Genomic DNA, 72,089 nt, shown 5'->3' with positions numbered 1-72,089 from the left:
TATACATATAATTGTTCGCGAATTTTCAAAAACAACCGAAAGGTATTTGAATATATGAAAGTAGTTCAAAAATTTTGAGATTCAATTTTACAGACTTTGCTTATCGTGTCAGAAATGTTAATCATTCAAAGATTAAGTTTAAATTTGGTTAGAAATTTCCGGGTCATCACAGTAGGTTTCGTTTATGAAAGTAGTTTAAAACAAAGGCTGATTTCGATCAGTCACCAAGGTCTCTACCCTTACTTAATTAAAGTGAGACCAGTGGCCATGGATCCGTATATGAGTCCTTTAAGTGTGGTAAAATTTACAGAAGCAAACTCATCTTCGTTTGACCCTGGCGACGGTCTAAGTGCGAGTAGGTCAGAAATTCCTGCACAACGTTAAAGGACATAGTGACAATCAGAGGGCCATAAATCCTAAACCGTAACTCGGATTGAAATGTCCCGTTCTTATTGATTAAAAACGTTCCATATTAATTGATTTCGTTGCGAGGTTTTGACCTCTATATGAGACGTTTTTCAAAGACTGCATTCATTTTTAAAACAAACCATAACCTTTATTTCATAAATAAAGGTTTAAAAAGCTTTACGTAGATTATCAAATAATGATAATCTAAAATATCCTGTTTACACACGACCATTACATAATGGTTTACAATACAAATATGTTACATCGAAATCAGTTTCTTGAATGCAGTTTTTACACAATATCATACAAACATGGACTTCAAATCTTGTCCTTATTTTAGTATGCAACAGCGGAAGCTCTTAGTATTCACCTGAGAATAAACATGCTTTAAACGTCAACAAAAATGTTGGTGAGTTATAGGTTTAACCTATATATATCAAATCGTAACAACAGACCACAAGATTTCATATTTCAATACACATCCCATACATAGAGATAAAAATTATTCATATGGTGAACACCTGGTAATCGACATTAACAAGATGCATATATATAAGAATATCCCCATCATTCCGGGACACCCTTCGGATATGATATAAATTTCGAAGTACTAAAGCATCCGGTACTTTGGATGGGGTTTGTTAGGCCCAATAGATCTATCTTTAGGATTCGCGTCAATTAGGGTGTATGTTCCCTAATTCTTAGATTACCAGACTTAATAAAAAGGGGCATATTCGATTTCGATAATTCAACCATAGAATGTAGTTTCACGTACTTGTGTCTATTTTGTAAATCATTTATAAAACCTGCATGTATTCTCATCCCAAAAATATTAGATTTTAAAAGTGGGACTATAACTCACTTTCACAGATTTTTACTTCGTCGGGAAGTAAGACTTGACCACTGGTCGATTCACGAACCTATAACAAATATGTACATATATATCAAAGTATGTTCAAAATATATTTACAACACTTTTAATACATTTTGATGTTTTAAGTTTATTAAGTCAGCTGTCCTCGTTAGTAACCTACAACTAGTTGTCCACAGTTAGATGTACAGAAATAAATCGATAAATATTATCTTGAATCAATCCACGACCCAGTGTATACGTATCTCAGTATTGATCACAACTCAAACTATATATATTTTGGAATCAACCTCAACCCTGTATAGCTAACTCCAACATTCACATATAGAGTGTCTATGGTTGTTCCGAAATATATATAGATGTGTCGACATGATAGGTCGAAACATTGTATACGTGTCTATGGTATCTCAAGATTACATAATATACCATACAAGTTGATTAAGTTATGGTTGGAATAGATTTGTTACCAATTTTCACGTAGCTAAAATGAGAAAAATTATTCAATCTTGTTTTACCCATAACTTCTTCATTTTAAATCCGTTTTGAGTGAATCAAATTGCTATGGTTTTATATTGAACTCTATTTTATGAATCTAAACAGAAAAATAATAGGTTTATAGTCGTAAAAATAAGTTACAAGTCGTTTTTGTAAAGGTAGTCATTTCAGTCGAAAGAACGACGTCTAGATGACCATTTTAGAAAACATACTTCCACTTTGCCATAATTTTTGGATATAGTTTCATGTTCATAATAAAAATCATTTTCCTAGAATAACAACTTTTAAATCAAAGTTTATCGTAGTTTTTAATTAACTAACCCAAAACAGCCCGCGGTGTTACTACGACGGCGTAAATCCGGTTTTACGGTGTTTTTCGTGTTTTCAGGTTTTAAATCATTAAGTTAGCATATCATATAGATATAGAACATGTGTTTAGTTGATTTTAAAAGTCAAGTTAGAAGGATTAACTTTTATTTGCGAACAAGTTTAGAATTAACTAAACTATGTTCTAGTGATTACAAGTTTAAACCTTCGAATAAGATAGCTTTATATGTATGAATCGAATGATGTTATGAACATCATTACTACCTTAAGTTCCTTAGATAAACCTACTGGAAAAGAGAAAAATGGATCTAGCTTCAACGGATCCTTAGATGGCTTGAAGTTCTTGAAGCAGAATCATGACACGAAAACAAGTTCAAGTAAGATCATCACTTGAAATAAGATTGTTATAGTTATAAAAATTGAACCAAAGTTTGAATATGATTATTACCTTGTATTAGAATGATAACCTACTGTAAGAAACAAAGATTTCTTGAGGTTGGATGATCACCTTACAAGATTGGAAGTGAGCTAGCAAACTTGAAAGTATTCTTGATTTTATGTAACTAGAACTTGTAGAATTTATAAAGAACACTTAGAACTTGAAGATAGAACTTGAGAGAGATCAATTAGATGAAGAAAATTGAAGAATGAAAGTGTTTGTAGGTGTTTTTGGTCGTTGGTGTATGGATTAGATATAAAGGATATGTAATTTTGTTTTCATGTAAATAAGTCATGAATGATTACTCATATTTTTGTAATTTTATGAGATATTTCATGCTAGTTGCCAAATGATGGTTCCCACATGTGTTAGGTGACTCACATGGGCTGCTAAAAGCTAATCATTGGAGTGTATATACCAATAGTACATACATCTAAAATATGTGTATTGTACGAGTACGAATACGGGTGCATACGAGTAGAATTGTTGATGAAACTGAACGAGGATGTAATTGTAAGCATTTTTGTTAAGTAGAAGTATTTTGATAAGTGTATGGAAGTCTTTCAAAAGTTTATAAATACATATTAAAACACTACATGTATATACATTTTAACTGAGTCGTTAAGTCATCGTTAGTCGTTACATGTAAGTGTTGTTTTGAAACCTTTAGGTTAACGATCTTGTTAAATGTTGTTAACCCAATGTTTATAATATCAAATGAGATTTTAAATTATTATATTATCATGATATTATCATGTATGAATATCTCTTAGTATGATATATATACATTAAATGTCTTTACAACGATAATCGTTACATATAAGTCTCGTTTAAAAATCATTAAGTTAGTAGTCTTGTTTTTACATATGTAGTTCATTGTTAATATACTTAATGATATGTTTACTTATCATAATATCATGTTAACTATATATATATATATATATATATATATATATATATATATATATATATATATATATATATATATATATATATATATATATATATATATATCCATATATATGTCATCATATAGTTTTTACAAGTTTTAACGTTCGTGAATCACCGGTCAACTTGGGTGGTCAATTGTCTATATGAAACCTATTTCAATTAATCAAGTCTTAACAAGTTTGATTGCTTAACATGTTGGAAACATTTAATCATGTAAATATCAATCTCAATTAATATATATAACCATGGAAAAGTTCGGGTCACTACACGGATTAAGACGAGTCCTATATGAAAAGTTATCTACTCGAACAGAGCTATTTGAAAATCAAGGTTACAGCAGCCAAGGTTAACTGGTCTGTTACAGACACAGCAGAACAGTAGGCTGTAAACAGAAACCGAAAAATAAATGGGTTCCGGTGGGTTTTGGTGCTTGATGTTCATCATGGTTCTCATCCTTGATGCATATGGCTTCAAGTGTACAACTCATTGATGTGTTTACATCATCTTTACCATGGTTTGACCATCATAACCCAAGTGCAAGTCTAAGACATGAAGCACAACTCACTTAAGTGTTGCAAGTGTTTTGATGAACCAAAGTTTCATCAAAGTCTTAGATTTAGCACATACATGAAATGTAAAAGTAATACTAACTAAGTTTTGACAATTATGACACAAGTGTGAGTCTAAGACATGTAGATCAACTCACTTAAGAGTTGTATGAAGTTGATAAACCAAAGTTACATCAAGGTCTTAGATCTAACACTTACATGAACTTTAAAAGTAAAAACAAGTTACAAACTTGAAGTAAACTTATGAAATCACGATCTTGAGTTGTAGAACATAGTTCTTAGTTTGATCTTGAAGATCCAAGACTCAAAAGTCTAGATCTACCATAAGTGTACCAAGTTATAATTAAAAAGTTTCATTTATATGTTCTTGAACTTTTAAAGTTAACTTTAAGTTCAAGATTAATGAGATCAAGGTTAACTAGTAACACTTGACCAATAACTAACAACATGAAATTAAAGTGCATGATATAAAGAGATAAACTAAGTAAATAAGTAAAAGGTTCATGGTTGTTCATACTTTTAAAGATTCAACCAAAGTTTGATCTTTAAGTAAAGTAAACTTTAACTTTACTTCAAGAACTACAAGTATGATTTTAATCAACACATGAACTTGCAATCTTTTAAGAAAGTGTATGTAGAACATATCTAGTAAGTTTATGTTCTTGTTGTTCTTGTAAAACAAGATAAAAGAAGAATCAAACTAGAAAGTTTATTCTTGTAACATGTAAGTAAGTAACAACAATTAACAAAGACAAGTAGTTAAACAATAATCAAGAACATGTAACAAATAACAAATGATGATGATGGATGATTTATGGTTTCGGTTTTAAGCAAGGGAAAGAAGAGAGAAAAGTTGTTCATATTACTTACAAGATGAGAGAAAATGAGAGAAGATGTTATGCAAGTAAAGTGTGTGAAAATGAATGATGAACACAAGTGAATGAAGTAAGTAAAAAAAAAATAATTTGAACTCCCTCTCCCCCTAGGAAGCCCACGGTTTCTGCAGCAAAAAAAAAAAAAGGAAGAGAGTTGCCTACTAGTTCCTTGTGTGCAAAGTCTTAAAAGTTGGGCAAAAGAGGTGGTTACATGGGGATTACTTGCAAACTAGATTCCAAGCCTTTAACTAACTAGTTCACCTCACTAAATGATACTTACAAGTGAATGACATGGGCTAACTAAGTCCATTAATAATGTAGGGTGGGCTTATAAGCCCAAAGTCATAGGTCCATAACACTAATAAAGCCCAAGTTCACTTAATTAACAAATAAATCCAATTAAAGCCCAAGTAATTAACTAAAAACCTTAGTTAATTAAAATGATTAATAAAACTAATCATGAATGTAAATAATACTCTAAAAATATTATTCGTGTAAGTTTCGGGTGTCACAAAGACGTTTCGGGCAATTAAAGTCAAGTACGTTTAGTCATGGCAACATGTAAATGTAATAACATACATTCGTTTAATCACAAGTATTAATAATAGCAATTATTAATAAATAAACGTTAGAAAATCCAGGGTTGTTACAATTATCATAGTATAAGTCTTGATAATTGAACGAATTTATAGTTTATCAAACTCAAAATATTATTTATTTCAGGAGCTATATTATATTTGAATTATCATTTCAATCGAAAATATTTTATTATTTCACATAGTTTTCCAATACTTGTAAAATCAGATTATAGTGTTTATAAAGCTTTAAAACATGATAAGACAGTCAACTTTGACAATTGATCAACAAGACGAGACGTGCCTTATATAGAAATTCATTTACTCGATTAATAATATTTGAAAATCCAATTTATCAATCTCATAGACAAGTTGTTTAAATATTAATTTACAGTTTCAAACACAATTTCAATTAATGTTAACCATAATTCAGTTGACCATATCTTCTAATCCGTTCATCGAAATCACGCGATTTCTAAATGAAAAGTTAATAATTTTTCACCAGCTTTCCAAAAACATGCATATCATATACTTTATGTCAGTAGCATATGTATCAAATTCGTGATTCATCATAAACTATCTAACGAACAATTTATAGCATACAAGCATGCATAAACATATATACTCGAGCACTAGATATGGATACACTATTAATATATAAAAGATAAGATATGAATGCTTACGTATCAATATTGTGATTCAATATTATAAGAAAGTACGTAGACGCGAAGGAGATGATAAACACTAGATTGACCTCACGAGCATACCCCCGAACATTACCCATAACCTCTATAGCTATAACCCATAATTTCCTTAATTTTATCCCGCTCAAAACCAGTTTTGAAATCTCTCGCTCATAACCTTGTCGTAGTATTTTATGTATATACTAATAATAATAATACTAATAATAATAATAATACGATTAATAATAATATTAATCTTAATAATAATAATAATAAAATAAATAAAATAAATATATTACGGAGTACTAATATAGATAGAGAGATTGAAATGTGAATTAAACCGAACCAAAAATCGATATTTAAAGAGACGTCTCGCCCACCTAACCCCCATGCGATCGCATGGGGATTAAGTGCACAAAGCATGCGTTCGCATGGAATCACAAAATATCCGAGGTTGAATTATTTTTGCTACCGACACTTCTTATATATATTATTTAATATATAACATATTTAATCTTTAGAATTAATTAAATATTATATTATATTCTCGTGCATAGTTAATTTGTAATTTTTACACCGATGTGTTGTACGTTGACCCTCAACTAAAGTACCGGTTTCGATTTTTCGAACGCATTTTCGTACGCTTAGAAAACTGGTACTTTACGTTTCGTGTAATGTACCTTTATCAATAACAAGACTTAATCATCGATGATTTATATAATAAACAATGTAACTTATACTTTTTGAGTGTTGTGGTCATTTGCTTCTATAAATCAACTTCTCGTTGTGAAAGGACCCGTTCATATACATTATAAACGATTCACAATAGTTGATTACATCGCGAGGTATTTGACCTCTATATGATACATTTTACAAACATTGCATTCGTTTTTAAAAGACAAAGTTTCTTTATAACGAAAGTTGACGGCATACACACCATTTCATAATACATCCAACTATAATTGGCTTAATAATAATCTTGATGAACTCAATGACTCGAATGCAACGTCTTTCAAAATATGCCATGAATGACTCCAAGTAATATCCTTAAAATGAGCTAATGCACAGCGGAAGATTTCTTTAATACCTGAGAATAAACATGCTTTAAAGTGTCAACCAAAAGGTTGGTGAGTTCATAGGTTTATCATAACAATCATTTCAATATATTAATAGACCACAAGATTTCCGTTTATAAATATATGTACACTCGCAAGTGTATAAAAGTATTCTATAAGTTGTAGGCACCCGATAACAAGCCTTAACATTCATGTTTTACCCTCTGAAGTACACCAGATCAGGTGTGTTTAAAATAACCTCGAAGTACTAAAGCATCCCATAGTCAGGATGGGGTTTGTCAGGCCCAATAGATCTATCTTTAGGATTCGCGCCTACCGTACATAGACAAGTAGTTTAATGTTACCAAGCTAAGGGTATATTTCTGGTTTAAACCCACGTAGAATTAGTTTTAGTACTTGTGCCTATTTCGTAAAACATTTATAAAAAACAGCGCATGTATTCTCAGTCCCAAAAATATATATAAAAGGGAGCAAATGAAACTCACAATACTGTATTTTGTAGTAAAAATACATATAACGTCATTTAACAAGTGCAAGGTTGGCCTCGGATTCACGAACGTATCAATATTGAGATTCAATATTGCAGGAAAGTACGTAGACGCAACGGAGATGATAAACACTAGATTGACCTCACGAGCATAACCATGAACCATACCCATCACCTCCATAGCTATAACCCATAATTTCCTTAGTTTCGACTCATTCAAAAAAACTATTTTGAAATCACTCGGACAGCACTCCGTCGTAATATTTTATGTATACTAATAATATCTTGAAATAATACAGAGCAAATATATATATATATATATATATATATATATATATATATATATATATATATATAAATCGATTGAGAGAGTTTAGAGAAATATATTTTCAAGTTTCTATGAAATAATGAAACCTATTGAATTCTATTTATAATAGATTTTTGAATTATTAAAGTATAAATTATTAAAGTGAATTATTAAAGTACGAATTATTAAAGTGAATTATTAAAGTATGAATTATTAAAGTGAATTATTAAAGTATGAATTATTAAAGTATGAATTATTAAAGTAAATTATTAAAGTATGAATTATTAAAGTGAATTATTAAAGTATGAATTATTAAAGTGAATTATTAAAGTTAAAGTAAAGTAAAAGTAAAGTAAAGGTAAAGTTAAAGTATAGTAAAAGTATAAAAACTATGTATGTATAACACGCGTATAAATATATATAATACTAATTTAAATCGTCATATATATTTAATGAAATAAAATATAAATATCGTTATATTTATTATACTGGTTAAGTAATGAGTTGTCAAAAGTGATTCTAGATATTTATAAAAGTTATATACGTTTTAATAATAAAGTTCTTTTTAAACTGAAAACATCTTTGTACGTTTGAAAATAGATTAATAGAATATTATGGAAACCAATTCTCCACTAACTTTTGTCTAACTTTCGTAAATGATATTTTTTTATTTTTATTTATAAATAGCTTTACAAATTATTCTGAATATCGTTAAGAGGAATAGATTTTCTCAAATCATAGTGGACCTCTCAACAGAGACTTGTAATCATAATTCAATGTTTCTGATAATTCAATCATTTAATATATTTTTTAATTTCGTCGAAAATCATATTGAAACAAATACGTTCGTGTAAAGTATTTTACGTTTAATACTTTAATAATATTCTCAAGATATAATATATATACATATACATATACATATCTATTTATATATAACGGTTCGTGAATCGTCAGAATTTGGTCGAGGTTATAATGAATGTATGAACACATTATAAAATTCTTGAGATTTAACTTAACAAACTTTGCTTATCGTGTCAGAATAATATAAAGATTAAAGTTTAAATTTGGTCGGAAATTTTCGGGTCGTCACAGTACCTACCCGTTAAAAAAATTTCGTCCCCGAAATTTGATAGAGGTCGTCATGACTAACAATGAGAATGTTATTATAACGATTATAGAGTTTTATCATGTTCAAGAAGAATGGATAAAATAATCCGATTACTCGAAGCGTGTGAGTGAAGTTATCGTAAATGAATGAAATAAGATAATAGTGATTCGTCGTATCTTTTGACGTCATCACGATTGATCTCCGAAAAGAAAATCTTTGTAATCTATATTGGATTTGATTATTCGGCGATTAAGGAAATTATGATCCTCTTCGAATTAATGCGATAATCCATTTTGATTTCTCTGTCAGATATTTCACTATAAATCCACCTCATTTGTTTTCTTACAACTCACACCTTCTCAACTCATATTTTAAAGTATTTGTCAATATGCTTCATCCAGTGCTGATTCTTGATATACTCCTCACTTTCATATCTGTCACTCTTCTTTTTCATCTGCCTCCAGAAGAATCTATTTACTTCTACTATACTCTTGGTTTTATAGTGTTTTTAGTTCTCCCGTGTCTTTATATTGCTATATGCATTGATATATACGGTTTGTGATTTCTGGGTTGTTGTTGGGTTTTATATCTTCCCTTATATTTCAAAGTCCTTGTTTCTTCTATAATCATTGTCATCCACCGTTAATGCTCTCTTCTATTTGCTATGATTTATACTCCCATTTCTAGTTCAGAGCTTTGTCCTTTCGTTTCTTCTTCTTGCGATTAAGCACCGCTTGTAATGGTCCAGAATTCGCAGATATAAATTTCAGAATGAACATTGTTAATGTTCTAGGAAGGAAATTGTAATGACACGATCTTGACTTGTCAAATTACCAGAATACCTCAGAAAAGGCCGAATCATCAAGAAATATATTCTTGATATTTAGAGATTAAAGAGAATACAAGAGTCGTGTAACATAGCACATGATGACGTTATGATCTGTGAATCATCATGTTCCATTTAGAAACTCAGCATGAATTACTGTAATATAATCACGTTGATCAAGTGTCATTATATTATACTAACTCATGCTTCAGCTCCCAACACTTCTTCAAGAATATTCATATTTTAAACTCGAATGTTTCAGAATTTAGAAACTAAAATAGTTTCTTTTATGATATAATACAGATAGCGCGAAGAGGTAAATGATTTCAGATAAGAATAATTATAAAAATATCTTCAGAAGTATGGATGATATTTATAATGAAAGATACGATGATATCTTAGAATGTCTAATATCAGAGGATGATGAAGGATATTGTCCGCATGGGTTTAGAGTCAGGAGCAAGGTATTCGTTAATGACTTCAGCAAGTACTGAATCATTTAGATTCTTTGAAGGCAGGTTCAGCCTTTGTGATTTGTCCACAGCCTCCTTCATACTTTGCTCAATCCGTTTTCCAGTTCCAAATCTTCTCTTTTTCTGAGCTTTGCCAATATACTATCCTTTATCATCCAACTTTTTACTGTTAAGGTCGTTTACAGTTTTTGCTGCTTCATCAGCATTTTTCAAAATTTCGAGAACTGGTTCGCAGTTTAGGGTGTTTTTCAGAAATTTCTCATTCAAAGAATGTAAGTCTTAGAGGTAGACGTTGTGTGTATATGTAATTGTTGATGTAGACATGCTGCGAGGTTTCAAAATACTGATTGCTGATTCTCAATAATTGGTATGGCAATTCTTGTTATAAGGTACGAATGAGTATATGATAGGGTTTCGATAATAGTAATGATTTTTTTTTTTTTTTGGAAAGTCAAAGATCAGTGAAGTTGTTGGTAAGTTTATTGCTAATGTGGTGAATATAAACGATTCCCCGGTAACGTTGGCGAAAGGGCAACGTATCTATCGAGGTTATAATAAGACTGTTTTGATTGAGAAGTCGAAGTTGACTTGCTGGAGCTGTGACAAAACTGTCTATTTTGAAACGGAATTGAAAAGTTATTTTAGCTAGTAAATGCCAAAGGGTCTAACACTGATACGTGTCGAACTATGACTTGGGTTTTGAGAGTTTTTCAGGTGTATAACTGTGGGTAACATGTGGTTGGATCATCATCTCGATTGTTCCTTAGTTGAAGTGTCTTCAGGAATTTTGAAGGGTTTGAGCACATATTGTAATCGTTAATACATATGATGTTCTAACACAGTTTTGAAGTCAAAGTATAGCTTTGAAAGATATAGGAATCTAAGAGTGATGATACTGGTTATATTTCGAATTGAATTATGCGATTTCAAAATCAGAATATGTAATTAAATTTGAATGAGTATGATTGTTTTGATTTATATGAAAGAATGAATATTGTTGTGAAAGTAGGGAGTATAGTTGATGATTGCTGAATCAGTTTCGAAAAATAATTGTGAATTTATATATCTCTCGGGTATTACCTACCCGTTAAAAAAACTTTCACAATTAATATTTTGTACAAAAGAAGTTTATTACAGTCTTTATGAAAATATATGTGTATATTTTCTTTAGATGTAATATAGATTTAATGAGTTAATATTAAATTAAACTCATTTGTTTTATGGTTGGAACTAGAATTGAGTAATCTCTAAAACTTTATAAATTGCATAAGTATTTCTTCAATAATATTGAAATTATGAATCATTACTTTGTTATTTGTTAGTTTTCGTGAAATTCTTGTGAACTTCGCAAGGTACGAATGATGTTATTTGAAAAGTTTCGAGTACATCGATGATGAAAGTGTAAAATCAAACATATATTCGAATAATACACTTGATTTATTATGAATTGGATTTTTATTGAATTGAGACAGAGATTGTAATTAACGATGGTTAAGTTGCGGACGAAGGACGTACATCATTGCATATTTGTAATATGAATTAACTGAGTAGTTAAGATTCACACATATTAGCTTAGTACGGGAAGATTTATTATGGTTTAAAAATTTATACATATAAAATATACATATAAATCTTTCGATTGGAAATGAGTTAATACTTCATAACTCGTTGATACAATATATTTGTTTTTGATTCGTAATGATGTCCACAACGATTCTTGAACTGACAGAGTTTGTGATGTTACAGTTGCTGTTGATTCTGACAATACTGACGGCACTGACTGTGTTAATGATGCTACGGTCCTGTTGATGCTGTTGGTAAAATAATTCTAGCTTGTAAATCGTACACCATTTTCGATCAAAGTTTCTACTCTACCATCTCCGTTCACTCATTCGATTTACGGTCAGAATTAAATAATCTCTAAGATTTTGGAGATTACATAACTGCCGCAGAGATATCTCTTCAATGAAGTTTATGAATTAATACTTCATCGTTTGTTGTTGTTGATATTCCTGGATATTTACAGGGCGTATGACGTTGATGTTTGAGATACAGATTGTGATGTTGCGGTGTGGGATGTGGATGTTGTTGTTGTTGGTGGTGATGGTACTGTTGGTGTTGCTGATGGTGGTACTGTTTATGCTGCTGGTGCTGCTGCTGGTGTTTGTAACCTTTGCACCATATTCTCCAAAGCCACTACCCGAGCGCGAAGCTCGTTGACTTCTTCTATTACACCGGGGTGATTGTCAGTTCGGACGAGCGGATAAATAAAATCTAGAATTTGGTGTAGTATGTAATCGTGACGAGATACTCTAGAAATAAGAGAGAAAATGGTGTTTCGGATAGGTTCGCCGGTAAGTGCTTCAGGTTCTTCGCCAAGAGGGCAATGTGGTGGATGGAAGGGATCACCTTCTTCTTGTCTCCAATGATTAAGGAGGCTACGAACCCATCCCCAATTCATCCAGAATAGATGATGACTAATTGGTTGATCCATTCCGGTCACACTGCTTTCGGAACTTGAGTGGGATTCCATTTCGGAATCCGAGGGACTTGAACTAATGACGAATTCCATTTCGTACGATTGAATAAAGAATTTTTTGATATGAAATGATTTTCCGGCTATCGGGTGGTATTCTAATTATATAGAGCAAAAGGTTTCGTAGATTATGGAGGAATTTACGGAATATGTCAGGCAAAGTTTACAGTAACAGATACGCTAAGATATGAATTAGCAGATACGCTAAGATATGAATTTTGTCTATACACTATTCATGCAATCAATGCAATAAGATGTGTCTAGACTAAGAATGATAAGCAGGTAATTTCCAACAAGAATGATGAGCAAAACTTTTGAAATGCAGACACGGTCGAAGTCCAGACTCACTAATGCATCCTAACGACTATCAGTTAGACACACTAATGCAGACCTGGTTCGCTAAGACCACCGCTCTGATACCATCTGAAAGGACCCGTTCATATACATTATAAACGATTCACAATAGTTGATTACATCGCGAGGTATTTGACCTCTATATGATACATTTTACAAACATTGCATTCGTTTTTAAAAGACAAAGTTTCTTTATAACGAAAGTTGACGGCATGCACACCATTTCATAATACATCCAACTATAATTGGCTTAATAATAATCTTGATGAACTCAATGACTCGAATGCAACGTCTTTTAAAATATGCCATGAATGACTCCAAGTAATATCCTTAAAATGAGCTAATGCACAGCGGAAGATTTCTTTAATACCTGAGAATAAACATGCTTTAAAGTGTCAACCAAAAGGTTGGTGAGTTCATAGGTTTATCATAACAATCATTTCAATATATTAATAGACCACAAGATTTCCGTTTATAAATATATGTACACTCGCAAGTGTATAAAAGTATTCTATAAGTTGTAGGCACCCGATAACAAGCCTTAACATTCATGTTTTACCCTCTGAAGTACACCAGATCAGGTGTGTTTAAAATAACCTCGAAGTACTAAAGCATCCCATAGTCAGGATGGGGTTTGTCAGGCCCAATAGATCTATCTTTAGGATTCGCGCCTACCGTACATAGACAAGTAGTTTAATGTTACCAAGCTAAGGGTATATTTCTGGTTTAAACCCACGTAGAATTAGTTTTAGTACTTGTGCCTATTTCGTAAAACATTTATAAAAAACAGCGCATGTATTCTCAGTCCCAAAAATATATATAAAAGGGAGCAAATGAAACTCACAATACTGTATTTTGTAGTAAAAATACATATAACGTCATTTAACAAGTGCAAGGTTGGCCTCGGATTCACGAACGTATCAATATTGAGATTCAATATTGCAGGAAAGTACGTAGACGCAACGGAGATGATAAACACTAGATTGACCTCACGAGCATAACCATGAACCATACCCATCACCTCCATAGCTATAACCCATAATTTCCTTAGTTTCGACTCATTCAAAAAAACTATTTTGAAATCACTCGGACAGCACTCCGTCGTAATATTTTATGTATACTAATAATATCTTGAAATAATACAGAGCAAATATATATATATATATATATATATAAATCGATTGAGAGAGTTTAGAGAAATATATTTTCAAGTTTCTATGAAATAATGAAACCTATTGAATTCTATTTATAATAGATTTTTGAATTATTAAAGTATAAATTATTAAAGTGAATTATTAAAGTACGAATTATTAAAGTGAATTATTAAAGTATGAATTATTAAAGTGAATTATTAAAGTATGAATTATTAAAGTATGAATTATTAAAGTAAATTATTAAAGTATGAATTATTAAAGTGAATTATTAAAGTATGAATTATTAAAGTGAATTATTAAAGTTAAAGTAAAGTAAAAGTAAAGTAAAGGTAAAGTTAAAGTATAGTAAAAGTATAAAAACTATGTATGTATAACACGCGTATAAATATATATAATACTAATTTAAATCGTCATATATATTTAATGAAATAAAATATAAATATCGTTATATTTATTATACTGGTTAAGTAATGAGTTGTCAAAAGTGATTCTAGATATTTATAAAAGTTATATACGTTTTAATAATAAAGTTCTTTTTAAACTGAAAACATCTTTGTACGTTTGAAAATAGATTAATAGAATATTATGGAAACCAATTCTCCACTAACTTTTGTCTAACTTTCGTAAATGATATTTTTTTATTTTTATTTATAAATAGCTTTACAAATTATTCTGAATATCGTTAAGAGGAATAGATTTTCTCAAATCATAGTGGACCTCTCAACAGAGACTTGTAATCATAATTCAATGTTTCTGATAATTCAATCATTTAATATATTTTTTAATTTCGTCGAAAATCATATTGAAACAAATACGTTCGTGTAAAGTATTTTACGTTTAATACTTTAATAATATTCTCAAGATATAATATATATACATATACATATACATATCTATTTATATATAACGGTTCGTGAATCGTCAGAATTTGGTCGAGGTTATAATGAATGTATGAACACATTATAAAATTCTTGAGATTTAACTTAACAAACTTTGCTTATCGTGTCAGAATAATATAAAGATTAAAGTTTAAATTTGGTCGGAAATTTTCGGGTCGTCACACGTTGTTTAATAAAGTATATATAATAGTATTATTTTGAATCAAAACGTTTTATGACTAATTAAATATTTATTTTATCACTTTGTAAAATATAAATATACTTTCATTTTGAAATATAAAATTAGAAATATTTATTTAATAATATAATATTTAGTCTTTCAAAATCTTTTTATATTTCAAAGTTATTTTAAAATCATTTACATGATAGAGAATATTATATCCTTTAACGTTTACAAATTTAAAACTTAAATAGATATAGTTCATTTATGTACTAGTGCTTATTTTAATTTCTCAAACATTCAATTAACTTATCAATAGTCACGAGGGAATTATCGTAACATGTACAGGAATCTCCACTAATTTTTATCTAACACTCGTTAATTGACACTTTTTTTCTTACTTGTAAATCACTTTATCAATTATTCCGAATACCGTTAAAAAGGAAAGGTTTCCTAAATCAAAGTGGACCTCTCAACAAAGACACGTAATTCATATCATAATGAATCTGATAATTCAATCATTTGATATTATCTCTTAATTCCGTCGATAAATATATCAAAACAAATACGTTCATGTAAAGTATTATATATCTAATACTTTGTTAATGTTTTCAATTAATATATATTATATATACATATTTATGTACCCATAAAGGTTCGTGAATCGTCGAGCGCAGTCGAAGGGTAAATGAATACATGAACATAGTTCAAAGTTTTTGAGAATTCAACATTACTGACTTTGCTTATCGTGTCGGAATAATATAAAAATAAAGTTTAAATTTGGTCGGAAATTTCCGAGTTGTCACACTAATGTAGTAGCTCCTCCTTCTTGTTGGAAGGTGTGGATCTTGAAAATGAGAAGTAGAATCCATGGATCTATGGATTATTTCAAAGCTTGAAAATGAGCAGTAGAAACCATGGATGATTTCCAAAGTGTGGATCTTTATTATATGAATTGGGGGATTGTTTTGATCTTCATTTGATGGATTATCATGAGATGATGATAATGAACAGAAGGTGGGTAATCACGGGTTCCGGGTGTTGTGTGTTTGTAATCCATGTTACATACTATTTTTGACCTGATTTTTTTTTTTTTTTAAGAATTAAGATCCAATCCACGAACGACACATGTTAAAAACTCAATCTAAATCCTAAATCTAAACCCTAAATCTAAACCCTAAACCCTAAATTTCTAAACCCTAATACCTAAACCCTAATATCTAAACCCCAATAGCTAAAACCTCAAAATACGCTCGAAAAACACGATAATTGTTATATATTACTTCTTCGAGCGTTTTCTCGCCAAAATAAAAACATTTATCACAAAGTGTCTCTACTAAATGTTCATATTTTCATCTCATCTATAATGCTTGTAAACAAAGTTTTTTCAAAAAACGAAAAAAAAAAGTTTTTGCTTCCACCCGCTTCCCTACGATTGGTTACTTCCCTCTTGATCCTACCACTATATATATATATATATATATATATATATATATATATATATATATATATATATATATATATATATATATATATATAATTGTTTTTAGAAGTTAAAACAAGAATGAAGGGGGTGCGGTTCGCAGCTGAAAATTGCCTGCGATGGCGTCGTTGGCTATTCATTTCACACATAATTTACCTACTACAGACTACATCCGTTAATGTATAATTTACAAAAACAGAATACGTCGGATGCATTTACATATAGTTTCTGCCCAGTAGCAACCTAACGAACAAAACTACATGTTAGATAACAATTAAAGTAACCTATATAACAAAAAGGGCCTGGTAGGTGATATGTTATTACACTCTCGCTGTCATTCCTCATATTTTTGGCTAACGTATAACCATGACGTGAAATGAAAGAGTTGTAAGTAATATTATTCATTGTGTTGTTAACACTTTGTAAAATTTATCCTTCAGCTGGAAAACGGATTCGTTTGGCTGTGGATCGAGAAGTGGTAGGTTTGATTGATGTTGGTTAGTCCGGCTCGTTAGTTACTGTTGTTCACAACTGCAATATCAGATAAACATTAAACAAACATATGGAAGTTTATCAATAACAAAATGGATGACAGAAGCACATACATACCTTTTGGACCCAGAAGACAATTCAAACACGCTTCAATCAAACACTAAAACCTACATATGCAACTGCAAAATAATAATAATAATTAATAACAGAAATATGAAAGGGAACCCATGCTGCAGCCAAATTAGCAACAAAGGTGGGCAAAGAAAACTAAGATATGGTAGCTATTGTAACGTTATAAATTCATCATTCCTATGTATATCCACACCCTAAGAAACTACACACTGACATCAAATAGTTTCTAAGTGTGAAAACCTTATTATAGCCTTCGAATATATTAATTAAATGACGTTACTTGATCCATATGTACAATTGCAAATATTTCATTTCGATTTTATTCTAATAAAAATATCAGGTACCATTATGTATAGAAGCATATTCAGAATCTCAAATGATCTGTATAATGATATAAATCCTACTTCATGTACGTACTTAATCCAAAACCTAACCACAAACAAATATGTGGATCAACATAAATAAATAAACATACACATGTGGATAAATTTATGTATCTATAAAAAAATATTATAATATATATGAATAAGTTCTAATAGTTTACCTATAACAACCCTCACTTTTCGACTTCTAAATTTACTGAATTAACCATAAGGTTATCTGCCTGACTATATGTATTAAGGGTTGTTATATACAATTAAATATTGACCGAATAGTAATTTTTAGTCAACAACGTACGCTTAAATAAATAATATATTATTAATTTATATAATTTGACATAATTTAACTAAGTATATAAACTTTGTATCACTTTTATTATTTAGTTAATGTATTATATATTTAACTATATAATAAATCCAATTATATATAAATGTAATAATATTTACAAACTTACTAAAACTATAGTTTAATAATTAAAATCATAATTATTATTAAAAATACAAAATACCGAATTATTTATTATTTTTGTTCAAAATTCGTATTTATTAATTAAATAAAAATAAAAAAAAATATTGACAAATATTCTTGGAAAAGTACTAAATCAATTTGTTTATTTAAAATATATATATATATATATATATATATATATATATATATATATATATATATATATATATATATATATATATATAAAATCCTTAAAATAAATGAATTTAAAAAAAATAATTAAATAAATAAATTACTTTTTAATTAAAAATTATAATGGAAAACTACTTTTATTATTTTATTTTGTGCATTATCCCATGACCTAACATTTAATACTTTTGAATTTTAAAATCCCATTAAAAATTAAAATATTTCTTTTTCTTTTAATTATTTTATTCTTTTTACCTAATTTTTTTCAAGTATAAATACCCTTCATTTCTCATTCAAACTCACACCAAAATTTCTCTCATTCTCTCTTTAAAGAATTACTACTAGTAAGTATTTTTTTATTACTTTTTACTTTTTACTTTTTACTATTTACTTCGGTTTATTATTTTTTTACCGAAACATGTAAATAATGTTATAAATTATATGCAATTAAAATTAAAATAAATAACATGTTATAATTAGTAATATATGTTACTAAAAATTATAAAAGTATTTTTATGAATTAATATATAGGAATTATATTAAAATCGAATTAATGAATATATATGTATATACGCACCTAACGTGAATGTTATAATTAAAGATAGCGTACAAAGACTACAAACATCACCGTTACTTGTGGCCTAGGGTGATCCTTGTTACCATTATGGGACGCTTGTGGATCTCGAATGCCAAGACTTAGATTCTGGTCAAGAGATCCTGGGCCGCTCGGTAATAATAGATCATTCGAGTGACTTGCATGTTAGCGACGAAGTTTGGGCGAGATTGTACAACATCTTTGTTAAGAATTATAACCCGAACATTCTTAAACTAGAAGCTTACTATAAGTGGAAGCTTTCCATAAATAGTAGGTTTCCAAAAATAGAAACTTTTGAGAAATAGAAACTTTTTTCGAAAACCGTCACTGTCAAAATAGTTGCTATATTAATAAACACACTTTATGTCAAGTTATACATTAACTAATCAAACGTTATACCTCTAGGTTGATATCCAGATCACTTACTTGCTTTACTTTCCTTCTTGCGTGGAATACTTCAACTGCTATTTAAGGTGATTTTCATAGCCCCACTTTTACTGTTTACTTAACTGTTTATAACTTTTGGGGTGAGACACATGCTTGCTTTATAACTGTTTTACGTTTAGACACAAGTACTAAAATGTTATTGTGCTGTCGTGCTTTGTCATGCGAATCCCCACCGTAATATCGTTAATTGCTGAGGTATAAGATGCAAACTTAGTTATTGTGAGTAGCGCTACTGAGAGTGACGTCTCTAACTATTTGACTGATGGTCTTTGGTTACATAATAATGATTCAACTGACACTGACTGTTCAAGGTGTCGCGGGGTAAACTTTTGTCTAGTAGCGATATTACAAACTACAGCAACTCTTTTTAGATTGATATAATTGGTATCAATCAGCTTTAAACTAAATCTTATGGTCTAATGCATATTATATAAACCTATGAATTTCACTCAACCTTTTTGATTGATATTTTAAGCATGTTTTGTCTCAGGTGACGAATAAGGTGATTGCTATGAATGCTACATGATGAATTGAATGCTGCTGCATGGAGTCTTCATTTCATTACATTTACTTTGCATGTAAAAACTAATACTATTTCGGTTTGGATTTGATGTAAAAACTTTTAATGCTTCCGTTGTTTTATTAATAAATGTTTTATTCAAAACGTCTCATATAGAGTCGTTCTCGTTTATACAACTGTGATTTGATATAATTAGTCACAAATATCCCAGGCCCTATTTGGGGGTGTGACAGAGTGGTATCAGAGCACAGGCTGTTATAGAGAACAGGATTGCATTTTCTGTGTGCCTTATGTGTTAGCTAGGGTGCCTTAGCAATCTTTAGGACTATAGCCTTTCCTGCCTTAGTTTTAATTGCCTATTCCTTATTATCTTGCTATCTGTTATCCATACTTTTACTTCTTGCCTTACGGTGTTTCGAAGAAACATGTTTCACGGTGAATCAAGCAACGCAATTCCAAACGTCACCTTGACATCTCCTCAATTCCAATAACTGCTGGCTGCGGCACAAAGCAATGGCAACAACAGCACACCGCGAAATCTTTTGACTATTTATTCATATCAGAATTTCATGAACTACCAGCTCCCTACATATAAGGGTATTGAAAGACCTGAGTTTGGGAACATGGAAATAGTAGATGCTAATCTCATAAACTACACCAACCGATTCCAAGAATTTGCTTTCATGAATCCTCACATGACTACTCCCGAGTATCTAGGGATCCAACACTACATCAATGGGTTACCTGATGGCCTTCGAAGGGGCGTCGCCATATTAAACCCAAGGACCATACAAGAAGCCATTTGTATGGCAAACCAGCTAATTAACAAACCTGGGAGGAAAGGAGATGCTAAAAGAAAGTGGGAAGAGATAGAGCAAAAAGACTCTAAAGGTGAACCCGGCAAACGCTATAAAGGAACCATTCCTTGTTGCCAAAGGTGTGAGAAACATCACTTTGGGAGATGTAGCGCTGTGTGCTCCCAATGTATGAAGGTGGGTCACATAGCCAAAAATTGTAGAGTTACGATTCCCTCAACTCAAACTTCTGCAACCAAATCTAATGCAACCATTCCTACTTGCAATATATGTGGAGGAGTGGGTCACCACAAGTATTAATACCTGAACAGAAAAAAAAAGGATCAACACAAACCCTCCATTTCAAAGAAGAATTGATAATCCTCAGGATTTTCGTTTCGTCCATTATGTCTATTTCATTTATGTAAAGGCATTGTCTACCGTACTTCTCATTTCCTTCTATGTGTAATAAGGATGATTTATCCATTCGTTCTTAATAACAAGTTAAGTGGTTGTTTTTATATGTCTTGACTTATCTTGCCATATGTATGTGATTATGTGATTATTATTGATGATAATTACAGATTATAATTATTGCACCATAACTCTTCAACTAATACTATAATTATGTATTGAAGAACAATGACTGGAGAACAATAACCAAGTAACAACATCAACTCTCCTAACGTTACTCTCATAAATGAGCAATTTCAACAACTCCTTGTTGCCGCTCAAGGCAGCAACAATAATCAAAACAACAACAACAACGGAAACCGAAACTCTCCGAATTCATGCTCACATAAAGAATTTATGAATTGTAAGCCACCAAGCAATAAAGGAACCGAAGGACCAATTGAACTAAACCGCTGGTTCGAAAAGATGGAATCTGTGTTTCGTTTGTGTAACTGCGGTGAAGCTGACAAGGTCAAGTATACTACTGGAAATCTATCTGGTGGAGCTTTAACTTGGTGGACTGCATATGCTGGTACAGTTGGATGGACTACCGCCCTAGCCATACCATGGGAAACATTAAAACCATGCTGGCTGGTAAGTATTGTCCCAGGAATCAAGTCCAGAAATTTGAAGTCGAATTCTGGGAGTTAAGAATGAAAAATCTTGAAGTTGAAGAATACAGCAACCGATTTCTGGAGCTAGCTGCTCTATGCCCTAGTATGGTTACTCCTGAAAGCAAGAAGATTAAAAAGTATATCATCGGTCTTCCTCCTCAGATTCAGGGGAATGTTATAGCTGCTGGTAAAGAAACTATTGAGGCTACGATGTTGATTACTCAAAATCTGGTTATGGCTGCGAGAAGAAATGCCAAGGAAAAACAGACCGAAGTGAAGGCTACTGATAACAAAAGAAAGTTCGAGCCTACCCAAGGTACAGGTCAAAATTCAAACAAGAAGGTTGGTGATACTACAAAAAGTGGTTATATTGGAACAAAGCCGCTATGTAATCGCTGTGATAGGCATCATTATGGGTTTTGCACTGCTGTGTACGGAAAATGTAAGAAGATTGGTCACTTTAATAAGAATTGCAAGGTTGGTCTGCCTACTACAAATACAAATCAAACTGTGCCTACTTGTTTCGGTTGTGGGGAAAAGGGGCATTACAAAACCAACTGCCCTAAGAACAATACTACAACAACTGGTAATGCTAAGGGAAGAGCATTCGTCATGACTGCTGAAGAAGCTAGGGATGACGATGACATCATTACTGGTACATTTCTTATCAACAACAGCTATGCTTCTGTTTTATTCGATACTGGTGCTGATAGAAGTTATGTGTCTACTGAATTATGTGCCTTATTTGACGAGAAACCTTAAAACTTAGACACTAAGTGTCTTGTAGAAATGGCCAACGGGAAATTTATAAAAGTTGACCGGATCTACAAGGAATGTAATCTGACTCTAGCCAATAAAACCTTTAAGGTTGACTTATTTCCTGTTGAACTAGGAAGCTTTGATGTAGTCTTAGGGATGGATTGGTTATCCCCGATGAAAGTGGGTATCCAGTGTTTTGATAAGACAATTAATATTCCTCTCGAAACTGGTGAAATTCTTGTTATCCAAGGAGATAAGAGTGGTTCCAAACTTAATCTTATCTCATGCATCAAAACCCAAAAGTACCTTATGAAAGGATGTCAAGCCATTTTAGCTCACATAAAGGAAGTCAAGCCAGATGAACGGCGTATTGAAGACGTTCCTATTGTTAAAGACTTTCCTGAAGTATTTCCTGATGAACTCCCTGGTCTTCCACCACAAAGACAAGTTGAGTTTCAAATCGATTTGATCCCCGGTGCTGCACCTATTGCAAAGGGACCATACCGGCTAGCTCCGTCAGAAATGAAAGAGCTATCTATGCAACTACAAGAGCTTCTGGAGAAAGGATTCATTAGTCCTAGCTCATCACCGTGGGGAGCACCTATATTGTTCGTCAAAAAGAAAGATGGTTCTATGAGGATGTGTATCGACTACCGAGAACTAAACAAGTTGACCGTCAAGAATCGTTATCCTCTCCCTAGAATCGATGACTTGTTTGATCAGTTACAAGGATCAATCATCTATTCCAAGATCGACCTGAGATCTGGATATCATCAACTTAAAGTTAAGGAATCCGATGTTTTCAAGACTACCTTCCGGACTCGTTACGGACATTATGAATTTTTGGTAATGCCCTTTGGGTTAACTAATGCTCCTGCTGTGTTCATGGATCTCATGAACCGTGTATGCAAGCCTTATCTCGATAAGTTTGTGATTGTTATCATCGACGATATTCTCATCTACTCTAAGAGTGAGAAAGAACACGAACAACACCTCCGACAAATTTTGGAATTACTAAAGAAGGAACAGTTGTATGCTAAGTTCTCCAAGTGTGAATTTTGGTTAAAGACTGTTCAGTTTTTGGGACATGTAGTTGACAATGATGGAATACATGTCAACCCCGCGAAGATCTCGGCTATTCAGAACTGAGAAACACCTAAGAACGCGAAACACATTCATCAATTCCTAGGACTTGCCGGTTACTATCGGAGATTTATCAAAGATTTCTCCATTCTTGCCAAACCACTCACCAAGTTGACTCATAAGGATAAGAAGTTTGAGTGGTCTATTGAACAAGAATCTGCGTTTCAGACCCTGAAAGAAAAGTTGACTACCGCTGCGATCTTATCACTACCCGACAGAACTGAAGACTTCGTAGTCTATTGTGATGCTTCAAACCAAGGTTTTGGATGTGTGTTAATGCAACGCCGGAAAGTCATTGCATATGCATCCAGACAATTAAAGAAGCATGAGAAGAACTATACTACCCACGACTTGGAACTAGGAGCTGTAGTATTCGCATTAAAGATATGGCGACACTATCTTTATGGAATCAAATTCACCATATTCACCAATCATAAGAGTCTCCAGCACATCTTTGATCAAAAGCAACTGAACATTAGACAAAGACGTTGGGTCGAATTACTAAATGACTACAACTATGAACTCAAGTACCATCCTGGTAAGGCAAATGTTGTTGCTGATGCACTCAGTTTAAAGGATCGAGTCAAGCCTATCCGAGTGCGAGCTTTGAATATGATCATTCAAACAAACCTGACAGCTAAAATTCGGGAAGCACAACTAGAAGCTATAAAGCAAGAAAATATCAAACATGAAGGACCTTCAGGATTTGAAAACCAATTACAAATCAAGGAGAACGGAACACAGTACTACAACAATCGTATCTGGGTTCCTCAATTCGGAAATATGCGAAAGCTAGTCTTGGATGAAGCACATAAGACTAGATATTCTATTCACCCAGGCTCCAGTAAGATGTATCACGATGTGAAAGAATTTTATTGGTGGCCTAATCTGAAATCTGATATTGCTGAATATGTGAGCAAGTATCTTACTTGTTTAAAAGTTAAGGCTGAGCATCAAAAGCCGTCTGGTTTACTGCAACAACCGGATATTTCGCAGTGGAAGTGGGAATGTATCGCTATGGACTTTATTACTAAATTGCCCAAGACTTCTAGTGGAAATGATACTATATGGGTCATAGTAGATCGTCTTACTAAATCTGCTCATTTCTTACCGATCAAGGAGACCGAAAATATGGAGAGATTGTCACAACTGTATATCAAAGAAATTGTCTCTCGTCGTGGTGTTCCTATATCAATCATATCCGATCGCGACAGTAGATTCACTTCCAGATTCTGGAAATCCTTACAAACTGCTCTTGGAACTCAACTCGACATAAGTACTGCCTATCATCCACAAACCGATGGTCAAAATGAACGAACCATTCAAACGTTGGAAGATATGCTTCGCGCTTGTGTTATTGACTTCGGCAAAGGCTGGGATAGACATTTGCCTTTGGTTGAATTCTCTTATAATAATAGTTACCACTCAAGTATTAAGGCTGCACCTTTTGAGGCCTTATACGGACGAAAATGTAGATCCCCACTGTGCTGGGATGAATTAGAGGACAGACAGTTAACCGGTCCCGAAATCATACACGAGACAACCGTAAAGATAGTTCAGATTAAGAAACGAATAGAAACTGCCAGCAGCCGACAGAAGAGCTATGCTAATAAAGGTCGGAAAGATTTGGAATTCCAAGTTGGTGACAAAGTCATGTTGAAAGTATCCCCTTGGAAAGGCGTCGTTCGTTTTGGTAAACGAAGCAAACTAAGTCCGCGTTTTGTTGGACCCTTCAAGATTACTGAAAGAATCGGACCCGTGGCTTATCGATTAGAATTACCTGCTGAACTTAGCAGCGTACACGACGTATTTCATGTATCGAATCTTAAAAAGTGTCTCGCTGATGACACTCTCGTTATTCCTTTGGATGACATTCGAAATTGATGATAAAATGCACTTCATAGAGGAACCCTAGAAGTCATGGACCGATCTGCTAAACGCTTGAAACAAAGCACCATACCTATTGTTAAGATCCGTTGGAATTCACGACGTGGCCCCAAGTATACCTGGGAACGTGAAGACCAAATGAAATAGAAATATCCCCATCTCTTCTCAACCGCTGATGCATCCGAAAAGTCTACCTAAAACTTTGGGACGAAGTTTTTATTAACAGGGAGGTACTATAACAACCTTCACTTTTCGACTTCTAAATTTACTGAATTAACCCTAGGGTTATCTGCCTGACTATATGTATTAAGGGTTGCTATATACAATTAAATATTGACCGAATAGTAATTTTTAGTCAACAACGTACGCTTAAATAAATAATATATTATTAATTTATATAATTTGACATAATTTAACTAAGTATATAAACTTTGTATCACTTTTATTATTTAGTTAATGTATTATATATTTAACTATATAATAAATCCAATTATATATAAATGTAATAATATTTACAAACTTACTAAAACTATAGTTTAATAATTAAAATCATAATTATTATTAAAAATATAAAATACCGAATTATTTATTATTTTATGCAAAATTCGTATTTATTAATTAAATAAAAATAAAAAAAATATTGACAAATATTCTTAGAAAAGTACTAAATCAATTTGTTTATTTAAATATATATATATATATATATATATATATATATATATATATATATATATATATATATATAAATCCTTAAAATAAACGAATTTAAAAAAAATAATTAAATAAATAAATACTTTGTAATTAAAAATTATAATGAAAAACTACTTTTATTATTTTATTTTGTGCATTATCCCATGACCTAACATTTAATACTTTTGAATTTTAAAATTCCATTAAAAATTAAAATATTTCTTTTTCTTTTAATTATTTTATTCTTTTTACCTAATTTTTTTCAAGTATAAATACCCTTCATTTCTCATTCAAACTCACACCAAAATTTCTCTCATTCTCTCTTTGAAGAATTACTACTAGTAAGTATTTTTCCTTACTTTTTACTTTTTACTATTTACTTCGGTTTATTATTTTTTTTTACCGAAACATGTAAATAATATTATAAATTATATGCAATTAAAATTAAAATAAATAACATGTTATAATTAGTAATATATGTTACTAAAAATTATAAAAGTATTTTTATGAATTAATATACAGGAATTATAATTAAAATCGAATTAATGAATATATATGTATATACGCACCTAACGTGAAGGTTATAATTAAAGATAGCGTACAAAGACTACAAACATCACTGCTACTTGTGGCCTAGGGTGATCCTTGTTACCATTATGGGACGCTTGTGGATCTCGAATGCCAAGACTTAGATTCTGGTCAAGAGATCCTGGGCCGTTCGGTAACAATAGATCATTCGAGTGACTTGCATGTTAGCGACGAAGTTTGGGCGAGATTGTACAACATCTTTGTTAAGAATTATAACCCGAACATTCTTAAACTAGAAGTTTACTATAAGTGGAAGCTTTCCATAAATAGTAGGTTTCCAAAAATAGAAACTTTTGAGAAATAGGAACTTTTCTCGAAAACCGTCACTGTCAATATAGTTGCTATATTAATAAACACACTTTATGTCAAGTTAGACATTAACTAATCAAACGTTATACCTCTAGGTTGATATCCAGATCACTTACTTGCTTTACTTTCCTTCTTGCGTGGAATACTTCAACTACTATTTAAGGTGATTTTCATAGCCCCACTTTTACTGTTTACTTAATTGTTTATAACTTTTGGGGTGAGACACATACTTGCTTTATAACTGTTTTACGTTTAGACACAAGTACTAAAATGTTATTGTGCTGTCGTGCTTTGTCATGCAAATTCCCACCGTAATATCGTTAATTGCTGAGGTATAAGATGCAAACTTAGTTATTGTGAGTAGCGCTACTGAGAGTGACGTCTCTAACTATTTGACTGATGGTCTTTGGTTACATAATAATGATTCAACTGACACTGACTGTTCAAGGTGTCGCGGGGTAAATTTTTGTCTAGTAGCGATATTACAAACTGCAGCAACTCTTTTTAGATTGATATAGTTGGTATCAACCAGCTTTAAACTAAATCTTGTGGCCTAATGCATATTATATAAACCTATGAATTTCACTCAACCTTTTTAGTTGATATTTTAAGCATGTTTTGTCTCAGGTGACGAATAAGGTGATTGCTATGAATGCTACATGATGAATTGAATGCTGCTGCATGGAGTCTTCATTTCATTACATTTACTTTACATGTTAAAACTAATACTATTTCGGTTTGGATTTGATGTAAAAACTTTTAATGCTTCCGTTGTTTTATTAATAAATGTTTTATTCAAAACGTCTCATATAGAGTCGTTCTCGTTTATACAACAGTGATTTGATATAATTAGTCATAAATATCCCAGGCCCTATTTGGGGGTGTGACATTACCTTCCTGAACTTCTTTACCGGCGGTACGTTCACCAAACACCTTAAAGAATTTTCAACCATACGGACGCAATAATACAACAGCTACGATGTGGTGGAATGACTGCAAATGCTAATAAGCGATATATATGAATACAAATTCTACATAACAACTGAATAGAAACACAAATTTCAAAAATGAATAGAGAACAACCAAAATCTACATATACAATACATACAAAATATAAGAAATATAAAGATATTAGTAGAATCCAATAATAAAGTTATGAAATATATAACCTGTATCGTTTAAGGAATTACTTACACCACACCAGAGATCGAAGTTGTAGTTCTTGACCCACTAGCACCCATCACAGTTGGGATCGAGTAGGCAGCTTCACTATGTAAAAAAGTGAATAAGTTTGTGTCGATTTATAAAAGGGCAAATTTTTTGTGCTGATTTATAAAAATTAATACTTTCATTATTCATAATTTATAAGTTTTAGATAAAGAACTAATTCCTTTTAATACCCACAAAGTTGCCACTTGGGTTAGGTGATAATATCTAATTATAACATCACATTATTAAATATTATTAATTATTAATATATAATTATAATAATAATATAATGTATAATTATAATAATAATATCTAATTATAATATCACATTATTAATATAGAAAATAGTTCAGTTTTTGAAATTTACTCCTCATTAGTAAACAACATTGTCTACAATAATAAACGACAGAAATTTTCACAAGCTTTAGTATATATAATAATAATAATAATGATAATAATAATAATAATAATAATAATAATAATAATAATAATAATAACACTTAATTCGTTGCGGATTCAATTTAATCGGTGACTTATGAGCTGGTATCTAGTTCCATGATTCAAGATGCGTGATCAAATGGAATTGTGCAATTACCTCAGCAAGCTTTTTATCAAAATTAGTTCATCAATGGAGCTCATTCACCGATAAACAGGAACAGTGTTTTATCCCTCAAAGGTTCAAATTGCTGTTTACTTGTATTTAATTATAGATCTGGAATTATTTTGTTGTGTTTTGGATCGATTGAAGGCTCACAAAGTTGGATCAAACATCAAGGAACCTTGATCTATCAACACTTTGCTCTGTGATTTGCTCAAATGATCCGGAGACCTCTGTAAGCTTGTAAGAAGATAAATAAAAAGGGTTCACATATTTCCTTGAATTATGTTGTTGTTTTTTGAGATATCTAGGGATAGGAAGGTTTGGTTGATGTTAATGAACTAAGATCTGAGCTCAATTTGAAGTGTGAACATCAAAATACTGAAAGCACATATTTGAGATGTATGTAGCACTATGAAATGACGAACAGTAGCAGATATTGTGTGTAGCTATGTCGCATGCCGCTGTGAAGTTTCATTGTCCCTTTGTGGGTCTTAATGGCTGTCAAAATGGGAGTGGAAATGGGCTAGTTAGAAGTTCTCTTATCAAGCATCTTAGTGATCGTCATTGTGGTATCGATGCGCGGGATATCACTCGACACTCTCTTACTTCTAATTTGGGTGTTTATACTGAGGCTGATGTTACTTTTAGGCGTATGGGAATTTGGTTATGTGGTGTTTGCTACAAAACACACACGGTACGTGCTAAGTGCCGTCATGGTAGGGGCCCGGATGTGCCGCCCCCCGATGAGGGAAATGGTGTTGTTCGTTTTGTGCTTCATAATTTTTCCAAGCCACTAGCTCCCTCTTCTCCTGCTCGACTTTGTATTGAGGATGGTTCAGTGCGTGATCATTATGATGGTTTTGACGTGGCTCTCCTTGATCGGTTGTTCTCTAAGGGGTTTCGCACGGTTAAGTCTATCCCTCCCAAGTGTCGTTTGGGGTTTTCTCGGGTTTTGAAAGGTGCTCTTGATAAGGTGATCTCTAAGCCTGATGACATTTCTAGTTGGGTCTCTTTGTTGGTGTTACCCCTTTGTACCCTTAAAACCTTTCGGCCACGGAGTAGTCGCGAGTCTAGGTCTTCGATAAAGCGTCGGCATCAGGAAGAGAATATTTCCCGTGCTATTTGCTCTTGGGGGACAACGGGTGGAAGTTTACAGCTTGTGAGGGAGTATTTGGCTGAGGATTCTCCTATGTTGTTAGTGGTTGATGATGAGGTCCTTGATTTGGAAGAGCGTAATATTAAGCAGTGTCGTAGGAAGATTTGTGATGGCCATTACACTGCTGCAGCTCGTGTTCTTTCTTCATCAGGCGTTGCTCCTTATAATGACGCCACACTGGCGGACTTGCTGTCTAAGCACCCTTCTTCTATAGCTCCATCCTTGCCTGATATGACGGTTGATCACCTTCACCTCGTTACGACTTCTGCTGTTATTTTGGGCCAGATTAAAAGTTTTCCTCGGGGCACTTCATGTGGTAGGGATGGTTTACGTGCACAACACCTTATGGATTGCTTGAGTGGTGCTGCTGTGGCAGTCTCGGATGAGTTGGTTGGCTCTATTACCGGGGTCGTTAATCTCTTTCTAGCTGGAAGGTGCCCTATGGAATTAGGAGAGTATATAGCTAGTGCTCCCCTCACACCGCTTGTCAAGCCCGGCGGTGGTCTTCGTCCTATAGCTGTGGGTACTGTTTGGCGACGTCTTGTGTGACGATCGCTCCAAATCCATATGGACGAACACGTCATTTATTGATTTCATTGCGAGGTATTTGACCTCTATGTGATACGTTTTGTAACATTGCATTCGTTTGAAAAGGTATTTCATAAATGAATATATAAATTCCAGTTTTTTTTTTACATCTGATGATTCCTACGTATAGACAATCACCATTTAAATGGTTTACAATAATACATCTGTTAACAATACAGTCAAAATAAGATACATGGTAATGGTTTGATGAATGCAAGTTTCTTGTATATAGCATGTATGACTCCAAGCACATAACTTGTATCACGTATGAGCAAACAGCGGAAGACTTCTAGAATCCTGAGAATAAACATGCTTCAAGTGTCAACACAAAGGTTGGTGAGTTCATAGTTTTAATATTACACATAATCCGTATATCAATGTGGATTACAAAAGTTCAGTTGTTTTATTCAAAACGTTTATCAATAGGTTTTACATAAAAGGTGAATCACAAGATTTCAGTTGTTTCATCCGAAACGTTTATCAATCAGTTCTACAAAATTAAGCACCCTGGTAACTAAACTTTAACGTTTATATAATTTGTACCCTTTGTATAATCATCTTAATAATACACGCAAACCAACGTGTACGCTTCTCAAATAGCATACGTCCGTTAAAAGGCTAGCGCTCTAGCTCGGACGGGGATGTCAAGCCCTATGGATCCATATACAACTATTCGCGCCCACCAGTTCTTATAACCGGCAGTTACTAGTTACCAAAGCTAAGGGATTTTCGGTTCAAACTCGGTGTAGAATTTAGTATGTACTTGTATCCATTGTGTTTAAAATAAAGTGCATGTATTCTCAGCCCAAAAATATATATTGCAAAAGCAATTAAAAAGGGAGCAAATGAAACTCACGCATATAAATATTGTATATCGGTTAATAAAGCATTTGCATGTATTCTCAGCCCAAAAATGTAGGGAGTAAAAGGGTTCTTATGAAACTCACAGTTTAATATTGATATACAATATTGCAGGAAAGCACGTAGACGCATCGGAGATGATAAACACGAGGTTTGATTCACAAAAATACCCCCGAACATTACCCATAATTTCCTTGGCAATAACCCATATTTTCCTTAGCTCTAGCTCGCTCGGAAACTCGTTTTGAAAATTACTTGGACAGCACTCCGTCGTAATATTTTTTGTACATTATTATTTTTGTATCGCAAAAATAATAACACTAATAATAATAAAAAAATAATAAGATTAATAATAATCTTATTAATAATAATAATAATAATAATAATAATAATAATAATAATAATAAATAATAAATAATATTACTGAGTATATATATATTTGTGTATGTGTGTGATTTAAATCGAGCGAAAACACTGAAATTTATAGATGTGGCCTGAAATCTGGAGTCATGCGACTCGCATGGAAATGGCCTTCTGGCCATGCGACTCGCATGGGGACCAGGGACAGCTCACATTGTTTTGGCTCCTAGCTTGTCGACATAATATAAAATAAATATAAATATATAAATAATTAATATAATTATTTATATATTATATTTTATTCTTGTGCATAGTAGACTAGATATTTTTGGTCCGTTGCGTCGGGCGTTTCTTCTTGACTCGGGTCCCGGTTCCGGATTTTCAGACGTCCTTGCGTACTATTTTATATCGTATACTTTGCGTTCCGCAACTTGTACTCTTGTCATTTTTTAGACGTTCTTCATCAATAATTTGAACCTTTTTAATTGTATCTTGTACATTTTAGCATTTTGGACCTTTCCGTCTTCAATTCTTCGTTTTCGCCTTTTGTCTTCGCACTTATTAAATATAAACGAATATTACTTGAATATGGAACAATTACAACTAAAATCCTGTCTTTCTTGGGGGATAATGCTATGAAATATATGTTCCTTTTTAGCCTTATCAATAGCCTTAAATTATCCCTTAATTATATCACTTAAAGTGTATCTTAAACTTTCGAGTGTTTTGGTCATTTACTTCTATAAATCATCGTCTCGCTATTTGTTAAAATACATTTTTATAATAGCGTTTTACTGTAGCAAAGTTACTGTAGCAAAGTCAAATTTTACTGTAGCAATTCACTGTAGCAAAGTCAATTTCACTGTAGCAAATAGTGATTTTCGAAAACACTGTAGCATTTTGAGTAATGTGGCAATTTGAAAACACTGTAACAAATTAGTGTTTAACTGGTTCATCTTAAACGCTTTAGTTAACTTATCTAAATATCAATTGAATCAATAAACGAATGTTACTATCGTTTATTATATATATGTATATATCTTTTTAATATACATAAATCAGTTTTTAAATACACATTGGAAGTTATTTATAAATAAATTTTAATAATAAATATTTCAACTTATCATATACATTCAAATAGATATTTAAACCAATAAGTTTAATGTACGGTATCAAACAATTAATACATTGTTACCTTTTCATGTTATAGTATATATGTATCTATTTACATATAATTGTTCTCGAATCGTCGAAAATAACCGAAGGGTATTTAAATATATAAAAGTAGTTCAAAAATTTTGAGATTCAGTTTTACAGACTTTGCTTATCGTGTCGAAAATGTTAATCATACAAAGATTAAGTTTAAATTTGGTCAGAAATTTCCGGGTCATCACATCTTGTTTCGAAGGTTGGCGCTGCTATGGTTGGCCAGTCTTTGGGAAGTTACTTCGATGGTCTTCAATTTGGTGTTGGTGTTTCTTCAGGTGGTGAGGCAATTCTTCATGCTGTGAATCGGTTGATTGAGGATCGTGGCTCTGATGTTGGCCTCTCTATGTTATTAGTTGATTTTCAAAATGCCTTCAATCTAGTTGATCGTACGGTCATGTTACGTGAAGTTCGCCGCCTTTGTCCGAGCATTTCTCGGTGGGTTGAATTTTGCTACTCTAATCCAGCCAGATTGTATTATGGGAACCACACCTTATGGTCTTCTCAGGGGGTGCAACAGGGTGATCCCCTTGGTCCGCTGCTTTTTGCTTTGGTCTTACAACCCTTGGTTTCTAAAATCAGAGATAATTTTGAGGTTTGTCTTCAGGCGTGGTATTTGGATGATGGCACTATTATTGGGGACACTTTGGTGGTGGGGAAGGTTTTGCATTTGATTATGGAGGATGGGCCTCGTTTTGGGCTACATCTCAACGTTGAAAAAACAGAAATTTTCTGGCCTACGGAGGACCCTCGCAGCAGGCAAGTAGGTGTCTTTCCTCCTAATATTGCTCGGCCTTTAAATGGTGTTAAGTTGCTAGGGGCCCCCGCAACTTCCGATCTTAGTTTTAGTAGTGAACTGGTGATGCAAAGGGTGACCAAGTCCATTGCGCTTATGGATAAGGTTGCTAAGCTTGATGATCCTCAGTGTGAGTTGTTGTTGCTTAGGGCATGTACGGGAGTTTCTAAACTCTACTTTACATTGCGTACTTGTCCTCCTAGTATATTTAAGGCGGCTCAACGCGCTTTCGATGAAGCCCTTCGATCTTCTTTGGAGCGTATTGTTACTGCTTCAGGGCCTGAGTTTGGTGATTGGCAGTGGCGGCTTGCCACCTTGCCATTTGCATTTGGAGGGCTTGGTGTTTATTCTGCGGGAGATGTTCGTCATTATGCTTTTCTGGCTTCTCGATTACAGTCTGCTGGGTTGCAGACCAAGCTCTTACGTCATACGGGTATTGTTGGTCTTGGTCGTGATTTTGAAGATGCATTGGGTCTGTTTAATAATACGGTTGGGTTTGATATTTTAGGTAATCCGAGTGAGGTCGCTGCCCCAATACTCATGAAGAAATTGGCAGATGTTTATTTCACAAAGGTTACCGCTTCTGCAGAATCCACTTTTTCGTTATCTCCCCGACAATCGGCCTTATGGAAATCACAGCAGGGTGATCACACATCTGCTTGGCTAAGGGCAGTCCCTATTTTGGGGTTGGGTCAGACGATGAACGCAAAGACTTACCGATGTGTGTTGTGCTACCGGTTAGGTGTTCCTTTGTTCTCTATCTCGACGGCATGCTCTGCCTGTTCAAGGGTTTTTACTGGGGATATTTTCGGGGATCACGCCGTGTCTTGTGCTGGTATGGTGGGTATTAAGCATCGACATAATATTGTTCGGGATTCCCTTGTTGATGTTTGTTATCGATCTGGGATTTCAGCGAGAAAGGAGGTTGACATTGGGTTGTCTGGAGGGAACGACAGGGCCCTCAGACCTGCTGATGTGTTACTTTATTCCTGGGATTGTGGTCGCGATGTTTGTGTTGACTTGACAGGGTCTTCTCCTTTGACGCAGTCTGGGCTTTCTGACTTTGTCCCTGGACGTGCTGTGGTTGATGCGGCTCGTCGGAAGCGGGTCAAGTACGAATCTAGCTGTCAGGCGATTGGTTATGGTTTCATTCCTTTCTCATTTTCTTCCCTGGGGGAATTAGAGAAGGAGGCTGTTTCTTTGCTAAAGCGGGTTCAGAAGAGTTCGATGGCGCAAGATATTAGTGCCGGTGCTGCTGCTCATATTTTTACTAGAATAGGTTTTACTATTGCTAGAGGTGTGGGGGCCCAGATTGTCTTTAGGCTTCCCACTAATTTTTTGTAAGTTTTAAAACTTTTAAGTTTTTTTTATTATAATAATAATAATAATAATAATAATAATAATAATAATAATAATAATAATAATAATAATAATAATAATAATATATTTTATCTCTCAAAAAATGAAACTATAAACGATCCATACCAGGATTGACATATGCAAGATCAACCATCAGTACGTTGGAGGAAGGAATCATATCCGTCACAGTCCCATGTGTTATTGTTTCGGATTAATTTGTCGTGTGCTATTGATGTTGGATTCGTGTCGTGTAGGTTATGTATTAATTGTTCATAAAATATACTCTGTTGTAAATATTTAGAATTCTTGGTTGGAAATAACATGATACATTTATATTATTATGCTTACTAAAAGATAATTACATATATAGACATTTCGTAGTCTAGCATAATCGGTATACAGCAATAAAAATAATTTGTAGATATCTAAAAGTTACTCGGTATAAGCATTTTTACAACTTCAAATGATATGCATTAGTGAGAAAAAAGAATGAACATTTTTTATAGTGTATTAATATATTAAATTCATCAAAATTATTTACTTAACATTTTGATAAAATATCACAGCTGTGATTTGTATCAAAAATCACTAGTGATCCTTATGCCTTTTTCCCTGTAATTAATGGTCCATGTAACTTGTATTTTAAATCACCAATAGGCCATATGATAAATATTCATAGAGACCATCCTAAAAAAATTGTAAACAACAAAGATCACAAGTGGTTCAAATGCAAATATTTTACTCAAAATTATAATAAAATTATTATTAAAAATATACAGAGACTATCAGTAATTTTTGATACGAACTACATAAATCATTCGTGATATTTTGTCTAATATCTATAAATCACAAATATTTAGCTCACAATAATAATAAAATTATCAAAAATGTTCCTTATTTATAAGTAACAACCACTACATAAAGATTGATTCCCAAAGTCTCTCTACCTCATATTCTCTTCTCCACTTTCTCCATTTCTACACATATATCTCTTTCTCTCTCTCACGGATTTTTGTGTCAGAAACAAAGTACGGAGTACTAGATATAGTGTTCTTCAATTTGTGTCAGAAAAAAATCTTCCTTTCCAAATAATCATAAATTGATTCCACCATGTCTCAACTTCAACAACCCCCACCTATAAACCCTAACTCTCTCAAGATCCAACTCGCTTATCGATTTCTTCACAATCTACACAACCTAAACACAAAAAGATCCAATTTTGACAACACCCAGATCAAGTTCAACCGAAGATCTCATCGTGTCAAGATCGCAGCCTACGCATCAATGGCTTCTGTGGTTGGATCAAAAAGAGCTTGGAGCCGTGCGATTTTATGCAAGATTCGAAACCGAGTTGTGTTATCAAGAAATTATAAGAAAAAAGTTGATTGTAAAACTACTCGTGTTCGTCCTCATCGTCATCATCATCATGTTGGATCCACAAAGAAAAGAAACCCTAATTGCTCAAACCCTAAAAGAGAATTTATTAACCCGTTTGGGAATTCGGGTCAAGAAGTGAAACTGAGGAAACTTGTACCCGGTGTTGAAAAGATGGATGCTTGTGGCTTGTTGGATGAAACTGCAGATTATATTAAGTGTCTTGCTACTCAGGTAGAGGTTATGAGAACTTTGGTAGATTTGTATTCTACCATTTGAATTTAAACACGCACATAGTACACATATATACACACAAATACCAATACCAATATTATGTATATTGATATTGATATATGAATTGTGTATGCATATATATACATACATATGTGACATATATTAATGGATACAAAATTATAAAGTTATGTGTAATAATTATATAATACTCCGTATGTCAATTGGTGAAGATTATATGAAAAGGAAATGGTGGATTTTGAGTTGTTGATTATATTTTTCAAGAACAAATTATAGCTTTAATTCATAATAGAAAGTGATATCAACTTGGTTTCTAGCTTTTGAGTTTTTGTAAATATTTCTGAAAAAATTCATTGTTTTTTACAATTCTTTTTTATCTTAATTACTAGAATTCATATATATCTGTTAGCTGGGTTGATTTATAGCTTTAAACAAGCTTGTGTTTTTCTTCAAAAAGAATCATTGCTTTTTTACAATGCTCTTTAATTTGTCATAATTACTAGAATTCACAAGTAATCAAAATATTCATTTTATTGTTACATGTGTTATCAGGAACATAAATTGTATAGAGAATTGACAAAAAGTGATATACTTGTGACTTCCGATTAATTAGTGAACGGTTTAGATTAATTATCGATAGCTATTGTTGATTGGACATTTTGTTCATTCATCTATTTTAGCTTAATTATTCATGGAAGGTACACCTAATCTATCTTATCTTATATTTGAAGATCGTTAAATGTAATTTATATGTATATATGTATAATATTGTATTAATTACTCCATATATATATCTTGAAAACTAAGATTTCAAACTTCTTGATACTTAATTAGATCATAACTTGAAATGTTAGTCCAACCAAGGCCATTACAAGAAATTGTTTTTAAAGCTAAAGCTAATAAGCTATAAGCTATTTACATAATAATGTAATTAATGTATTTTTTAATTAATAGTGGTAGTTAGCTTTCGATCACGATTAACGAATGAACAATAAGTTAAATGGGCATCCCAACTGTTTAAGTCATATCCCATGTGAAGAGTATATATTTATCATATCTTGGTATATAATCAAATCATATATTTGTTTTTAACAACAATTCATCTTTTGCATCATCAAATTCTTTTGCTACCTTTTCCCTATTTGTTTTACAGCAATCTTGTATTAGCAAAATGGCTTAATTTCCAACTAGTCTTCTTCGATTCATTATAAATAGGCCGGGTTTTTATCTTGTAAGTTGCAGTGCCTACATTATATGTCAGGTCTCATTTGCTGATCAATTATACTCCGTGTCTCTTAACTACACGTTTTATACAAATTTATATAAACCGTCACTCTAAAGTTAATATACAGTCGTCATTTGCAACAATTTTTTACATGTAACGATAACTTTAAAACTGTCGTTAAATTTAAGCAACTAATAATGTCAACTTATCAATTTAACAAGACATATGTTAACTACTACAATGCAATTTAGTTGCAAAAAAAGTATGGTCCATAATTAAAAATTAGTGGAGAATTGAAGGGCTAGCTGGTATAGATTCCTGTTAACAACTGGCTTACTTTTAAAGCATGTGCAAATTGGCCTAATATATTATGTATATTCATTTTAAATTCCTTTCTTATAAACATGATGTAATTTTTAGAGGGAGTTATAGTCAGGATTGGGATGACAATGGATCGAATATAAATCGGGTGATGTCATATCCATATTCATATTTATTTAGTTTTTGTTCATCCATATCCATTTAATTTCAGACCATCCATTCATGTCCATATCTAATGGATTAAGCGGGTTAATGGATATTCATTAGATATTCTAATAATGTTATATCTATAAGTTCTATTAAAATTCTAAAATAATGATGCAATAATTACCTTTTTTTCTTCTATAAAAAATAAAAAAAGAAAAATTATGAGGACATGTATGTGATGTCATAAATAGAATTATTTTTATAATTAAATTAAATTTACTTAATGATATCATAAATAAAGGATTATATAAGCTTAAAAAAATTCAAAAATAAAGAAAAAAAAATTCTAAACCCTCGTGATAATATCATTAAAATAATTAATTGTATTTAAAAAAAAAATTAACATGTTAATTTTATAATATATAGAGCATTATGTACAACTTTATAATAAAACGCCCTCATGATAAAATGTACAATATTTAAACCATTGTTGCAAAACACCCCGACTCGAGCCGTTGCGACGGTTTGGTGACTAGCCCATCCCGTCTCGAAGAAAACCGTCTAATATGTCAGTCAACTGTCAAACTTTGGGTCAAAGTTGAAGAAAATCATATCAAAGTCTCTAAAAATTCGAAAAAGCCAGAAAGTTGGTAAAATTGGTCAAATTTGTCTTATTTTAGTTTGAATTTTCTATATTATATTAACGGTGATAGCGATTATGGATACAAATTAGTCAATTACAGTTTTTGGCTTTAAAATATGTACACATATATACATTTATATACATATATATTTTAAAGTCAACTTTAGTCAACGTCCGTTTCCACCCCCGTCTCGACCCCATCTCGAACGTATCGACCTTTTTAGGATCCGACCGTCTCGACCCCGTCTCACGTCTTTTACAACATTGCCTAAAACATATTATTAAACTGTTTCGTATAAACAAACTCGTGGTTTCACGGGTCATTTCACTAGTTATTTCCTATAATGCGATAAAAGCAAAAACGTAGTATAGCAAAAACAAATATCATGACATAAATAAAATCTATCTACAAAAAAAATGTAAATTTCATCGCAGATAAAATACAATTTGTTGAATTTACTATTAAGACCATCATTATCGCGCCTGTGGTGAGGTGTGTGTTGGGCAAACACGCCACCTAGCACACCATAACAAGGCGTGTTGGCTCATGTGTTGGTGGTGTGCATCAAGTGAGTACGGACAATATTGCTCATGTGCTGCATTTTTTCCCATTTTTTATTTAGTTTTTATCCCCCTTTTCACCCAACTTTCAATCAAATTTTAACACATCACCCAACACGCCACTTAACACTCCACCCCATTACACAGCAGTCTAGCAGCACGCTCATCAAGCACCCCACCCCCACCCAGCAACACGCCAACACGCCCCTTCAGGGATAAAGATGGTCTAAACATAGATTATGAAAAATTAAATATGTAATTTGTATGTTTATTTTGTTAGATATATGTATTTTGTTATAATATATCATAGTTTTTCATTATAAAGTTGAAAACAAAATGTAAATAGTCATTTGACCGACTATTGTAAGAAAAAGTAACGATATATGAATTTGCAATAGTCAATATGTAAGCATATATCTATATTTATGTATTTGTATATGTATTTCGGGTGTAAATGAATATATCCATGGATGGAATTGTTCATCCATATCCATATCAATATCCATTTAGGTTCATCCATATCCGTATCTATATTCATTAGTTCATCCATATCCATTACGAAGCGGGTGGATCGAGTGGATATCCATCGGATCGGGTGGGCATTACCATCCCTACTCACACACCCAAAATTGATCCATCCACACTTTTTAGCACAAAATTGACATTTATAACCCTAAGTTTATCTAGAAAATTGAACCTCTATAATTATAAATTGAGGGTATAATAGAAAGTTAGTGTGTACGGATCAATTCTTGGTGTGTGAGTATCATCTCCCCATTTTTAGCATCACGGGACGTACTTTATTACTATAATTATAATTACATTGAATTTTTAATATTATATATCATAATATATAAGTATATATATAGAGATTTAAACACTGCTTTCATCGACTATAAATAATCCTATCACCAATTCAAGTCCATATTACAAAGGTGGCCCGCTAGTATTTGAGAAATTGTCGTGTATGTTCAATTGGAATTTTTAAATATATATATATATATATATATATATATATATATATATATATATATATATATATATATATATATATATATATATATATATATATATTTATATTTATATTTAAAAAAACGATCGCTATGAAACAAATCTCTTCATCAAAAAATTAAGGAGACCGAGTAACATACAAAGAAACAAGATGTTTGGTTCGTAACTAGAAAACTAAACAAGAGCAAACTAAACTAACCCTATATACAACCATCAGGCGGACCAAAACGAACTAATGACGTGCGTCACGCCACGATGTATCACGTGTACCGCATGGCGCTCTTTCTTAGTGATTGGATAGAGCTGGATAGCTCAAGTTAAGTCAACGTCATAGCTAGGGCAGCGTGACATTAACTCAACAGAGCCCAGTCAATGACACGTCCTCAATTGTCAGACAACGTGGAGGAAATGGAGTAGGTTGTGGGTGTGATTAGAACATTCTGGAAGGGTAGTTATGATTAGGCGGTTACAAGTTGGTGGTTATTAACATATCGCTGATTATCCATCTATAAATAATGAGATTAAGTGTCATATTTGGAGGTTAATGCACATACACCCTATCTAATTTTCTTCTAGCGGTGACTTAGGAGGCTAAGCAAAAATCAACCACCAACACACCCCTCAATCCCCCATTTTAGCCGAAGGAACCACTTCCAAGGTTAGAATCTCATTTATTCTTTTACTTGCACTCAAATCAGATTTTGACTTGATCACGTACCAAGGCAAAAGCCTAATAACGCACCAAACCAATCGAACGGCAAAACAACCTACAAGCAGACAAACACAAACAGGACCAAAACGACATCTAACCAATACCAAAGGACACCTAAACAAACAACAAAAAACAACCACCACTAGCAACTATAAAGCCAAGATCTAGCAACGAACCAAACCAATCGAACCACGTCTTCAAACCCAGACGAGTTTTCGGCCACAATAGATTTTTTCCGACATTTATCCACCGGTTTATATGATATTACTTGCGGTAAGGTAGTACATTTAACGTTTTAATAGAAATCCGTATTCGAGTTTTTTTCTAGGTAAGCGAGAAAACCCTCCTACGAACGAGCACATTGGCTCCCCCATAGAAGGTAAAACCTCGGGTAATCAAGGCCCCCCCCCCCCCCCCCCCCCCCCCCCCCCCCCCCCGAGCACGAGACCTGGTACCGGGTGAATTGCACATTATGCGCACCTCTAGTCACACTCCCTTTTTGAACAATTTGCATACCATTGGGCAAACCTGCGTGGTTAAATCCGTATTCAAGTTTGTTACTAAAAAACTACATCACCATTTTAGTTCATACACCGCTTGTAATTAAGGGTTCACGGTGTTGTACATACTATAGCTAGTATCAGAAACAGTTTGTTTTATTTTCACGAAAACCTTAACTTTTTGGCTCAGTTTTGGTTCAGATCTGTATGTAGAGTTGTTACATTTTGATATTTGACTTTTGAAATGTTAAGTTAAGCACATTCTTCAGTCCGAGTCAAAAACTAAACCATACTATAATCTTTAATATTTAATATTTATAAATAGGTAGATTAATATGAATTTTCATCTCAAAAAAGTCATATAGGCTGGGCAGATCCAATAAATTGAATTGAAGTAGCCCATAACTTATTTTTAATGCATTGATTACATTGCAAAAGTTGAAATGGACAAAAAGTGTTTTTAAGTTGACCCAACTTGACCTGACCCGTTACATTCCAACCATTTCAACCCGACTAGCTACTATACCTTCCCTCCACAACCATTGGCGTTCGAATAATCAATCAAAGCTCGACTTAAATAAGTACACACCATAAGTGTGGTGTGTACTTAAACACATCATCTTTCAAGTTTAAAACCAACAACCAACGATTTCAAACACATCAAACACAAAAAGGATGTTGAGGCACATAACTTAAACTCATTTATAAGCATATGTTATACACATTTACATCAAACAATTCGCGCCAACGCACGTATTAAGTATGCCCCGTCTTTTAAAAGGACCAATATGTCCTTTACTCCAACATTTACACTACCCAAGTTAACACCATAAGTTTTCTACTGTATAAATGCTATCTACTAGACTTGTATCTAGCTGCTATACTAACCTCCCTCTGTTGTATTTATCTCTAACCAATATTATCGACCCAAAAAACAATTTTTGTTTTATTTTTTATTTTTTGTTTTTTTTCATTTGATTCATGAACTGATAGTTGAATCAGTTTGTGGGATAAAAATATAAGGCAAGTCTCTGATTCGAAAACCGTTGCCCCAAAAGGAAGCCAAGCAGAGTCCCATTATGGCCATTGCAACTACTGAACATGCTGGTGGGACCGCTTGGCTGCTACCCAGGAACTGAGTTGCAAGAAGCCCAGCCAATGTCGAACTTTGCATTCCCGTACATAGTGAAATCGTTCTGCTCACTTCTTCATCTTGTCTACATACAAATAACATCACAAATTGAAAAGCTTAACACACATTGATAGAGTACAATAGAGCCAAGAAGCGTCCAAATGAACTGGTTAAGTAACGGGTCAAATCTCAAAATGGTTTCGTGTCACACGGCTAATTTTTGTACGGTCAAACTGGGTTAATTTGACTTGAAACCCTTCTATCCAACATTATTAAGTATTTTTTGGTTTGTCATGATCATTCCAATAAAAATGTAGTAATTTATAAAGTAGATGTGATTTAGGATGTTATATGTAGTAAGAGTAAACTCAGAGGCGTCTCCTAAATATGTGCATAATGTGCAATCGCCCAAAGCTTTTCAAAGGCCCAGAATTTTAAGATGCTTATATAATAATCCATTTATTTTTATACTGCCGCCGCAAATTATCATTGAGACAAAGAGTTTAAATTGTAATTAGCTAGTTTACAGACTTAAAAAGATTAGTTTACACGTATTGAAAAATTCAATGTTTATAAGGGCCCAAATTTTAAGCTATTCAACACGGACTTTCAAAATTAATGAGACGGCGTAGAGTGATCTTTGGAAACTTTGTGAGATCCATTGACACATCGTTTTTAAGCTATTTTTCTATTTATCCGTTTGACCCATAACAATATAACCAGAATCAACCACTTTATATGTACATGTGTCAAAATTGCAATCTTGAAAACAGGTATTATTAAGGGAAGTTAAAAGGATAAGAGAAAACCTTACCTGATAAACGGAAGCTTAGAAACCCAATAACCGAATGTAAACGCGACGGCATGAAATGTTAGAACAGGCAATACCAATTTGAGACCTTCTGTAGAAAGAATTTGACTCCGGTTAATAGCCAAAGGGCTACCTATACATATGGACGTACAAAACATAGCTACGATTGGCATCACGGGTTGAAGAATAGATACAACAGGTTTTGCGTACGTATTTAGTGCTAAACCAAGTGTCACCGGAAGAAGAACAACCTACGAAGTAACAATAACTCATATCACATTCAGTAGAGGTGCCAATTGGAAGTGGCAAAGTTGACCCGGTTATGCTTAATTTTTATCGGGTCAAATCAGCTTAAAGAAAACATGTAGGATAAGACAAGATTTGTCCAAAGTGTATTCGAAATTCATAAAGTCCCCTGAAATCAATGTAGCCGAAACTTAGAGTATTACGGAAATACGTATTCCTAACTTAGGTTGCGTTTGTTTGTCTATTAATTGAATGGTTCAACAGCTGAATGGTTCAACATTCAGTGCATTTCTTTCTAACATCTTAATGACAAATGATGCTGAATCATTCAACATTCTGTGCTAAAACATTCAGAGTTAAATTATTTTCTTAACCATTGAACACATCAATTTCCTTTTATATCATCCTTAAATCATATCCAGAACACTTATCAAACAACTAATTCTTTTTTATTTACTCAATATAACGGTTAATACATTAATTTCACATCATCCATAAAGTTCATTCAAACTGATTATCAAACAGGTTATTGTCGTTCAGAACCAAAATCAATCAGACCCTTTGAATCAATAAGATTTTGAACTATTTAGCGTTTGAGTTGGTCCAAAATGATTTGTGGGTCAACCCAACCGAATCTGTTATGACCCGTAACAAATAATTGTGTAAACCCAATACCAAACCCACTTACAAGCCTCCTTTTGCCACATTATCGGGTCAAATGGTTTAAATCAACTTAAAGAAACACAGGTCAACTACGACAAGATTTTCCAAAGTGTATTCTTAGTTCATAAAGTCTTGTGAAATCAATGTATTCAAAAAGTTAATAGTATTAAAGAAATAAGTATATTACTGTACTAATTTAATGTCTATAAATTTATAACATAATATATTGGACCAAAATAATTTTTGGGTCAACCCGACCCAATCTGTCACGACCCGTACCACATAACTGTGCCTACCCAACCCACTGACAGGCCTCCTTTTGCCACTTACACTTCATGTCACTCTAGCTCCTTATAAACACTGGTTTTTTTTTTTTTTTTTTTTTTTTTTTTTTTTTTTTGCACGGCGTAGAAACACTGGATGTTAATATAATTAGTACCTGCAAGATTGATTTTGACATTGCAATAGCATCGACAGGGACGACTGATCCAATAAGTAGCCCCGTTAAAAGTGGAGTAACAAGAACAGAGGCAATAGTACTCGAACTCGTTAATAATATGCTCAAAGCCACATCCCCTTTACTCAAAAAGCTCGCATAACTTGACAATTGAGCCCCCGCAACACAGGACATCAAAACAAATCCTGCGTAGAACATCGGAGACATCCCGAATGATCTTGCTACAAACACCCCTAAAGCCGGTTTCAACACATACTGAGCAAGAAACCCCAGAGTCAACGGTAACGATCTGCAAAACACATAAAAGTAATCAAATTTTAAACCCATCTCAAATTATATACTCCGTACTAATTACACTAATTCCACATTAGTTGTGATTATCAAGTATATCGACCTTTTAAAAGCAAGCGCGAAGTCCTCAATAGAAAGCTTAATACCAATCGATAACATAATCCCACCAAGAGCAGGTGCATAAAGTTCCTTTGACACCCTGCAAAATTTTCTCGATCAAGCACACACTTCATAAAGTAACCAAAACAAAGATTCCATTTTTTTTTTTTATTTTATCTAAAACCCCAAGATTTACATCTCAGAGGAATAATTTATTAAACCCCAATACATATATGTTCACAAAAATTTAATGCCATATTTAAAAGACAGTGCTGCTATATAAAAGTGTCCTAAAAAACAATCCTTTTAATAAAAAATTCAATTCAATACAACTTAGTAACATATGAATAATATAACAACACATGATATTATATTAATATAAACATTATGTAACTTAAAATCAGTACTCATCAACACATGAAACATGAAAGAATAAAAGTGTGATCAATAAACAATTAAGTAGTAATTTACCATGTAAAGGTCAATGGCTGAGATAACGCAGCAACCGCCGTGACCGCCACTACAAACGGTAACGCCGCCGATAGAATTTGTGACACGTCAGCTTTCACGGCGACCACCGATCCTGTATTGGGGTTTGTACCATAAGATAGTAAATTAAAATTACCTTCTCTTTTATGCAAACCCACTTTTCCAATGAAAGGGTACGACGTCGAACATGCGAATGCGCCGGTAAAAGATGATTTTTTGATCACCGGAGAACGGAAACGGCGGGTTTTATTGGGGAAGATGAATTGGGGTTTGTGAATTGAGGTGTTTGTGTGTGAATTGGATAGTGGGGTTAGTGAAAGGTAGGGGATTGATGACGTCATTTATGACGCCGGCAAAAAGATTGGGTTCTATTTTTCCGGTGAAGATACTGGAAAAGGGAAACAAGAGTGAAGAAAGGATGATAAGATGATAAAAATGAATTTTATTCGATTTAAATATTTAATATTTAAATGTTTGGTTTTTTATAAAAAAAATATTGAAATTAGTTATGTGGAATTATCATATCATGGTACAGTTACAAAAATGTCAAAATGAGATGTCGTTGCTTTACTTGTTGAGAGGAATGTGTATACGTGGTTGATTGTGGTTGTTTAATTGATAAAATGTAAGTTTTGATTTTTACGAAAAAAAATATATTATAAAATAAAATAAAATAAAATAAAATGGAAAATGGTTGAGTATTTAATAGAATATACTTTTCTTCAAAAGAAGTAGCTACTTCACGGGTTTTATTTGATCACCAAATGCAATAAAGTGGAAAAGGTTTATAAAACTTGCTCAATAAGATGAGGCCACTTGCAATTGGTCCGTGAGCAGCTTCGCCAGAAACCGCCACTCACTAACCACCATCACCAGCAAATCGCCAGCAGGGTCGCCAGTGGCACACGCAAAGATGGTTTCACGAATTTTAGTGGGTCCCACTCTTCTTTCTTCACCCAAATGCACAAACATTCAAAAATATATTTCTCTGTTTCAATTACACGATGATATAAATTGTGTGAATTTAGGTGCGGCGGATGTTTATCCGTTTGTTGATTCGGATCTGAAGAAGATTGCTGCTCGCGTGGTGGAAAGAGCTAAGGAGCTTTGTCATTTGAAATCGGTTTGTATTTCGTTAATTTTAAGTTGAAATGAGTTTTGATTTCATAGTGCTCTGTAATTACCATCTTAGTATTCATATAGTTTAAGCTTAAATTTAATATAAATATTACTAGTTGAAATTGAGTCTATAATTAAATTGTGAGGTTATGGATAAACTGTAGGTCAAAATTGTAATGGTTTACCTGTTGTTCAAAAAATAATAATTGAAATTAGGGTTTATAATTGAAATTATATTTTTATTTAAATAATAATTTTAAATTGGTTAAAGTTTGAAATTGAGTGTAAAATAGTGAGGGTTTAATAAAAAGAATTTGAAAATGAATGTTAAAGTGTTTGTACTGATTTGAAGGAGAGAATTTTATGTTAAAGTTAGGAACCATTACAAGTGCCCTGAAGCAAAAAAAATTACTCTAAGACAAACATAAGACAAACATGGCAAACAAACTATTTACAATAGGTACAATGTAAATAGTCATCCTTACTCAAAATTAAATGATCCCATTTACTAGTAGTAGGCATAAAAAGTCATTCTTACACTTAAGGGATCCTAATTCCTAATATTCTCAAAATTCTTTACCTCTATAGACTCATTAACAGTAACTCTATATAAAATGATACAAACCATAAACAGTAAACGGAATTGGAATGTGTTTAAATGATAATAAGAATAAGAATAATGTCCTTTCTCTTTATAACTTTTATAGTATCCCTTTAATTGTATACAATGATAAAAATCTTCTCTAAGATAGACTAGTGATTGAGATATTAACATTTTCACAAGATGTTCTAGTCCAAATCTCACTAGTAGAATATATTGAATAAATATGGAAAGGGTTAGAACATATGCATGATAACCAAGTAAGATCACAAATATCAGAGTACGTACACTTCACTAGAAATGATCGAAAACCGTCGCAAGATGACTTAGTTAGGTCGCGTAAATCAGTGGAAATATACCCCCTCCCCGGATAGCATAAACTGAAATAAACTAATTTGTTTACCTGTTTACCCAACCCTTTGTTACCCAACCCTTTACCCGTTTACTTTTCACCAATGATAAAATACTATTAGCATAATCATGCGACATTAATATTCAGTGCACCAAATTACACTAATATAGATATGTTGTTACCCTGAACTCGACATATTAGATACTACATAATTGATGCATACATGTCAAAATATTTTCATAATAAAAAGGTAATTTAAGGTTGTAAAATGGTAGATAACACTACCATCAAACTCCATTACACTCTACTAATCTTGTGTTAGTGTTACATGTCAATATCTAGGACAGGATGTTGGCTGTCGGCCCACACTCCACATAGTGTTCTCCACACTTGTAGCCACTTATAATCAAACTAGTGAAATGACCCGTGGAAACACGGGTTTGTTTAAACGAAATAATTTAATGATATGTTTTATGTATTAAGTTAATGTAAATGTTAAGTCATTTAGTTTATTGCCCCGTGGAACCACGGATTCCGACTAAGAAACTTGTGGTTGATTTTAAAAACATAAAGTTCGCTCAAAATTGAATATTTATATTTATATTTTTAATAATAATAATTATTAATAACAATAATAAATGCCTTTAATTTTTTTTAGAAAAATAAAATTACAATTTAGAAGATATTAATATTTTCTTTTATAAAAGATTTTATATTATTAAATTCATATATAATTATGAAAAGTAAAGGGTAATTTAGCTTAATGATGATGTCATCATTTTCTAGGTTTATTAGACTATATAGATAGATAGATAGATAGATATAGATTATTAACCTCAATTATTTGCTATATTATCGAGATAGTAATTAATTTTAATATTATTATTTATTACATCTATTCTATCTATTCATTAAATTGGAGACTCTGGGCCGGTCTTGAATTGTAACATGTTATGGTTAATATATCAAGACCAGAATGGGACCATGTTTTAAAGTCTAAACCCCAGTGGCCCAGTGGGTTCAACTTTGTATCTTTTATATTTGAGCCTAACAACATACGGAGGAGTGGTGATTGTTTTCGACTTTTAGGAAGAAAAAAAAAACATCAGTCCGCTTACTTCGATCCGTGTTATTGCCCAGTGTATAATAATATGATTAATGAAGAGTATTAATGTATTACCCCATGTTTTTATTGTGAACACTGAACGTACGGTTTTTTTTTTAAAGCAAAAAGATTTTATTAAAAGCACAAAGGACATCCGAGTTACATTCATACATCAGTACTAAAGATGGGCCGGAAAAACCTTTTGGGCCCAATTCGACTAAAGCTAAGTTGTATCAGTATGTATTCGCTATATACCCAACAGAAGATAGAGCACTATATATACACCTGCTATAAACAAATTATATACAATTAAGATAAGTAGAAGGAGCCAACAACCATTGAAGCCAATCTAATTTTATCTTCCGCGAACGACATGAAATTCATTCAAAACTCTTGACTTGTATTTCGTTGAGGGTCATCGATCCACACCACCATTTGTTGCTAAAAACCTTTTGGTTACGTTTTTTTCAAATGATATATCCAGTAGTCCATTCAATGGCTTGCCACAACTTCGAACCCCAATCCGAATTAATACCCAAAGTGATTCCCGCATAAGATTTCTTCTATGCTTAAGTTGTTAGGATTTTGTAACCCCCACCACTTAAAAACTCTATCCCAAACATCTGATGCATGTGTGCAAAAAATAAATGCATGCTCCATTGACTCAATATCGTCATCACAAGTAGGACAACGCACCGAATCAATATCAATACCTCTATTATCCAATTCAATTCGAACCGGTAACCTTCTAAGCTTGGCTCTCCATACGAAAACACCTAATTTGATTGGAACCAAATTATTGCGTATTGTTTCTTTCCCGAATTCGCCAACTCTCAAACTTAAATTATCCACCAACTTACTAAGGACCTTTGTTGAGAATTTGCCATGATTGTTTAGCACCCATATCCATCCATCAATGTTCCTGTTAGGACCTGGAAAAGAGTCGATCTTGGCCTGCAGTTCAGCATATTCTGCCATTGTTCTACCTCGAATCTCGCGGTACCAATTCCAAGTCGAAACCCAAGCACCCTCTGTCTAATTGATACGGTTCTTGACCTGCACTTCCTTTTCAACTTCAAGCATATAAAGCCTTTTAAATTTGCATTTCAATGGAATACTCCCAAGCCACACATCATCCCAAAATTTTGTACCGCCCCCATCCCCAATTACCCTTTTAAAGAAGATGAAAATTCTATTCCTATATCGTTTAGTTTTTTACCCGAATTAACAATTTTCCACCAAGTTGTCCCGTTTAAAGAGTTGATAATTTGATTATCATTCTCGAGACCCCCACCATGCCCATAGATACTTTTAATGATTTTTACCCAAAAAGCATTCTCTTCCAATTTGAAGTTCCACCACCATTTTCCCAAAAGAGCCCGATTTTTTCCATTAGGGATCCTATGTTTAGCCCTCCCAAATCATATGAATTTAGAATTAAATCCCATTTCACCCAACTCATTTTTAATTTATCTCCCGACCCGCCCCAAAAAAAATTACGTCTAAGTTGTTCAAGGGTTTTGAGTACACCTGAGGGGGCTCGAAAAAGCGAGAAATAATACAAAGGCAAGCTACTCAGCACCGACTTGATGAGGGTTAATCGACCACCGAATGACAATGTTTTCGATCTCCAATCGGAAAGTCTGGATTTAATCTTATCTATGACAGGTGACTAATCAACGGCTTTGTTCATTTTAAACCCAATAGGTAAACCAATATACGTGAATGGAAGTTTACCGACCTTGCACCCTATTCTGTCCGCCATCAGATTCACCTCGCTTTCCTCAACTCCTAAACCGTATAAACAACTCTTTGCGAAGTTAACTTTAAGCCCTGAGATGATTTCGTAACTTTTTAAAAGCATCATGGTGTTCGAGAGATTGTTTCTACTCCATTCACCAAAGTAAATCGTGTCATCCGCATATTGTAAGTGTGAAAGATACACCTCATCAGCTCCAATCTTCACTCCCTTTATAAGATCCTTTTCGATGGCAATTTTTGATAGACGATTGAGATCTTCCGCAGCTATAATAAAGAGAAAAGGCGGCAACGTTTCCCCTTGTCGGACCCCTCTTTCAAGATTAAATTCTTTAGAAGGGGATCCATTTAAAAGCACTGACACCGAAGGTGAAGAAAGACACGCTCGAATCCAGTTCCTCCACTTTACCCCAAATCCCATATGCTCTAAATATCGAATAGAAACTCCCATCTTATACAATCAAAAGCTTTCTCGAAATCTACCTTAAAAATAAAACTCTTCCTCTTATTTCTCTTGATATCAAAAATTGCTTCATTTGCTATTAACACCCCTTCTAGGATCAATCTATCTCTAAGAAAAGCACTTTGTTCCACACCAACCAACTTCGGAATCACCTTCCTTAAACGATTAGCAAGAATCTTGGAAATTATTTTATAATAACTTCCTAATAAACTGATCGGTCTAAAGTCCCCGAGGTGTATTACATCTTGCTTTTTTGGGATCAAAGAGATAAACGAAGCATTACATCCCCGTGAAAATTCACCCTTTTCCCAAAATCAATCGAGCGTCTTTTTAAAATCATCCTTTATAGTAGACCAAAATTTCTTGAAAAAAGAGAAGTTAAAGCCATCGGGCCCCGGCGCCTTATCACTACCGCAACCTGAGATAGCTTCTAAAATCTCGTCATGTCACATATCTGAAGAGAAATAAGGTATTTTGTACCAATCTGTTTTTAGTCTAGCGGTATCGACGTAACTTATTTATCTTGAATTTTAGGTTCTAGCTCTGAAATGAAATATTCGTTATATAAGTGTGTTTTAGCCATTTAAAAAAGAAGAAATAAGGTGTCATGTAACATAGAAATGTACAACAATCTTTTATTTGACTTTTCTTGCCCCAAAAAACGGAAACCGAACGTTTTCAAAAATAAAATGTCTTCAACCGAAAGATACAAGAGGAGATCGTAAAAGCTCGTATCTAACAAACTATTAACAAACTTTGGCATATCTATAGCCGAGCCTCTATCAAAACGCAATCAAAACGTAACAAACTATACAAACGCTAAACACAAACCAAAAGCAAACCAAAAAGACACGAACAAACTAAAGAATTAAAAACATCAACCATTGGGCCCCAATCTTACCAATTTTCCATTCCACGTCTCACGCCAAATTTTTCATTCCCGACCGATTATCAAACTTTTAAGTTAAGACGTTGGAAGATCGATCTCCGACCAAGATATTGTGAAGCATATTCATAGCCTTCAATATGTATTTCTAATTAGTTTGTATTTGTATATATGTATATATGTATATATGTATTTTAGTTATAACTTTCTATTTCTATTCTAATTTTGTAATTTATTCTAGTGTTAGTCGATATTTTGGATTATCAATCACAATCACTTTAAAAAGTGATTATTTTAATTTCCTATAGTCAAAAATTACTAGTAGGGTGTATAACGTACTTACAATCAAAGAAACAACCAATTGTAGATACCTACAAATATAGTAAACAATCGACAATTTGGAAACACGAGTAGGTGAGTAAACCTACTAACCACCTACTTAAACAAGGTATATTTCTACATCACAACGACAATTTTGTACATAAATGTCATGTAACTTGTTTGCAACTCATATATAAATGTGCCACGGTTATTTTAAGAGTAAAATGACGTCTTGAGTACTTAGAATAATTTTTCCGCGGATCAATCCCTAAAACTTTGATAATTGTAATAACTAGTCTTGTGATTAAGCTTAACTGAGAATAGATAAGTGGATTGTGTTACGACCCATACCAATCATATGTATAATGTCTCATATCGGTGGAAATATGCATGTGGTTGGAGCATTATAAGTCAAGGTGTCTCCTCCTGTTTTCAAACTAGTTTTTGAGAGTGATTTCTACACTCAGCTTATAGCTTGGTTGCGCTCTTCTCCAATTTAAAATTTTAGCTTGTTAAAAGCGATATACGTATTTATCTATCGAAAAATAGCAAATAAACTATACAATAGTATTTAATCTTAAAGTAAGTTCAATGAAATTTAATGCAATTTTGTATGAATACATTGAGAAATTTTGTACAAACATTTGAGATCTATTACAATTAAACTCTATAGTGTAATGTAAAAGTATAACAATTCTAAACAAAAGATCCTAAATATCATGCAACCATAAAAGTGAAAATTGTAGGCTTGAGTTTCAAGCGTTTGAGATTTTGAATCAACTAAATATGAGTTCGTCATTTTGGTCGTATTCCTTTCATACAGACTTCGATTTAGTTGATTTAAAGGCCCGACATTCGTAACTTAAAGGACTACTAATCCCATTACTTACCGACTTTTTGGAGGGGCGCATGCCTCTCTTATGAATCGCCCATGGCTAAGAGTTGTTCTTTGGGAGTAATCGAGTTTGAGATCGTCATGGTGCTAGTACGACAACCAAAATGACGAGATGGAACTGAGATCCGAATGCTGAGACCGATCTCACTATCAGTATTGGGATCCGAGCTCGCTATCAGGTCATGTTACGAGCTCGCTATCAGTATTGGGATCTTGATGGATACGAGTGAATGTTAAGCACAACTTATGTACTATCACGTTCTAAATTTGGCAAAGCCCGCAAATTACTAGTGATCTTTAACGCTTTATGAATTTGACATAACATCAGAAATTGCAGGAACAAAACAAAACACACATTTATGAATGGTGGTACGTAAAACGGAAACTAATCCCAATTTATTTGTTATTGATTCATTTGATTAAGACTTTATACAAACAAAATCCATCCATGAGCGAATGGGTATTATCTTTTTAATCATGAATGAAACAACAAAAATGTAAACTCGTATAATCACCTGATATAAACTTTGATTCCTTGCTCCAACAACTATATGCTTCTGAATTCACTTTCTTCTACATTATGTTTTTTCATTTCGTCCTTTATTCCATTCAAAAATGACGATTTGAGACCCTTTGCAGACTCTATATTATACAGAGAAGACCAAAAAACAACAAGACCACAAGATTTTTTGATTTTCCAAAGAAGACATATACATACAATATACTCCGTATGAAAATAACCTTAACTTGATTGATTGTGCCATTTTAAATCATCTTTATGTACCCACAACTTCAACTTTATAAAATAGCCACGAGACGTTCTTGATGGCTGCTGCGCTTTCGGTGTCCAAGTTTTCTTGATAGTCTCTGCATATAAGAATCAAGATCAAAACATTGACAGATAAAATCATTAAACTTAAGTATCAATAAACATTAGAAGACGTTTTTAAAGATTAATTGGTTCTCCCAGTGTCCAATTCTTTTCAAAAAATTTATAATACTTGAAACAAAGAAGCATCTTTTAGAAACTAAAAAGTCCAAATTTTAATCTCAACCTGAACTAAACCCATCTCATAAACTGACTACACAGCAAAAACAAGTACAACAGTATCAATTGGCAATTTATCATACTCCTACATTAAACATATAACCAAAAACTAATACTGCATATCTAAATTTCTACCTTAGAAACTACTGAAGATCCAATATGTAAACAAAACCTGAACCAAACCCATCTCCTATATTGCCCACATTGCAAAACCCAGATTCCAATTCTTCAAATTTCATTCAAATCAATGCTCAATTGATCAACCCCAAAACCAAAAAGTCAAAATTCCAAAACAAAAAAAAAGTCAAACAATTTCTTACCGTAGGTACACTCTGAGTAATAAGCTGATTATGATAATCAATAGCAGAAACCAAACAATCCCTTGGTGTATCAAAAGAAGACAAAGAAAATTGCTTATGAACAACACCCACATCAAAATAAATCAACCCGGAACTCGGTATATCGACCCGAATTGCCTTAACTGTAAACCACATAAACAATTCTTGAGCAGAAATACCAGACACTTGATTAATCTGACCCAAAGTCAACGTACCCGAAATTTTTTGATCATAATGGAACTCATTTTCAAACTTTGAATTACAAGCTTGATCCAAATGGACCTCGAACCGACCCGAATCATCGAAAGTGAAATTTGTCACACCTTTTGGTAATAAACCCATTGGTAACCCATTTGATTTCAAGATTTCATAGATAGTTTGTGTTTGTTTAGAAAAAGTAAGAGTTGCACTTGTTAGTGTCAAAATTGTAATCAAGAAAATGTGTTGAATAAAAATGGTGGCCATGTTTTTTGAGTGTTTGTGAGAAGAGGATTAGGGTTTAAGGGAATTGAAAGAGTGTTAATATTGCCAGCAGGAAGACAGAGTGGATTAGGAGAATGGTCAATTATTGGCCTTGTAATGAGGGGGCTACAATTTACCAATCAGGTCTAGCCATGTGGCAGGTGCGGCAAGGGCATTTCTGTTGTTGCTAAAGAAATTAAAAATATGATATTTTATGATGTTCGCCTGTTTTCGGCATAATTTGCTGAACTCTGTAGTTGGACTTTCTTTGTTTTCACATTGATGGAATAAAAATTAAGGTGTTTTATTATTAATATTAATATAAATATATAAAATATAAATATAAATGGTAAGAAGTAAGTGAGGACAATTTAAAGGAGTTTTTGGGTGTGTTGAAGGCTTAAAGTTTTAACAAACTTTGTTCGACTAACACAATAAAAATGAGGCCAAAAGTAAGCGTAGTCCCACATCAAGTAAGCACTAACTAGCAAACATGTAACTAAATCGATTATTGATTATTGGAGATAATATGTTAATAAGTGCAAATCATAGTCCTACTTCAAATATTGAGAGAAACAAATGTATGTTTAAAAGATTTTGTAAACTTTCTTTTATCACCAAATGATTTCTTATATTCTTGTAAAACAAGACTTTTTATATGATATTGTATAACTTATATACTCTAGTATGTAATCTTCATTTGAAGTTGTATATTTTTTAGAAATATAATTTAACAACGAACAAATTTGGGAGGGCACGAAAAAAATAAAATCCATTAGCCTAAGATATTTATAACGTAATAATAGTATAATACTAACAACGATAACAACTCAATTGTTTAAGATTGTTGAGCCTAAAAGATCCTACAATTTTGTGAATTTGAACTTGGCTTTGTTATGTTCTTGTAAAACTAAACTTACTACTTTTTTTTAACAATATTTTGGGATCATTCAGCGGACTAAATCACCCACGCGTTCACGAGATGTTTGGAATGTACCTTTGGGTATAATTCAAGGGTTAAGGGACAACACTGTGTGCAATATTGCACCCCACGAGAGTCTACTCCTGACTTCTCTCTAAAGAAGCAGACCACTACCATATGAACTATAACACATGGTTACTAAACTTAATTATATGATCTTGTAAAACTTATATACTCTAATGACATACTCCTATGTAATTTTGATTTGAAATTGTATATTTTTAGAGATGTAATTTAACAATGAAGAAGTTTGGGAAGGCAAGTAAAATACAAAATCTATTAGCCTAAAATATTTATAACGTATAACACAACAACAGTAACAACTCAAATGTTTGAGATTGTGACACAGAAATTTCGCCGTTGATTGCGCAGGATAATAAAAATACCTTATAATGAATTTTAGTTAAAATATAATATTAAATTTGTTTTAAGACAAATATAATAGTCCGTATATACTGTTTTTAGACTTAATCCGTTAGGTACATAAAGAAATATATATTAAGCCTGTAGTTGTTTGTGAGAAGAACCGCCACCGACCGCCACCGACCGCCACCCGTTTCACCCCCACCACCACCGTTCCGCCACCAGGACCGCTAGCCATCCCCCTCACCTTTCTAACGGGTGAAATTGTGGGGCCCACCATAATTTTTTTTTTCCCTTTTTTTCTTTTTCTCCTCCAACGGAATTGGGGATTGAGGGTTTCGCATAATAAGCAGCGAAAATGGAAGAAGAGATGGGATCGGAATCAGTTGGTGGCGGGAAGCAAGATGTCGTGGCTTGAAGATAACCATGAATGTATCGGTAATTTTTATACGGGATTATTTTTATACAGTAATTTTTATCTTTTTCTTTATTTTAACTTTTATCTTTTTCTTTATTGAAATTCAACCTTTTTCTTTATTTTTATACGGGATTATCTTTTTCCATGTAATGTTTTTAATAATATAATGTTTTAATTTTATTTAATAAAATGTTATTTGTATTTATTTATTGTATTTAAGTAATAATTTAAAATTGGTTAAAGTTGGAAATGGAGTGTATGATTGTGAGTGTTTAGTGAAAGGAATGTGAAAAGAATGTTAAAGGGTTTATGCTGATGTGGCGCTGATGTGGAGGAGAGAATTTCAGTGAAAGGAGAGAACGATTGCATGTGGCCTAAGAAACAATAATGTAACGTAGAAATAGAATCTTTATACTGAATATCGACAATTTGTCCGATAAGTAAGAATTATTGAATTGATACGAATATGCATTTTTAGCACGTTATTAGCATGTTAGTATCATATTGTTCACTGATGTTATGCGAGGTGTATATGAAATAGCTTATATTTTACAACGAAATACTATTAAATACGATATAATTTTACACAAGATATTTATTTATTTATAGAATGGATATACTTAAACCTTGCTACAACACTTATAGGCAGTGTACCTTTGTCCTGGATTATTTAATATGTCCGTCTGGTTTTTGTCCATAACAGTCCATCAGTCATAAATATAAAGTGCGAGTATCCTCGTCAAATTATCCTTATCCCCGAAGTCAAATATTCCAGCTAATTGGGGACTTAAACTGTAACAAGGTTTTAATACTTTGTTTAATAATTACACCAGGTTATCGACTGCGTGTAACCCAAGGTTTTAATACTTTGTTATCAATTATGTCAAGTGTCCTTGTACATAATTTCACCCCTGTTTTAATAATTCTAGTGACTATTAATCCATTCCCGTGTCCGGTTAAATGAACGATTATTCGTACATATAAATATCCCGTCCATCGTGTTCGATCGAGTGTATATGGTTATTTATAGGTATGTCCAATTGTAAATCTTTATATTAAAATTAACAAACTATCATTTAGTTAAACAAATATAAAGCCCACTAATAGCCCATAGTCTAATTTCCACAAGTGTCGTTCTTTTGTCCAAACCCCAATTATGGTACAAAGCCCAATTACCCAATTTTAGTATTTTTAGCCCAACATCATAATTACTTCGGCTTAAATAAGCATAATAATAATTTAGCTACGAGACATTAAATTAAAAGGCTGAACATAACTTACAATGATTAAAAATAGCGTAGCGTTACACTGACAGAATTTCGACTTACACCCTTACAATATGCGCTAACATACCCTTATTATTAGAATTAAAATTAAAATTAAAATTAAAATTATAAATATATATATACGTTGAGAGTTGGATGGATGGATATATATATTTGATGCACCAAACTGCGACTTTTATAGGCATGTGGGCTGGAAAAGGGCCTCATACGATCGCATGGGCTTTGCCCTTCAAGGCCATGCGATCACATAGCCAGCTGGGGAGGCTCAAAAGTCTTTAAAAACGTGGCCTGCTTATTTATTTATTATATAATATAATATATATAATTAAATTTAATTATATATATATTATATTATATTCTTGTACTCCGTTGACTTGTAATTTTTAGTCCGTTGTGTCGAGCGTTGAGAGTTGACTTTGGTCCCGGTTTCGGATTTTCGAACGTCCTTGCGTACAATTTAATATCTTGTACTTTGCATTTTGAATCTTGTACTCTTGTAATTCTGAGATGTTTCTTATCAATAATTGGAACCTCTTTGATTGTACTTTGTACTTTTGAGCTTTTTGGTCGTTTGCGTCTTCAATTCGTCGAATCTGTCTTTTGTCTTCACCTTTTATTATTTAAACGAATATTACTTGTAAATAGGACAACTGCAACTAAAAGCTTGTCTTTCTTGAGGAATAATGCTATGAAATATATGTTCGTTTTTAGCATTATCAAATATTTCCACACTTGAGCGTTGCTTGTCCTCAAGCAATATAGTCTTAAATATACAAGAATCACTTCTTTATTCTTCACACTTTTAACATCAGTGATTTCTTTACGGCGGTATAAACAATGGTAGTAACGATGTGGTTTATAGTCCCACATGACTATAAAATTTAGATCCTTAAGGAAATTGGATCTTTATGAAAATATTTGATCTTTTGAATATTAAATCTAGTTTTTACCCTAGATAAGCTTTCCGGAATAACCCTTCACCGATGTTTGCAAATTGTTTTTGTGGGTTTGGTGGGTTTTAGATTTGAAAATTTTAGCTCAAAACTTGTGGTTTTGTGTCACCCACTTGCTAACCTTGTATTGGGAAAGCAACACGTCCAGTATACTTGCTCCGTATATTACCTTTCAGTAAACTACCGTCCGGTTGTAAAGGAAAGCGTTGAACAAGCAACTGTTCAGGCAATGTCCCCTGACATGCTTTTAATTATGGTCTATAACGTGTCGGACGCAATTACTATCCTTTGTAGGAGCAATAGTAAAGCTCACCCTTATAATTTTTTGGTCTGGCACAAGGTCCTGTCTTTGACCATGCTATGCAACCACCGTTCTTACGGTTGACACCCGATTTGGTTCAGGTGACCTAATGAATTCCAGGTGAATTCCTAGGATTTTACGTTCAATGGTAATGAACGCATTAAAAATGGGTTTTCAGAAAACAAATCGGTTTTAATTTTTATCAAAATATTTTCTCGTTCAAGCTCGAGTTTAGATATCATTGAATTCCATGAGTTTGTAATTCTCAATCTTTAAGGTCAATCTCAAGGATTGAGTAATATCAGTCTTAAAAGCTGATTTTTTATCTTTAAGGAGATTATCCTTTCTGGGGATCTGATTCATTAGTCTTATCCAGCTAATTTTCACCGCGTCCTCCCCATTTTACAAGACAGATCCTCTCATGGTTAGGATAAGTCTGACCACTTGGCGACCCTGTTTGATGCTGAGGTCCGTGGATTTCCTGCTGATTTTAGAGATGACTTTTCTAGATTTTTCGTCAACCTACAGCTGGTCTGGACGACAACTTCATGACCTAAATCAAGAAGCGCGTTTCTTTTTCGGAAGACTTTACTTCCTTTAAGTGATGGAATTGATTCATCGTGTAGATCCATCTTTCTTACAGTATTTTACAGTAAATCGGGTAAAACTGTTTAGTTTAGTCCAAGGCAAAAGTATCTTCAGTTATTTGTTACAGAAATATGTGACATATGTTTTAAAATAACTTGGTAAATTTTCCCACACTTGGCTTTTATTTTCTTTTATTTGCCTTTTTATTGTCCTCTATTCCATTTTAAATGAATTCTAACATTTTGATTTGTTTCTCAATTTATGTCCTTTCTGAGGTAACAATAATTTCGGTGTTAACACCTAGTTTTATCGTTCATAAATATGTATAAACATGATTTTGAGTTCATTTAATTAAAAATTTTGAAAATTTTTACTAGATGTGGGTAGTCAGTATATAAGACTAGGGCTGTTCTTTGTTATCAGAGAGCACTAGATTCTAATACAACTACTGCGTTACTAGTATTTTTAATGGTAACCAAGTGTATAAGTTAAAAATTTTAAAAATCCGAAAGAATTTAACCTCTTCCCACACTTAAGATCTTGCAATGCCCTCATTTGCAAGAAATCAGTAACAATTTAAATTATTGAGGGTGATTAGCGTAGAAAAATGATTAAATTTTACCAAAGTTTCCAAACATATTGGCGTTTGTTTTAAAAGCAAAGATTTTTGGGTTTTTTTAATATTTTTGGCATACTTTAATTCAATAAGATTAAAAATAATCATAATAAAAGTTCTCGTCCCTCCCTCGGGTAAAGCAATTTCGGTTCAATGACCTAGTCTTCAACTCACGACGAATTTTAAAAATCAAATTTTTAACTTAATAAAATAAAGTAAATTTTTGTTTTTAAATTCATACCAAACTTAAATAAAATGCATAAAATTAAAAATTCATATTAAAAATTCACACCAAACTTAAATTATATTTTTGTTTTTATACATACAAACTTATATTAAAAATATTAATTTTTCAAATATTTACAATTTTAAATATATTGATTTAAAAAGTTTACAATATTATTTTAATATTAATTTTAAAAACAAAGTAAAAATAAAATTAAAAATCTTTTTGGTCTTTTATCCCACTTTAAACAATCAAATATTATCAAAAATATACGCCCCTCTTTTCGGTAAAGTAATTTTGGTTTCATAACCTAATTTAACTCATGACGAATTTTTGAAATATTTTGGGTTGATTGATTAAAGATATTTATACCTTAAGAATAAACGGTAAATTTCGCAGTGATGTAATAAATTTTTGTATGATATTAATAATTTCGGTCGCAAGACCTAATTTCATCGAATACCAATTTAATACTTTATAGCGAATAAATTAGCGTTTATTATCAAAAGGTTAAAAATAAAAATAAAAATAAAAATTGAAAACTGTACAAACTTACCTGTGAAATAGATTTCTTAGTGATATGCTCTAGCCCACTCATAAGATAGTCGGACTAATTGGTTTTCCATGGCTACATAGGCGTAACCTCGAGCATTCAATGTTTTTTCTTCTAAACATATGAACGGTCCGTCTCTGCATAAAGTAACAAATTCGGTGTTTGAATAAGTTTGATTATTTGAACATTTACCTTCGTGTGACCATTTTCCGCATTTGTGACATTTTTCAAGGTGTCGTGCTCTTCTTTTCGCTGCGGATTTTGATTTTCCTTTACCAAATTGTAACTTATTATTTTCGCATCTGGATTCTTTTCTTACTCCGTCCAATTTACCTCTGATTAATGATACTATTTCACTTGGAAGTGTGTCATTATTACGTTTAGTGATCAAAGCGTGTAGCATTAGACCATGGTTTAATTCACAGGAAGTCTTCATCTCGAAAAACCTAAAAAAATAAAAATTCAGAATGGGGGGAGAAGACTAGTTCTTTAGGGTCTGCTAGGGAAAGACCATTCGGGTTCCATTTTCGAGAACTACACGAAAACAGAAAATCTAACTCTAACAGAAATATATATTATCCTTTAAAGACTTGATTCTCCCCACACTTAGTTAGTTGTGGTGTTGAAATTGTGATTAACTTCGTTGTCAACTTCCATCGGACTATCTATATAATGTTTAACTCTGTGACCATTAACCTTAAATTCAATCCCATTTGAATTTATTAATTCTACTGTTTCGTATGGGAAAACTCTTTTGAGTATGAATGGTCCAAACCATCTTGATTTCAATTTTCCAGGAAATAGCTTGAATCGTGAATTGAAAAGAAGAACTCTGTCTCCTTCTTTAAATTCTTTTGAACTTCTGATTCTTTTATCATGCCATTTCTTTGTTCTTTCCTTATAGATTAGCGAATTTTCGTATGCTTCTTGTCTTAATTCTTCTAATTCGTTTAGTTGACTTAATCGTAGACGTCTAGCTTCATGTAAATCAAGATTACATGTCTTCAAAGCCCAAAATGCTTTGTGTTCAATTTCTACTGGAAGATGACATGCTTTTTCGTAAACGAGTGTAAAAGGTGTGGTTCCAATTGGAGTTTTGTAGGTTGTTCTAAAAGCCCAGAGTGCATCCTCCAATTTAATGGACCATTCCTTCGGATTTGATCCTACGATTTTCTCTAGAATACGTTTTAAAGCTCGGTTGGTATTTTCAACTTGTCCACTTGTCTGTGGATGATAAGCAGTGGAGATTTTATGAGTTACTCCATATCTTTTAAGAACTTTCTCAAGTTGATTATTACAAAAATGAGTACCCCGATCACTTATTAAAGCTTTCGGTGTTCCAAACCTTGCAAAAAGACGTTTTAAAAAGTTGACTACAACTCGTGCATCGTTAGTTGGGAGAGCTTGTGCTTCCGCCCATTTAGATACATAATCAATGGCAACGAGAATGTATAGATTATTATGAGATTTTGAAAATGGACCCATAAAGTCAATACCCCAGATGTCAAATACTTCACATACTTGAATGACATTTTGTGGCATTTCATCACGTTGACTTATTTTTCCGGCCCTTTGACAAGCATCACAGGATTTGCAAAGAAGGTGTGCGTCTTTGAAAATTGTAGGCCAATAGAATCCAGCATCGTAAACTTTTCTTGCTGTTAGTTGAAGCCCATAATGCCCTCCTGTTGGTCATGTGTGACAATGGTTTAAAATTTTACTAGCTTCGTCTCCGAATACACATCGGCGTATTATTCCATCTGGACAACTTTTAAACAAATGTGGATCTTCCCAGAAATAGTGTTTTATATCACTAAAGAATTCCTTTCGTTTTTGGTACGACAATCCTTTTTCAAGGAATCCACATACTAAATAGTTTGCATAGTCTGCAAACTATGGAATTTCATTATAATCTATCTTCAATAGATATTCATCAGGAAAGTTGTCTTGTATGGCCGATTCATTGAGAACTTCTAATTCAGGATTTTCAAGACGAGAAAGATGATCAGCGGCGAGATTTTATGCTCCTCTTTTATCTCGGATTTCAATATCGAACTCCTGTAAGAGTAAGATCCAACGGATTAATCTTGGTTTAGCATCTTGTTTCGAAAATAGGTATCTAAGAGCAGAATGGTCAGTATAGACCACCGTTTTAGCTAGAACGAGATATGAACGAAATTTGTCAAAAGCAAAGACAATAGCAAGGAGTTCTTTTTCAGTAGTTGTGTAATTTGTTTGTGCTCCTTGTAACGTCTTACTAGCATAATATATAGGTTGAAATCGTTTTTCAATCCTTTGTCCTAAAACGGCTCCCATTGCAAAATCACTTGCATCGCACATTAGTTCAAATGGTAGATTCTAATTTGGAGTTATCATGATCGGCGCATTAGTGAGTTTTTCTTTAAGTAAATTAAAAGATTTGATACAGTCATCTGAAAAGATGAATGGAGCATCCTTTTCTAGGAGTTTATTCATAGGAGTGCCAATTTTAGAGAAATCCTTTATGAAACGTCGGTAAAAACCGGCATGCCCTAGAAAACTCCTAACTCCTCTAACATTGGTGGGATGTGGAAGTTTAGCAATTACATCTACTTTAGCTCTATCCACTTCAATTCCTTCCTTTAAAATTTTATGTCCAAGAACGATGCCTTCTTTAACCATGATATGGCATTTCTCCCAATTAAGTACTAGATTTGATTGTTCATATCTAATAAGCATTCCTTCAAGATTAACTAGACATGATTCAAATGTATCACCGAAGACTGAAAAGTCATCCATGAAAACTTCTATGCATTCTTCTATCATGTCGTGAAAAATCGCCATCATGCACCTTTGAAAGGTTGCAGGGGCGTTGCAAAGTCCAAATGGCATGCTTTTGTAAGCAAAAGTACCATAAGGGCACGTGAACGTGGTTTTTTCTTGGTGCTCGGGTGCTATTGGAATTTGAAAATATCCGGAAAAACCATCAAGAAAACAATAGTAACTATTTTCGGCTAATCTTTCCAACATTTGATCAATGAAAGGTAAGGGAAAGTGATCTTTTCTGGTGGCGTCATTTAATTTTCTATAATCAATACAAACACGTCATCCTGTTACAGTCCTAGTCAGAATAAGCTCATTTTTCTCATTTGTGATGACAGTCATGCTACCCTTCTTAGGCACGCATTGAACTGGGCTTACCCATGGACTATCAGAAATTGGATAAATTAAACCTGCATCTAGCAGTTTAATAATTTCTTTTTTAACAACATCTTGCATATTAGGATTTGGCCTTCGTTGACGTTGCACATACGTTTTATGACCTTCTTCCATAAGGATTTTATGTATGCAATACGAAGGACTTATTCCTTTAATGTCATAAATCTTCCATGCAATAGCTGGTTTATGAGCTTTTAGCACAGAAATGAGTTGAGATTTTTCATTCTCAGTAAGAGAAGACGATATTATTACAGGTAATTCAGATTCACCATGTAAATAAGCGTATTCCAAATGGTTTGGAAGTGGCTTTAACTCTAATTTCGGTGGTTCTTCTATCGATGATTTATATCGATATATGTCTTCTTCTTTTAGCATTTGAATTTCTTCTGTTGTTGGTTCGTATCCATTAGCCATTAGTGTAGCTAACATTTCAGTTTCATCAATTGGTTCAGTTCCTTCTCCTAAAGAACATTCTCCTGTTCCTTGTAATTCTGGAAATTCTTCTAACAATTCTGCATGTGAATCTATAGTTTGAATATAATAGCATGTATCATCTGCAGATTGCGGTTGTTGCATTGCTCTATCAACTGAAAAGGTAACACTCTCGTCCTCTATACTTAGGGTCAGTTTCTTACCGAACACGTCTATCATTGCTTTAGCCGTGTTTAAGAATGGTCTTCCTAATATGAGAGGAACTTGAGAATCTTCTTCCATGTCCAGAACAACAAAATCTACTGGAAATACTAAAGTACCAACTTTAACTAGCATGTTCTCCATTATCCCTCTAGGATATTTTACTGATCTATCGGCTAGTTGTATGCTTATTCATGTTGGTTTCAATTCTCCAAGGTCTAGTTTAGTGTATAGTGAATATGGCATTAAATTTATACTAGCACCTAAATCTGCCAATGCTTCTATTGAACTAAGACTACCCAGAAAACATGGAATTGTGAAACTTCCTGGATCATATAGTTTTTCTGGTATCTTATTCAACAGCACTGCTGAACAATTAGCATTCATAGTAACAGCCGAGAGTTCTTCCATTTCCTTTCTATTCGAGATTAGATCTTTCAGAAATTTAGCATATCTAGGCATTCCTGAAATCACAACAATGAAAGGAAGATTTACATTTATCTGTTTAAACATATCCAAAAATTTGGATTGCTCGGCTTCAAGTTTCTCTTTTCTCATTTTTCTCGGGTAAGGAAGTGGTGGTTGGTATGGTTTAACATAAGGTTTAGCCTTAACTGTGTTATCTTCATTAACCTTTTCAACTACCGGTTCTTTTTCCTTATCTTGTTCAGGTTGTGGTTCTTGTGGAGTAGGAATAGCTTCCTCAGAAATTACAGGTATTTCAGGTGGTTTAAGTGTAATACCACTTCTTGTGGTAATGGCTTTAGCTGTTTCATTCCGGGGGTTAGCATTTGTATCACTAGGTAGACTTCCCGATTTTCTTTCACCTATTAACCTTGCTAGGTTACTTACTTCTTGTTCCAGATTTTAAATAGAAGCTTGTTGATTTCTAAATGCTTGAGCATTTTGTTCATTTGTTTGTTTCTGAGATGTGAAAAACTGTGTTTGAGATTCAACTAGCTTCGACATCATATCTTCTAAATTTGACTTTTTATCATCGGTTTGTGGTGGTTTGTTTTGAAAATTAGGTCTTTGCTGATTGTAAGTATTATTGGATACTTGTTGATTAATAGGACCTTGTTGGTTGTTGTATGGAACATTTCGATTATAATTCTGGTTTTGATTGTAAATCGGTCTTGGCGGTTGATAATTATTCTGATAATTATTTCCAGGCCTTTGGTTTAAATATGAAACATTATCTCTTTGTTCCATTGTTAGTTCAATACTGAGACAATCTTTTGTCAAATGTGGTCCTCCACACTGCTCACAACTAATTCGTATTGAGTGTATATCCTTAGTCATCTTTTCCATTCGTCTCTCGACAGCATCTATCTTTGCGGAAATGGAATCTAAGTCATGGCTAGAATCGGCTCTACCTGCTTTAGATGATCTAATGATATCTTTTTCTTGGTGCCACTCATGTGAGTGGGAAGCAGTGTTATCAATAATTTTGTAAGCATCAGTTTCTGTTTTCTTCATAATGGAACCACCAGCTGCTATATCTATGTATTTTCTTGTAGTGATGTCGCATCCTTGGTAGAATATTTGTACTATTTGACAGGTGTCTAAACCATGTTGCGGACATCCTCTCAATAACTTTCCAAATCTTGTCCATGCCTCATATAGAGTTTCATTTGGTTTCTGTGTGAATGTAACAATTTCTCCTTGAAGTCTTACGGCTTTAGATGCCGGAAAGAATTGTTTAAGAAAATTTTCAACTAAAACGTCCCATGTATCAATCGCCCCTTCAGGTAACGATTCCAACCAATCTTTGGCTTCTCCCTTTAAAGTCCAGGGAAATAACATGAGATATATCTGTTCATCCTCAACTTCTCTTATTTTAAATAGTGTGCAGATCATATTAAAGGTACGAAGATGTTCATTTAGATCTTCCTTCGGCGCACCACTAAATTGGCATTTGAAATGTCCCGTTCTTATTGATTAAAAACGTTCCATATTAATTGATTTCGTTGCGAGGTTTTGACCTCTATATGAGACATTTTTCAAAGACTGCATTCATTTTAAAACAAACCATAACCTTTATTTCATCAATAAAGGTTTAAAAAGCTTTACGTAGATTATCAAATAATGATAATCTAAAATATCCTGTTTACACACGACCATTACATAATGGTTTACAATACAAATATGTTACAACAAAATAAGTTTCTTGAATGCAGTTTTTACACAATATCATACAAGCATGGACTCCAAATCTCGTCCTTATTTAAGTATGTGACAGCGGAAGCTCTTAATAATCACCTGAGAATAAACATGCTTAAAACGTCAACAAAAATGTTGGTGAGTTATAGGTTTAACCTATATATATCAAATCATAATAATAGACCACAAGATTTCATATTTCAATACACATCCCATACATAGAGATAAAAATCATTCATATGGTGAACACCTGGTAACCGACATTAACAAGATGCATATATAAGAATATCCCCATCATTCCGGGACACCCTTCGGATATGATATAAATTTCGAAGTACTAAAGCATCCGGTACTTTGGATGGGGTTTGTTAGGCCCAATAGATCTATCTTTAGGATTCGCGTCAATTAGGGTGTCTGTTCCCTAATTCTTAGATTACCAGACCTAATAAAAAGGGGCATATTCGATTTCGATAATTCAACCATAGAATGTAGTTTCACGTACTTGTGTCTATTTTGTAAATCATTTATAAAACCTGCATGTATTCTCATCCGAAAAATATTAGATTTTAAAAGTGGGACTATAACTCACTTTCACAGATTTTTACTTCGTCGGGAAGTAAGACTTGGCCACTGGTTGATTCACGAACCTATAACAATATATACATATATATCAAAGTATGTTCAAAATATATTTACAACACTTTTAATATATTTTGATGTTTTAAGTTTATTAAGTCAGCTGTCCTCGTTAGTAACCTACAACTAGTTGTCCACAGTTAGATGTACAGAAATAAATCGATAAATATTATCTTGAATCAATCCACGACCCAGTGTATACGTATCTCAGTATTGATCACAACTCAAACTATATATATTTTGGAATCAACTTCAACCCTGTATAGCTAACTCCAACATTCACATATAGAGTGTCTATGGTTATTTCGAAATATATATAGATGTGTCGACAGGATAGGTCGAAATATTGTATACGTGTCTATGGTATCTCAAGATTACATAATATACAATACAAGTTTATTAAGTTATGGTTGGAATAGATTTGTTACCAATTTTCACGTAGCTAAAATGAGAAATATTATCCAATCTTGTTTTACCCATAACTTCTTCATTTTAAATCCGTTTTGAGTGAATCAAATTGCTATGGTTTCATATTGAACTATATTTTATGAATCTATACAGAAAAAGTATAGGTTTATAGTCGGAAAAATAAGTTACAAGTCGTTTTTGTAAAGGTAGTCATTTCAGTCGAAAGAACGACGTCTAGATGACCATTTTAGAAAACATACTTCCACTTTGAGTTTAACCATAATTTTTGGATATAGTTTCATGTTCATAATAAAAATCATTTTCTCATAATAACAACTTTTAAATCAAAGTTTATCATAGTTTTTAATTAACTAACCCAAAACAGCCCGCGGCGTTACTACGACGGCGTAAATCCGATTTTACGGTGTTTTTCGTGTTTCCAGGTTTTAAATCATTAAGTTAGCATATCATATAGATATAGAACATGTGTTTAGTTGATTTTAAAAGTCAAGTTAGAAGGATTAACTTTTGTTTGCGAACAAGTTTAGAATTAACTAAACTATATTCTAGTGATTACAAGTTTAAACCTTCGAATAAGATAGCTTTATATATATGAATAGAATGATGTTATGAACATCATTACTACCTTAAGTTACTTGGATAAACCTACTGGAAAAGAGAAAAATGGATTTAGCTTCAACGGATCCTTGGATGGCTCGAAGTTCTTGAAGCAGAATCATGACACGAAAACAAGTTCAAGTAAGATCATCACTTGAAATAAGATTGTTATAGTTATAGAAATTGAACCAAAGTTTAAATATGATTATTACCTTGTATTAGAATGATAACCTACTGTAATAAACAAAGATTTCTTGAGGTTGGATGATCACCTTACAAGATTGGAAGTGAGCTAGCAAACTTGAAAGTATTCTTGATTTTATGTAACTAGAACTTGTAGAATATATGAAGAACACTTAGAACTTGAAGATAGAACTTGAGAGAGATCAATTAGATGAAGAAAACTGAAGAATGAAAGTGTTTGTAGGTGTTTTTGGTCGTTGGTGTATGGATTAGATATAAAGGATATGTAATTTTGTTTTAATGTAAATAAGTCATGAATGATTACTCATATTTTTGTAATTTTATGCGATATGTCATGCTAGTTGCCAAATAATGGTTCCCACACGTGTTAGGTGACTCACATGGGCTGCTAAGAGCTGATCATTGGAGTGTATATACCAATAGTACATACATCTAAAAGCTGTGTATTGTACGAGTACGAATACGGGTGCATACGAGTAGAATTGTTGATGAAACTGAACGAGGATGTAATTGTAAGCATTTTTGTAAAGTAGAAGTATTTTGATAAGTGTATTGAAGTTTTTCAAAAGTGTATAAATACATATTAAAACACTACATGTATATACATTTTAACTGAGTCGTTAAGTCATCGTTAGTCGTTACATGTAAGTGTTGTTTTGAAACCTTTAGGTTAACGATCTTGTTAAATGTTGTTAACCCAATGTTTATAATATCAAATGAGATTTTAAATTATTATATTATCATGATATTATCATGTATGAATATCTCTTAATATGATATATATACATTAAATGTCTTTACAACGATAATCGTTACATATATGTCTCGTTTAAAAATCATTAAGTTAGTAGTCTTGTTTTTACATATGTAGTTCATTGTTAATATACTTAATGATATGTTTACTTATCATAGTATCATGTTAACTATATATATATCCATATATATGTCATCATATAGTTTTTACAAGTTTTAACGTTCGTGAATCACCGGTCAACTTGGGTGGTCAATTGTCTATATGAAACATATTTCAATTAATCAAGTCTTAACAAGTTTGATTGTTTAACATGTTAGAAACATTTAATCATGTAAATATCAATCTCAATTAATATATATAAACATGGAAAGTTCGGGTCACTACAGTACCTACCCGTTAAATAAATTTCGTCCCGAAATTTTAAGCTGTTGAAGGTGTTGACGAATCTTCTGGAAATAGATGCGGGTATTTCTTCTTCATCTGATCTTCACACTCCCAGGTGAACTCGGGTCCTCTACGAGCATTCCATCGAACCTTAACAATTGGTATCTTGTTTTGCTTAAGTCTTTTAACCTCACGATCCATTATTTCGACGGGTTCTTCGATGAATTGAAGTTTTTCGTTGATTTGGATTTCATCTAACGGAATAGTGAGATCCTCTTTAGCAAAACATTTCTTCAAATTTGAAACGTGGAAAGTGTTATGTACAGCCGCGAGTTGTTGAGGTAACTCAAGTCGGTAAGCTACTGGTCCGACACGATCAATAATCTTGAATGGTCCAATATACCTTGGATTTAATTTCCCTCGTTTACCAAATCAAACAACGCCTTTCCAAGGTGCAACTTTAAGCATGACCATCTCTCCAATTTCAAATTTTATATCTTTTCTTTTAATGTCAGCGTAGCTCTTTTGTCGACTTTGGGCGGTTTTCAACCGTTGTTGAATTTGGATGATCTTCTCGGTAGTTTCTTGTATAATCTCCGGACCCGTAATCTGTCTATCCCCCACTTCACTCCAACAAATCAGAGACCTGCACTTTCTACCATAAAGTGCTTCAAACGGCGCCATCTCAATGCTTGAATGGTAGCTGTTGTTGTAGGAAAATTCTGCTAACGGTAGATGTCGATCCCAACTGTTTCCGAAATCAATAACACATGCTCGTAGCATGTCTTCAAGCGTTTGTATCGTCCTTTCGCTCTGCCCATCAGTTTGTGGATGATAGGCACTACTCATGTCTAGACGAGTTCCTTATGCTTGCTGTAATGTCTGCCAGAA

General features: G+C 32.9%; 5 protein-coding genes and 1 non-coding gene across 7 annotated transcripts; 3 read left to right on the top strand and 3 right to left on the bottom strand.

Moving 5' to 3' along the window:
• The first annotated feature begins 22,909 nt into the window (after nt 1–22,909).
• On the top strand, nt 22,910–35,898 carry LOC139902431 (uncharacterized). Its single transcript, XM_071885059.1, has 4 exons — nt 22,910–23,284; nt 34,487–34,706; nt 34,782–35,281; nt 35,887–35,898. The coding sequence occupies exons 1-4, from the start codon at nt 22,910–22,912 to the stop codon at nt 35,896–35,898; spliced, it is 1,107 nt and encodes a 368-aa protein (XP_071741160.1).
• Nucleotides 35,899–36,576: 678 nt separating this feature from the next.
• Nucleotides 36,577–37,512, top strand: LOC139899132 (transcription factor IBH1-like). The gene has a single exon (XM_071881957.1). The coding sequence runs from the start codon at nt 36,743–36,745 to the stop codon at nt 37,283–37,285; it is 543 nt and encodes a 180-aa protein (XP_071738058.1). The 5' UTR covers nt 36,577–36,742; the 3' UTR covers nt 37,286–37,512.
• Nucleotides 37,513–43,058: 5,546 nt separating this feature from the next.
• LOC139899131 (probable sodium/metabolite cotransporter BASS3, chloroplastic) lies at nt 43,059–47,007 on the bottom strand. The gene is made up of 5 exons (XM_071881955.1): nt 46,549–47,007; nt 46,082–46,177; nt 45,670–45,976; nt 44,325–44,572; nt 43,059–43,595 (listed from the first exon to the last, which is right to left on the bottom strand). The coding sequence occupies exons 1-5, from the start codon at nt 46,905–46,907 to the stop codon at nt 43,358–43,360; spliced, it is 1,248 nt and encodes a 415-aa protein (XP_071738056.1). The 5' UTR covers nt 46,908–47,007; the 3' UTR covers nt 43,059–43,357.
• A 3,264-nt stretch (nt 47,008–50,271) lies between these two features.
• LOC139902430 (uncharacterized) lies at nt 50,272–50,721 on the bottom strand. Its single transcript, XM_071885058.1, has one exon. The coding sequence runs from the start codon at nt 50,719–50,721 to the stop codon at nt 50,272–50,274; it is 450 nt and encodes a 149-aa protein (XP_071741159.1).
• Nucleotides 50,722–54,496: 3,775 nt separating this feature from the next.
• Nucleotides 54,497–55,971, bottom strand: LOC139899130 (uncharacterized protein At5g01610-like). 2 transcript variants are annotated; one of them, XM_071881954.1, is made up of 3 exons: nt 55,668–55,971; nt 55,435–55,595; nt 54,497–54,933 (listed from the first exon to the last, which is right to left on the bottom strand). In XM_071881954.1, exons 1-3 carry the CDS (start codon nt 55,915–55,917, stop codon nt 54,865–54,867), a joined length of 480 nt encoding a protein of 159 aa, XP_071738055.1. In that variant the 5' UTR covers nt 55,918–55,971; the 3' UTR covers nt 54,497–54,864. The 2 variants fall into 2 exon arrangements, with proteins under 2 accessions (XP_071738055.1, XP_071738054.1); XM_071881953.1 differs by having other exon boundaries at nt 55,435–55,971.
• Nucleotides 55,972–67,598: 11,627 nt separating this feature from the next.
• On the top strand, nt 67,599–67,705 carry LOC139903615 (small nucleolar RNA R71). Its single transcript, XR_011778425.1, has one exon. It is a non-coding gene; the product is annotated as a small nucleolar RNA R71 (small nucleolar RNA).
• Nucleotides 67,706–72,089: the final 4,384 nt, after the last annotated feature.

Source organism: Rutidosis leptorrhynchoides, chromosome 3 (genome assembly GCF_046630445.1).
Source record: "Rutidosis leptorrhynchoides isolate AG116_Rl617_1_P2 chromosome 3, CSIRO_AGI_Rlap_v1, whole genome shotgun sequence".
Lineage (NCBI taxonomy): Eukaryota > Viridiplantae > Streptophyta > Magnoliopsida > Asterales > Asteraceae > Rutidosis > Rutidosis leptorrhynchoides.
Note: the sequence above shows the minus strand (reverse complement) of the source record. Positions and strands in the feature narration are given on the sequence as shown.

What these genes read in the sequence shown, in the direction of transcription:
- LOC139902431 (XM_071885059.1), top strand. Translation starts at nt 22,910, where the DNA reads ATGGCCAACGGGAAATTTATAAAAGTTGACCGGATCTACAAGGAATGT. An exon ending in TTGTTAAAGACTTTCCTGAA is followed by an intron (nt 23,285 to 34,486) that starts GTATTTCCTGAT and finishes AGTATATTTAAG; the next exon opens with GCGGCTCAACGCGCTTTCGA. An exon ending in CAAGCTCTTACGTCATACGG is followed by an intron (nt 34,707 to 34,781) that starts GTATTGTTGGTC and finishes TTGATATTTTAG; the next exon opens with GTAATCCGAGTGAGGTCGCT.
- LOC139899131 (XM_071881955.1), bottom strand. Translation starts at nt 46,907, where the DNA reads ATGACGTCATCAATCCCCTACCTTTCACTAACCCCACTATCCAATTCA. An exon ending in CAGCCATTGACCTTTACATG is followed by an intron (nt 46,178 to 46,548) that starts GTAAATTACTAC and finishes AAAATTTTGCAG; the next exon opens with GGTGTCAAAGGAACTTTATG. An exon ending in TGTCAAAATCAATCTTGCAG is followed by an intron (nt 44,573 to 45,669) that starts GTACTAATTATA and finishes GTTACTTCGTAG; the next exon opens with GTTGTTCTTCTTCCGGTGAC.
- LOC139902430 (XM_071885058.1), bottom strand. Translation starts at nt 50,721, where the DNA reads ATGGCAGAATATGCTGAACTGCAGGCCAAGATCGACTCTTTTCCAGGT.
- LOC139899130 (XM_071881953.1), bottom strand. Translation starts at nt 55,917, where the DNA reads ATGGCCACCATTTTTATTCAACACATTTTCTTGATTACAATTTTGACA. An exon ending in TTACTCAGAGTGTACCTACG is followed by an intron (nt 54,934 to 55,434) that starts GTAAGAAATTGT and finishes TCTTATATGCAG; the next exon opens with AGACTATCAAGAAAACTTGG.
- LOC139899132 (XM_071881957.1), top strand. Translation starts at nt 36,743, where the DNA reads ATGTCTCAACTTCAACAACCCCCACCTATAAACCCTAACTCTCTCAAG.